We start from the raw sequence: 59,278 nt of genomic DNA on the forward strand, positions 1-59,278 counted from the left end.
TAATCATCAAAATTAAACGAAATAAACATTTGAAATATATGAGTTTGTATGTAATGTATGAATATAATATACAAGTTTCACTTTTTAAATGGAATTACTGAAATCAATCTACTTTTTCATGATATTCTAATTTTATGACCAGCACCTGTATACAAGGTTCCCATGTACAATGATGATTTTCTAAAGAACTTTTTCTATGAGCTATCATGAAGATGCAAATAGTTTATGACCTAAAAATAAAATCTTTTTTTTTGTTTGCTTTGTCAAAATTTGCATTGTTACTTTCTTTCTATAACATCAAATCAATATAGGTAAAATCTCACTGTGCTATGACTGAATTAATATTGGGACACATTATTTTGTTACCCACCTTAGCCCACATCCCATCCACCTTGGTAGTCCCGTGTTTATGGTGCATTTTACTGAGGAATATTTTGAAGTAGACAGAATTTGACCATTTTTTAAATTGATTTATATAAACACCTTATTATAACAGACCCTCCAGGATTTCGCAATGTTGCGATCGCAACTATTAACGCAAAATCAAGCAAACCCCGCAAAATCGCAACTTTAACCCAATATTTATTGTTTCTAAAGTGATTCGCCACCGTTTCTGCGGTCTAGTGTCTTCTTTGTGGGTTTGTATAGTGTGGAATACAAATAACCCCAAATAGCTCACGAAAAATACATGACGTCACATTCTGTAAACATCAGCATGCCGGGAGCATGCAGGAGCAGCGACCGAAGGGAAAATGTGCGCTAATGCTTCACATTTGCCCACAAAGATTTCAGCAAAGGACCGCGCAAAACACCGCAGTGAAGTTAGATTTAAGTTGGATATTCGCGCTCCGCGGAGTTAGCGGCATCTAGCTCACGGCTGACCCGAAACAGGAACGCTAATGTCGGCCAGCCGTTCTCTGCCGGCCCCTTCTCTCACGCGCGGTGGTTCACCAGGGACGGCTGGCCGTCATTAGCGTTCCTGTTTCGGGTCAGCCGTGAGCGAGACGCCGCTAACTCCGCGGAGCGCGAATATCCAACATCGCAAACCAGTTTCCTACCCAGCTGCACGAGAGTGCGGGGAAGCTGTTTTGCACGTCCTGCAGTGGAATCATCAAACATAAACACAAGTCATCCATCGACAAACACTTTGTGTCTGCAAAACGTGAGCAGACGAGGGACAATCCAGAAATGGTCATGAATGTCAGTTTATATACTATCAAAGTTCTGTAAGTTGGTAATTATCTTACAAAACTAGTAAGTATTTTTGATTTATATATTAAAAGAAATGTTTTTTTTTAATTGATTTTGGTAAAAAAAATCGCAACTTTTCATCACAACTTTTAGGAAAATGCCCTGTGAAATCAGGCATTTTAGACTGCAACAATCAAAAAACTGGCTCCTCCACGTCGAGAGGAGCCAGTTGAGGTGGCTCGGGCATCTGGTGAGGATGCCTCCTGGACGCCTCCCTGGTGAGGTGTTCTGGGCACGTCCCACCGGGAGGAGGCCCAGAGGAAGACCCAGGACACANNNNGGATTCCCCCGGAGGAGCTGGCCCAAGTGGCTGGGGAGAGGGAAGTCTGGGTCTCCCTGCTTAGGCTGCTGCCCCCGCGAACCGACCCCGGATAAGTGGAAGAGAATGGATGGATCAATCAAAAAACATTCCCGCGAAATCCTTGAGGGACTGTTATAGAGAGCAGGACTGTCACCAGTGACACTCCACAACGACTTCTGGGACCAACTCAGCCTTAGGTATCTGTTCCAGCTCAGTATCCAAATGATCCACCTCACTCATTCTGAAGGTTAGTACCAGAAAAAATACCACAAAACCCCCAGAATCTTGTCAGATAGTTTTTTTTCTCAATTTAGGTTATTTTACCCAGTACACATTTAGTCCCCATTTTGTTTTCATTTCCTGTGTGCTTCACTGATCTGGGCTCATACAACTCATTTTTATGTTACAAAAAACAAAACAATGAATGGACTTTTTTGACTACAATAAATTTACAGATAAAACATGCTATTTATCACAGATTAAGATTAGTATGTGTCAAAGTTTATTAAAACATGTTTTAAAAATTACTTAAAAAATGTTGCAATAGTGTCACAGAAGCATATCTTCTGTGTTCTCAGTCAAAACAGACTTTTTTTAGTAAAAAGAGGATATAGTCTTAAAGTTACAGCTGACAACGTCATAAAATGTTGGATAACTGGACAGTATGTGGTGGTATTGCATGTTGTTCTAGATCATATCCTGTGCTGTTTTCAACTGCTGACACTTCCTCCTCTACGGTATCTTCCAAGTCAGGTTCCTGGCCTCTCTCCTCATCATCAGTGTCACAGAGTCATGATTCGAGATCTGACTAAAATCCTTGATAATAGTATATTGTTACCTCAGCCAAGAAGGTTATATTTTTGGTAGTGTTCATCCATTTGTGTGTTTGTCTGACTGTTTCTCAGCAAGATTACTTAAAAGTAAATGAACAGATTTTGATGAATTTTTTAGGAAATGTTGGGCTGTCACAAAAAACAAGTGATCCAGGTCACGATCCAGATTCTACAACTTTTTTAATGACCCCATGGCTTTGGTGGTTTGTGCTCTCTGAGTTCTTCTAGTTTAGTCATGTGTTCAATCAATTGTAACCAGAGCCCAAAAAACTGAAATAAGAGCTGTGAGAAAAGTTCTTTATATGATTGAAATAAGGTTTTGATTATTTGTCAAAATCCCAATGGATATGGTTTCTGCAAGTGAAACATTTGTTAGTGAAATAGTCCCATGGTGGTTGTAATGGATGCTAATAAGGGCAGTAAGGTGTACATGTCTGTGTGTAAGCAACTGTGTGTATCTGCGTCCACTCAAAAAGAAATGTGTCTAAAGGTGTGGGAAAAAAGTTATTTCCATCTGCTGAAGTCAGTTTTATACTCATAACATGGGACCCTATGATTTCCACTGGGAAAACTAAACATACTGATCAAGTGTAGAGAATACTCATAGGAAAAAACTAAATATACTAACAAAAACACCAAGAGACCCTAAAACCGGAACACAATAGGAGGAGTAAGATTAAACTACTAACTTTTTTTATTCCTGCATGTCAGAATAAAATTATAAGTTTATTTTCTTTAACTTTTTAATATGCCATTTGAATTTGAAAGATATGTTTAAATAAAATTGATTACGCAGAGGTAGAAGACCAGGAAAACATACAGTATATTGGTAGACAAAACAACAAAAGATAAATTTTCACACACAAAAAAAAAACTTCACATTTTTTTGGGTTTGTTGCAGGTCTTTCTACTCTTTCTAAAGATCATGCATGCTGGGTTTCTGTTTTTGTTGTTCAATGTCAGCCAGAGTTTACATGCATTTGTAGTGCATTTAGTCTCAATCTCTACATGTCCATTTCATCCAAATGTTGTTTTGGAAAGTTTTGCAAGAATGACTTAGGCTGAATGACTTATGAATTAGGCTGGCACCATGTCAAGATTGGTGGCAGAGCTTTCCTGACTGGTTTTGTGTTGCAGTCAATACAGGATGTATTTGAATGGATTCACACCAGAAACAAGTGTGAGGAAAGCAGCATACAGGTCAGTATAAAAAATAAGGCTCCAAATACACTCACTCACAGTAAATGCTCAAAATATTTGGTGCTACTTTAGCACACTGTCTCAGCTACAGATCTACTGGATATTTTACTGAAGGGCAAGATAGGAAATGGCTGCAAGTGACATTTTCAGGTGCAAGTGCAGAGAAAAGGCAGTAACAATTTGTATTCTAAACTGCCTCTGGAACATCTCCACAACATTTCAGTGCTGAAGCTCATGTAAAAATGGTGACAGGACTCAAATTATAAAAGCTAAGCTAACTTAGCTAGTAATAGTTATAAAAGAATAACCCATGAAAACAAGTTGAATACCCTTAGTGTTCCAAATACAACAAATACAAATGTTTTTACAGTCCATAGCTACAGTAAACTTATAATGTCTGGACATCTTCCTACCCATATCAAAGTATAGTGTGAGAAATGTTATAATTTTCAACATATTTATCAACTAAAAAGTGGCATATCCCCAATTTTCACAGCCCTGAGTCCAGGATATAATGAAAATTAGCACGTGTCCAAATATTGTATATGCAGGAGCTGATTAATATCGGTGACAACTTGACTGTCATTTGAGAGCAGGAGTGAATTCTACTGATATACCTCTATGTGAAAGGTCCGATTTTAGCACAAGTGAGTTGTTTTTTTTTTTTTTTTTACAATTGTATAACAAACTAAACCGACTCACACATTTCTTCCAATCTTATCATTGTCTCATTAAAGCAAATAATCGTTTTCTTTATTACAGAGGTTAATCAAAACTAAACTTAATCAAATTATGTTGTAAGTTCATTAAGTTTATTTATATAATGTAGTGCCCTGAGTTGCCATTTTACAACTCAGGGTCTTAAACTTTGTCTTAAAAACAGACAAAGTGTCAGCTTTGTAAACAGAAACTGGAAGTTGGTTTCACAAGAAAGGAGTCTGATAACTGAAAGCTCTGCCTCCCGTTCAACTTTCAGAAACTTTAGGAACTACAAGTCAACCTGCAGTCAGACAGCAAAGTGCTCTTTTAGGAAAATATGGAACAATAAGATCTTTAATATAAGATGGAGCTTTAAATGTTATAAAAAAAGATTTTAAATTATATTCTGAATTTGAGCCAATGAAGAGAAGCTAAAACTGGAGAAATATGATCTTTGCTTCTAACTCTATTTAGAACTCTGGCAGAAGCATTTTAGATCAACTGAAGAGTTTTTCAGACATCACAATAATAAAAATAATTAAATAGCCTGGCCTAAAATTGATGAAAAGATAAAATGGTTTTAATTTTAGCAATATTGTACAGGTGGAAAGTAGTGGTCCTGGAAACATTTTTTTATATATGAGTTAAGGGACAGGTGGTATGGTGGTGCAGTTGCTAGAGCTGTCACCTCACAGCAAGAAGTTTGCAGGTTCACCTCCTGCCTGGGGCCTTTCTGTGTGGAGTTTAAATGTTCTCCCTGTGCACACATGGGTTTTGTCCAGGTAGTCTGGTTTCCTCCCACAGAAACCAAAAACATGCATGTTAGGTTCATTGGTAACTTTAAATTGTCCCTAGGTGTGAATGAGAGTGTGATTGTTTGTCTCACTTGTCTCTACATGTCCCTGTGATGGACTTGTGCCTGCTGGAGATAGACACCAGCTACCTCGAAAGGAAAAGCAAGCAAAAATAGATGGATGGAGGTAAGGAACATGTCCTGGTCAAAAATAACACCAAGGTTCTTTACATTGAAACTGGAGGCCAAAGTAATGCCATCCAGAGGAAGTATAAGGCTGCAAAGGGTATTCCTAATATGTTTCGGTCCAAAAACCCCTACCTCTGTCTTGTGTGAGTTTAAAATCAGAAAATTAAGAGTCATCCAGGTTTTTATGTCTTTAAGAAATGCTTGTAATCTAAGTAACTGATTGGGTTCATTGGGTTTCATGGATAAATATAATTGAGTGTCATCAGTGTATGAAAATGTATTGCTTGCTGTCTAAGAACTTCACCTAATGGAAGCAAGTAAAGAGTATTGATCCAAGCACTGAACCCTGAGGCACTCCATTACAAACTTTGGAATATGAAGATTCATTATTAACATTAACAAACTGGAATCTATCAAATAAATATGATTTAAACCATTTTAGACCTGTTCCTGTAATCCCAATATCATGTTCAATCCTCTGTAATACAATATTGTGATCAATTGTATCAAAAGTTAAATTTATTTAAAATTTTTGGATTAGGAGAAAAAAATGAGAACACTTTAAATTAAGAAATGACCTCATACAGAGATGCAATGATTAGCTAGCTTCCTGGTCCTTTTAGCTCAGTGAGCTAACGAGCATCAAAGACAGTAGTTGTTCCACTGGGCTGCCTGGTTGCAAATCTATTGTTGCTTTTTCATTAGCCTTGTTGGCTACCAGCACAACTTATCAATGGCCAGATCAGTAGGTGGCATTTGCAGGAAAGTAACTCCTGTTGGCTGGTTTCTCTGTAATCTATATTTTGTCATTTTGACTGTTTAGCAGACAGCATGCAAATCCAAACCTGCATTGGTAGTTCCACTTTAATGTTCAGCTAGTTTATCTCAATGGTGCTACTGAAAATCATGAAATCATCTCTGTCAAACTGTAACCAAGCTCACTATTTATCACATAAGCACAGTTCAATGTGAATCTTGTATGCGTTTTTTTAATAACACTTTTCGGACTTTAATAAACTGCAAGAATCACAGTCAGAAGACAAAGCATACAGTTTAAACTAAAAAACAATTAAAATGTCAGATGGGATGTTCGTTACAGCATTAGTGAGGCATGCCCCCAGCTACTCTCCTCACTCTTTTATGCACAATGACTCATTTGTTTTTACTTTGCTCAGAGTAATTTAAACAAATTCTAAAAAAAAGACATTTGAGTGGAAAGTTGCATAATAATCTCCTTTTATGCAAACAATGTAATATATATTTAAAAATATAATATTTTGTCACATCAAAGTCTTTATCAGCTGTCTAAACTTGAGGTGTCAACACTCAACCTGCAACACATTCTGAGCTGCTGCTGACTCAACTTTTTATTTGTTTACTTCATAAATGCTAAAGTTCAAACTGAATGAAAAACTAATTCCATTCCACAAAACCCATTGTGCAAGCAAATCATTTGCCTCTACAAATAAATTTGAAAAAAAAAAGTTGAAATTTTATCTCCTTTTAATTTTTTTTGGACAATGATTAGAAACTAGAGGAAGAGTGACAAACAGCTTCCCAGACTCTCTTTCATTTTTTCCGATGCTTCCAGCTCCTAATCTTGACTGCAGATGCAAATAGTGTAAAAAACGTCTCCGCCAAAGATTTGCATTTAAACAAATAGATAAAAGGTCATTTTGAAAAGCTGCCTCCTCATGACTGCAGTGTGAGGTGGCATGTTCATGAGTCCCTGCCCTCCTGACAGTGTGTTTAAAGCTCCCTAAGTGGCACGCCACTCAGTATGGTGCTGCACAGTGGGATTGAGCCACTGTAGGCAAATACAGCAGAGGGAGAACAGAGAGGCCTCTGTGTGTGTGTGTGTGTGTCACTTTGTTCAACAGCATCATGGACACAGGTAAGTCTTACTCATTCCCTGACATGCTGCTTTTGCTTTTCCTTATAGTTTTATTACAAAAATACTCCCTTTAATTTGCAGAATGTCAGATTAATTGTGGCTTGCTGACGTGATTATTTTAGAAAAGTACATGTGACGAAAACTAGAGATATGTTGTTTTTTGATGCCAAACTAAAGAAACAAATCAACAACTGGATCAGAACATGTTCTAAGTAGAGTTTACATAAGTTTCTGGTATTTAAGATTATTTTAATTTGTATCATTAATATCATAGAGTCAAAAATAAAGTAAAACCTGAAATGGTAATTTAAAGTTAAAAAGAGATATGTTGAAAAGCTGTACCAGTAATAATAATAAAAGAAAAGAGTTGATGTTTTTAAGAAAGCTGTTGCAGTGCAAATTTTACCCTTATCTAAAGGATCCATTCAAAAAGCTGGTGTTTTTACATATAGTTTTTTGCATGCTATTTCTGTTTGCATAATAAAGTTTGCATTTTTATTGAGTTTAGACCTTTGCTTCCCAGGAATGTTCCAAATCACACCAGCACTAATGTGAGATTTATAAAAACCAATGCCAAATGAGCTGCAATTATTATGCATGAAGAATTTCTAATTTTTCTGAAACTTTGTGTTGTTGTTTTTTTCAGTTTTCTTTTCCAGATAATCACCTTCTCCTCCAGTGTTTGATTACTGTCAGGTTTTAGCAGGTTATGTTGCTAATTGCATCTTTTTAGTAGTTTATTTGCATTGACCAAACCAAAGTCAATTTCCATGACATTTACACACGCAATCCCAAAGAGTCATTCGCCTATATGCATAAAACTGTGAAGCATTCAAATGAACACACATTTGTGGGGATGGCTAAAAATTTGTATGACATTGTGTTACAATCTAAACTGTTTCTGCATTCGTAATAAGGATTGGATCACAGATTGTTTTCCATTGCTTTCCAGATTATTCTAAAAGAGTGTACCAAGGCGTACGAGTCAAGCACACAGTCAAAGACCTGCTGGCAGAGAAGCGTTCCCGACAGACAAATGGGCCCAGATACAATGTAAGCACAAGCTACCATGCTTTTGTTCTGTCCTGTCTCTCCCCACTTCATTTTTCTTCCAAATCAAACACTGTAGCCACAGTTGACATTCTGTTGGTGACACAATTAAGGCACTGGCTTTAAAAAAGTCCCCACTTCATGTTTACATTTTGTGCTGTTTTGTGCACTAGCGAGCCAGTGGTTGATCCATTGACCACCTGTACCTGCCTCTCCCCTCATCACCCTTTCTGTCTCTACTGCCCTCAAGCCTTCATAAAGCCTGTCAGTAAATAGCTGAGCACAGTGTATGTAGCTAGAGACAAAGCATGCAGTCCCCATCCTCACCTCACAAAAGATCATTGACACAATGCACGCAATGGCAATAGCCATAATCTTCCAAAAACTCCCTGGAGCTGGAGGGTGGAGGTGGGGTGGGAGAGTGGGAGAGTATGCTGCACAGAGGAGACAGAAAAAGAGCCGATGCAGGAGGCTGCCTATGCAAAGTTTGATCCACACACCTGCCAGCTGATATTGTCCGGTGCTGTGAACAGGCTCCAGACAAACCTGCTATTGTTGTCAAACAGACACACACATACACAGGCAGAGAAATCTGGCTGCACCTTAGACGTCTGCATGCACAAGCAAGACTGGCTTTTATCACCACAAACTGCCTGTCAAAAGGCTTTGACGGGGGCCGTGTTTACTCTCTGTTTTCTGTGTAGTGTCGGCATGTCCACTCCATAGATATGTGGGCTGCTCACCACTCAGGTAATTATGGGATTATGTGATAGACTCCAAGTAAAACAACTTTAAAATGAAGAAGGAATAAACGTTTAAAAATCTATTCCGTCAGTACAGTTTCACTGAAATTTCCTGCTTCGAATTTTCTGTAAAGTTTTTGAATTTAAGCAGATGGAGGATGACGTACTGTGACATGGGACAGTTATTAATAGGGGAACAGTAAAACCAAAGTAACCTTTAAGATTTTATTTAAAAACATAATTCATGAAGGCTGAGAACCCTTGAAAGCTGAAATTAACAGTGGAAATAAAGCTTGGTGTACAAGGCTCAAAAATAAGCTGAACTGAACTGAATTGAATTGGCAGCTTCAGATAGGAAATCAGCTACTGGAAACCCTGAGATAATGTATTTTCTAAAACAGAATAAAAAGTTATGTGCACATCACAAATATAGGTGAAGGGCTGCAGGAGCTTAAATTAAAGATGAGTCAAGTTAAGCCTGCACACTTATTTCTTGCCATGTTCGTTTTTCTAAAACAAACTTAAGTTCTACTGGTTTACCATTGAGTTTTACTGCATGGCATTTTGTAGCTCTTCTGTTAGCAGCATTGAAGCATAAAGCTAGTAGACCTATAAATTATATATTTTAACATATACCCTGATAAGACCACAGCCAGTATTTATTTTGTTGTTGAAAATTGTGAAGCATTTCCTGAAATTGGTGTTGCCTCCATTTTCACTAGTATTCAGTTAAAACATCATCTGCCAGCTGGTTTAAATGATTTAGGGAAGTATCTAAGCTCTTTTTAGAGACTATATATATCTGTTAGCTTTGACCATGTCTACACTAGGACTACAGCATGTAAAAAAGGTGTATTGGATTGGAGACAAAATGCTTATGTCAGGAGTCAGTATGTTCACAAAAAGGACAAAACCTGCTGCACAGCAACATAGCTGCTGCTATTAGTTTTCTTATGTGTTATGTTAAGAATCGAAGAGATGTAGTTTTATTCTTAGTTTAAAAAATATCAAAAAGATCCAGCCGGTCTTGTAAACAGTCTCGCCATTGTAGATAGTTTTCAAAATAAAGGCACATTTTTAGAAACTAAAGCAACATGAACTCTTGGAATATTATTATTTACTTTTCAAAACTAAAAGTTAAAATAATGGCATGCTTATTTCAGTGTGGTTGAAGGAGACGACGAGAAACCTTTTTGGGATTATCTCCATAGCTGCAAGATTAACAAAGGCTTTTTTAACTCCTTCCAGGTATTTTAAACTATTGGTTAGAAAATATATAACTATACAGGTGAACAAACTGTATTTAGGATAATTTGGTCAAATGTGAATTTATTTAGTGCTAGTAGTACAAGCATGGCATTAAAAGATCTATTATGTTGTTAGTTAAGTATTTATCCTTTACTTTCAGCTAACTATTTAGTTATTCTGCTAAGTCACCTAATCTGCCATCAGTTTATATTGCCTTTAGCTAACATTGATTTTTATTTGCCCATCTAGACAGGTCTTAAAGGGATAGTCTGGCCATTTTTTAAGTGATTCTCTGTCAAATAGATATCGATAGTTAGTTGTTTATAGTTTGTTTTTAGTTGTTAAATCTTTTAACAGGCTAGATTGATGGCTAGCCAAATGAGAGCCTGTTTTTTTAAACTGACTTTAAGCCTTATTAAACCACTTTTTCTCAAAAATGACATGTCAGTGTGACATAACAGTACATTAGCTAAACTTAAACCTTTACATTTAGCATAGGTAGACCATGTATATGCCAGTGGTGCTGAGTGTGTTAAACTCAGCAGCTTCAACACCATCGGCATGTAACAGTTTATGCTCAGCACACATACGTATATTCACATAATAACACAGATGTTTTTTAATCTGCAAAACAGCAACAAACTAAACTAAACAGTTTATGCAAAAGTGTAGAGGTTTGTTATTAGCTAATGTAGCATTTGTTTCACTCAAGTATGGTGTTTTTAAGAAAGAGTTGTTTTATAAGTCTGAAAAACAATAAAAAAATAACAGGTTTGTATTTGACTTTTGCTCTTTTCTTCATACTCCAAGCTCTATAACTGATGTCACGGCTGGTAAGGCACTAACTACTGATGACTATTTGACAGAACATTTAAAAAATGACCAGACTGTCTTCAAATTACCTGTTTAAGTTGTTTTTTTATCCCTTTTATTTTAGTTGACGATTTATTTTTTGTTTTTTTTGAAAGTACAGCATTTTAGCTCACGTGGAACTTGACTTTTTCATTCTTTACTCATAGCTTGCCATAGCATCCATAAATTATCTTCAGTAGAAGATACCTTACAAGGTACAATGCTTTTACAGTTGGCAGCTTACTAAAAATAGGTTTTGCAGTACTATGCAAAACTTTTAAACCACTCCTCATATGTTTATGCATCACTTCCAAGGAGACATGCTTTCTTGTATTCTATTAAAGTGGATCTTGATTAATTAGTAGTTTTAGAGACTTTCAATTTATTTATGTTTTTTTAATTTGTACTCATTTTCTATTCAGTCCTTTTGCCTGACAGTTTATTGTGCTGAGAAATGAGCAAAGTGGAGAACTGAAAAAACATCAAGCCTAAAAAGTTATCTCCAGCAGATGAACGGTTTCTGAAAGTCATGTCTTTAAGACACAGGAAATAATCTGGTAAAGATCTGCCAAGGAACCTGAGAGAGGTGACATCTTTCATCAACTCTATGTCAAGATTTTAGCTAATAACTCTTTGAAAATCATCCTATTAGTGCTAAAACACTACTTTGTATTTATCAAATTGTTTCTCTGTTTTTAATAAATGTAACTAAAGAAATGGGAACAAATATTGTTTTGTGACAGACTGATAGTAACATGCAATATTTTGTGGAACAGTTAAAGAAAGTGGCCTCACTTTGAAGCTTCTTTGGGTCACTTTTAAGTAGTAACCTTGCGTTATATTGAAAATGGTCACATTACATTTAAAAACCATTTAGTATGTAATAATTTAATCTTGTCTAAACTAAATAAGTAAACAAGCCAGTTTATAGACAGTAACAACAGCTCACTGTTTGCAGGTATTTTGTGTCCTTTTCAATGCAACCTTTAATTTTTTGTTTATAAATGAGGCTTAAAAAGCTAATAATGACCAGAGGCATACAGTAACTACAGCCGTCCTCATCTTTATATTACCTAACGTCACCTTTTATCTCAAAGAATAAAAAGGCCATTGAGAGAGTAGAGCCAACTCTGACCACAGAGTAATCATGCTCATGTTAGAACATGAACAGATACTATGAACAAATACAAAGATCTTACATCATCCCACTTCAGCTACTTACTCTCCTCTAACACATTTCTGTCCAGGTGTGCTCAAACACTCGTTTTACATTCACAAAAGAATTGGAACAGTAAGAATTAAAAGTGTAATTCACAAACTATAAACAAATATTGCTTACCACCAAGGATGATAATGTTTCTGCTTGTAATTGTTTCTTTTGGTTAGCAAAATATCTCATGAAAACTGAACGGACTTTAATGAAACTCTCAGAAAGTAAATATTAGGCTGTACATCTACAACTGACTAACTTTTGAAGTAAACCTCATTCAAAATTGCCACCACAGCTAACTGACATTAGCCGACATAAAAATGACTACAACCCAGCCATATTACAGATATTGAGCTAAAATCTGATGTGGTAGTAGCTGAGGGTCATTCACAACACGTACTTTGAGCACTAACCGATCACATGAGATTGTGCATAACCCTAATTTTTAAAGGTTTAATCAAAACAACTACAACCTGGTCCTTTTTCATTATAAGATTGTTTTAGTTTAAAACTCTGGCATGAAAGCTGATGGGTGATATGCATTTCTACAAGGAATACTCAGCCTTTAATTTATTTTAGAAAAAGGTTGAAGAGATGTTTTGTAATTTGACTCTTGGCCAATAAAGTTGAAGTACTACTGATTGTCACACACCTGAGTGTGTGAAATTTGTTCTCCGCATTTGACCCATACCCTGAGGGAGCGGTGAGCAGCAGCGGTGCCGCGCTCGGGATTCATTTGGTGATCCAATTCCCCAATTCCCCAATTCCAACCCTTAATGCTGAGTGTCAAGCAGGGTGGCAATGGGTCCCATTTTTACAGTCTTTGGTATGACCTGGCCAGGGATTGAACCCACGACGTCCCAGTTTCAGAGCGGACACTACCACTAGGCCACTGAGCTGGCCTCGTGCCTATAAGCAACAATAGTTGGGGATCAAACAGAATTTTAGTATTTTAGTACTGAATATAAAAAAGTGTAGTTCTGCAGGAACTCATTTTTACTGAACTGAGGACTAAACACTTAAAACAAAATTAGGTTAAACCTGAACAAACCATTCTTTACTACACCCATTTTCTTTACCTGCTTTTCCTGTCCATCACAGGTCACATGGAGACAAACTGTACCTGAATGGTTCTATATGAAATCTTGAAATCATGTTGGAAATGTTTAATTATGAAAACCATAATTGTGTAATACAGCATGGCAAGTATTTTGCATAGGAAGGAAGTATTTTTTCTTTTTTCTTTGTGTGAAACACAGGCAGATGAATCCATCATCGTTTTCCTGCATCCCCCAAACATACCACAACACCCCCCCCCCCCCCACACACACACACACACACACACACACACTTACAAACACACATTATCCGACCGTGAGCTTGAGCAAGCTGATTTCCATACACAGCCTTCAGAGATGCACTGAGCCATACCTGGGACACATGAGGAAGTCTTGGCACTTGCAAATTATATTCAAATTTAGCCCACAAAATTTGCTTGCACCCTGGCCAACATGGGCTTAATATCAGCTCTTTCATGTTAGCAATATGCAAACAAGAGACCCTTTCATTCTCTGTCCTGTGTGAACTGCAGAGAAGGATATCTGCCCTCTGGTCTTTGCACTAATCTTTGTCTACTTTAGGAGCAGAACAAAGGCAGACAAACTATCAGTGTATCTGCTTAACAAGGTCTTATGTGTAACAGTAAGAAAACTTTCATCCATCTATTCTTTTTCAAAACCTACTTTATCCTATTCATGGTCACAGGGGTTGCTGGCGCCAATCCCAGCTAATAAGAAAACACAACATTCTTTAATTATTTTTTATGCATAAATGGCCATAGGAATCTTTACGTTGTCTGTAGGCACTGAGATATTATTCTAACCCTCTAAATTTAAATAAATTTTAATCAAACTTGAATACTCAAGCTTACAAATTAATGTCCAACACCTTTCATGCCAGAGTTTTAGACTGAGATCCTCCTATGTCGAAAAATCAAAGAGTTATAGCTGTCTTTGTATCCATAAAAAATGTATCCATGATTTCATGGACTGTATATTGTGAGAAGTCAGAACGCTCAGAGTATGTGTTGTGAATGATTCTCAGCTACTACCACATCAGACTTTAGCTCAACATCAGGGGAGCTGTATGAGTTATAGCCATTTTTGTGTTGACTAAAGTCAATTGGCCATGTTGGCCATCTTGTATTGGGTTGGCTCCAAAAGTTAATCAGATTTAAAGGAACACCCAATGATTATTTCCTGAAAGTTTCATTAAAATCTGTCCAGTGGTTAATGTCTGTCTGTCTGCAGCAGACAGATAGTAACACACACATACAGATAAAAACATTTTCATTCGCCTCTGCTTTTCGGCGGCAGGCAATAATTATTATTTTTATTACTACTGCTATTATTATTATTATTATTGTTATTATTATTATTATTATTATTATTAGTAGTAGTAGTAGTAGTAGTAGTAGTAGTAGTAGTACTAGTAGTAGTAGTAGTATTACATTTGTAGTAGTAGTAGAAGTTGTCATTGTAAACAAACAATCCGATCACAGTGAGGTGATTCTATTCTATTCTATTCTATTCTATTGTATTCTAGTAGTAGTAGTAGTAGAAGCAGTAGTAGTAATATGCACAAAGTTTTTTAGCCATTCCACTTTCACAAAGTAGAACATTCTAATGATAAATTGAATGTAGTTTGTCTGAACTGAATGAGAGAGAAAAAAAGGTTTTTAATTTTAGAATTTCACTGTGTATGTGATTTAAAAATATGTAATTTTAAGTGACTTTAAATAATAAACAAGAAAGATGCTCAAAAAAGTATTATATTGTTTTCTGATAAGAAAAAAAATTTTAATCATGGAAAATTATCTATACTTCATGGAACTATAAAAGGTTGCATCATGATCTTTTTTTAAACTATGTAAATTGCACATTTATATAAAGTAAAAACTGGAAAGGGATCTTACATTTGGACTTCTACCTCATGACAGACAGGTTAAGGCCGTGGGCATTTAGGCTCTCGCTCATAGAAACTGGGACCATAAATGTTTCATCACCTGCTCAGGACTCACAAGTTTCATCTATGATAATTTGGTTTCTGGCTCATGACACAGGCAATGGCTGAGGACAATTGAGCTCAAGATGACATGTAGGCTAAGATGATAAACACTTGAGCTCTGACTCCTGATATTTGGGCACCAGTTCATGACACAGGCTTCAACTGTGGACATTTTAATTCTACAACACAGCATCCATAGCCATGGACATTTAGGTTTTGGGTAACAGCAAGCACAGCCCAGTACTTTTGGGCTACAGCTCACAGCACATGCGGTACAACTGTGGATATTTGAACTTTGGCTATGGACATTTAAATGCTAGCCCATGACAAACAAATTATTTCATAGACATTTGGCTTTTTTGCTCATGACACAGCAATGACTGGATATTTGGGGTTTGGCTCAGGATCTGAAATGGTATCCATCACATTTATCTGATTGAAATTGAAATTGACCACATTTCCTCTCTCTGCTGTTGTCTTTACTTGCTTTTCTCTCCATGTTTGTATTTGTATTTATTTCTATCATTAAAATGTGATTTTCTTTTTTTTTTTGTCCCATAGAAACTACACTTGAACCAGTCGTTCTTTGTTTGTCTGTGTCTCTTTCTTGTCCTCTAACCCCAGCTGAACAAAACAGATGGCCGCCCATCCCGAGCCTGGTTTTGCTAGAGTTTTCTTCCTGTTAAAAGGGAGTTATTCCTTTCCACTGTTGCCAATGTGCTGCTCAGGATGGGAGATTGCGACAAAGTGAAGATTTAACACAATCTTTTGGCTTCCTTAGATAGATAACTTTTACTAATTGACTTTTTATAATGTATAAATATAACAGAACATATGAATGTTTCTATACAGTGCCCTGAGGTGATTTTAGTTGTGAATTGGTGCTATATAAATAAACTGAACTGAAACTGAAACTGACATTTGAGCTACAGCTTATAACAAGTGAACAACATTTTCCTATGACAAATATAATTAAATCAAGGAGAAATGCAAATGTTTTCACAGTGTTTTTGTAATATTCAAGTCTACTTTTACGTTTACTTGTAAAATTAAAATACAATCATGTTGTTTAAAATATATTTTAATGTTTCATGTCTTCTTCACAGGGAGGATCAACCTCTCCACCTTCATTTGTCCAAATGCCAGGTGAGAATCAGAGGAACAAAAAACTAGGGTTAAAACTAGGGATGTCTGGGTCAAGATCTTTTTGTCCCCAACAATGTTCCAAATAATTATAAAATAAGTGAAGTGAAGTGAGATTTATTTATATAGCACTTTTCAGCAACAAGGCGATCCAAATCGCTTCACAACAGAAACAAAAGCAGAATCCAATACAGCGGGTACATAATGAAACAGAATGAAACACACAAAAAAAGAAAAACACATCAATCATGTATAATCTAAATGAATCATGTATAATCTAAATGAAATATAGAATAATCTAAATAAAACCACGAAACCATACATATCTAAGCATGAGTGAGAGAGATGACAGAAACAGCAGAAAGTGTGCGTATGTGTGTGTGTGTGTGTGTAGAGGCCGCGTAAAACGATGTGGTGCATTTTGTGTGTGTGTGTGCGCGCGTGTGTGTTTGCAGATAGGTTCATGAATCACGTCTTTGATAATGATGGAATGTTTATCAGCCAGCCCAGAGCAGATCTACAGATGTCCTTAGGCAGAGGGTGCAGAGCATTTTGTTTACATAATTCCGAGGAGAAATTTCAAGATAGCTGACCAAGGTCAGCCTAGGGGAGCCAAATTCACAAACAAGCAGTAGTTGTTTTGGTTCAGGCAGACGTGTTTTTGTCTGTCTTAAAAGTCTTGCTGATATTTCTCAATGGCAAATCCAAACAGCCAAATTCCAGGTCCATTCCACCTGATTCGAGCGAGTAACTTCCCCCAAGATGTAACCATATTATTCATGAGTTCCAGAAACGCAATTCAGTCTGCGGTCCTGTAAAAGGATCGCATCCAACTTGCGATTCAGCTCCCGTAACAACACAGTCTGAGTGTAGTTCGCCGAACCCATCAAACGAATTTGACGATAAGTCAGGTAACTGCCTAATCCAAACAGCAGAAATCCTGTTATCAAAAATCCAAATATGTAAAGATCTTCCACGTCTTTCACAGACAGACTTGATAGACAAACGTTTCCAGGAATCCAACGTGTATCCAGCGAAGAATGTCTTCTCAGGGCAAGCTGGCTGTCCTTTGGTCAGCCTTCCCATCAAGAAAATTTGATCAATTGGGTTGAGAGACCAGCTGACCAGATCCATAGCTTAAAATTTTTTTGGAGAATATGCAAACAGAGGCTCCAAAAAGAGAGCAAGGCAGAGAGGCAGAGAGAGGGAGGAGGCGGTTCAGAAGACAGAGAGACAGAGAGAAAAGAAACATGTCTGCCTTCCACCAGAGAGAAAAATAAATAAATAAAATAATAATAATAAGGATCTGCTGATACTGAGTCTCAGTCTAATACTTCCATCATTTTGCATTTTTACCTTAAATACATTACAGATATTAAAATCAGTATCATCTTGTCCTTGTTGCCTCTGTAGCTCGACATTGCAGTGAAGAAAACCTATGTTTATGCTGTTTCTCAAGTTGTTTTTTATTATAAACAAGGAAAAGAATATGCTAGGTGATAGAAACATTTTAATATGTCTCAGGAAGCCCTGTGTTGGTTATGCTGTATTGGGAGACTAGGATGTATTGTGGCTCCAACAACTCCAAAAAGCAACAAAAAACGATTTCCTCCACCGCAGTCATGGGTGGGTCATCCAGAGCAATAAATTTAGTCACCTGTTCAGTAGTTCATTTTGCCTTTTGAAATACAATCAATAATAACAAAACAATGAGGCAATGAACAGAATTTGTCACTCACCTCTTTAAAAGACCTTCAGCTGACACAGAGAACATGTGGAGAGACTGACAAAAAAAGTAATTGTCCTGAAGTTTAGCATTAGCATTAGCTTATGGTCCAGCAGCCTTCTGCTATGGCATATTGTTGAATTGCTCTCCTTTTGTATTTTAAAATACTTCCACATCGCAAATATGTTAGCATGTTACATCACAAAGAGCAGTCATACTGAGGTGCAGCTGTCGTAAAACCATGGACACTAAGACAATAGAAAAGATCACAAACAGAATGTGGCAGCTACTTTGGTATGGATTAATTAAAAATGCCTACATGGGTATTTCCGTTTGATAGAGATCAGACCATCCCTAGTTAAAACCGCTTTGTCTAAGCATTTATCATTGCTATGATAAAAATTCATAAGAATCCACCAGTTATATTGCCTCCTCATTTTGAGTATCTGAGAGGTGAAAATTCTGTTGCTTGTTAAAATATTTCTTTTATAATTACTGCTGTCATGTTAAGATTTTTTTTTTTTTTCAGGATCGCATATGCTGCCCAGCTACTACAGCATGAGACGTCCATTCATATCTGACTCAGACTTCTGTCCATCTACCAAGCAGTTCTCCTCAGATGTCTATTCTTCCACACTTGGGGGCAAACCCCTCGGGTGTGACCCTTCCACCATGACCAGCTACTCCTCTCTTATTGACAGCTACTACCCAGAAACGTTTGGTGACTACCGCAGCGCTGCAACTTTTTCCAGCTCTGGAAGTTCTTTTCTTCCTTCGTCAGCTATATCCTCCCTGTTGCCACCTTTCAGTGGAGAATCATCCCATTTATATCTGGTAGGACTCTAAATCACCCCTCCATACACTCTATTACACACTCAGCTTCTCCTTGCAGCAATAAGTGTAAGAGTATTGAGAATGACATCATCATAGGAAATATAGACAGATGAAGCCTACAATTAGTGCAGTGATTTCTGGGGCTAATTAGGCAAGCTTTAGGTTCAAGATTAAAGGCCTAGCATTCCTTGAAGGAATACGTATTGCTTTCATGCCAAACTTTTAGACTAAAATAATTTTATGTTGAGAAATGACAGAGTTGTAACCATTTTAGTTAAACCTTGAAGAAAACTTTATGTGTAATCCCATGTGATATTGTGCTACTTCAAGCTCAGAGTATGTGTTGTGAATGACTCTCAGCTACTACCACATCACATTTAGCACAATAGTAAAAATGACCATGGTTTAGCCATTTTTGTGTTGGTTAAAGTTGATTAGCTGTGCTAGCCATCTTGACAAGGATTGACTCCAAAAGGTAATCACTTGTAGATGTACATTCAGTGACTACTTTCTGAGAGTTCCATTAATATCTGTCCAGTGGTTCATGAAAAATGACAGTTAAGAGTTAATTGTTTGTTAAATGTTTGTTAACAGACAAACATGATTGACTCCAGCAGTTAATGCTAAACTTATAAGCAAAGATCTCACACAATGAGTAATATTTAAGATTATAATGTAAATGACTCTCTGCTACTACCATGTTTAGGGACAATACCTGTAAAACTGACTAAATGTTTTCTAAAGTCGGTAGGCTGTTGTGGCCTTTTTCATTTGGGTTGTATACAAAGGTTAAACAGTTGTAGATGTACATCCAATGATTTCTTCCTAAAAATGACATAAAAATGTATCTAGTGGTGCATGAAATACTTTGCCAACAGACATACACACACAAACACACACACATGGCCAAAAATATTATCACCCACCCTTTACCCTTCAGCGGTGAGTACTCCAGGCAGAACAGCTCCAGTCAACATTCAAACCTGTGATCCTGGCTTCTGGAAGCTGACAGTGAATGTAGAGAGGGATATAAAAATGAAGACACTCTTTAAAAAAAAATTGAAATTGTATAAAATAAATTTACCATAAATTTGCTCATGTAAACAAAATGCTAAATTAAATAAAAATGCATTCAATCATTATACTTGGAAAAAAAAAACTTTAGAAGGAATAAACAACTAAAAACATCCAGATGTTGACAAGGTCTTTAATATTCCAGAGTTAGCAGGGCCTTAGAAATGCTTTTGTATCCATCTCCTGTCTTGTACTTTTCAATAATCTTTTATCTGAGTTGAATTAGGATAGTCACTTTAAGGGGGTCAATATTTATGCAATCCTTTATTTCACATAACATTTGAATTTAATTAGCATTACTTTTTTTTAAGTTTGTCTTTACTTTGACATTGAAGGTTTTTTAAAGAAATTCTTTGTCAAAAAGGCCAATTCATATTGACCATGACTGATTATAATGGTCATAAAAGGGTAAAACATTGTTTATAATTCTTGTATGGAGATAAATGTATAAAAAAAAACATTTTTTTTTCTGAAAGTGAATGTTTTTTTAACCCCCAGATCATTGTACAAAGGAACAGAATGAAATAAGATATAAAGTTTGTTATTGTTATTTCTAAGCTGAAACTGTTTAACTGTGAATTGACAAATGATGCAGTGTTTCATTTAATTGGTAGCAACACATTACACTGCCCTATACGTACCAGATACTGTATGTACCTGGCACCTATAAGGTATGTATCATATACGTCCCCGTTACTTTTCAAGTACATACCAGATAAGTAACAGGTACGTACATAATACAAACCTGGTACATACCTGTCACATACAGTTACGTGCCTGGTATGTACCACGTACTAACAAGGGCTGGACTGTATTATAAAGTAACTTGTTTACCGATAGTAACAGGGTGCACACATGATACTTACCTGGTATGTACTGGGCTGTAATATGTATTATGTATTGCTATCAATTATACATGATAGAATTTCTAAATTTTTGATGAATTTGCTCTGAAGCATGTTGCTTATCTGTGCTAGCTTTAGGGTTAGCTAGGTGAACTTTGTGTTTTCAGTTGGATGTTTAGATTTTAAGTCTAACAAGAGTTCCGCCATACATAAGATGCATGTTCGTTGGTACAATCTAGGGAAGAAAGGTTTTGACATTTCAAAGTTAATCAGATCTTAAGTTGGAGCACAGATATGGTTTAGACAAAAGGGTGACCCGTGACCTTGACCTTTGATCCATGAGGTGTCCAGCTGTGCAGTTTGACATTTCTATGTTAGACAATTGCAGAGGTAAAACTCAGACAAAAAATTGTCTACAGCTGGATGGATGGTGCCATCCCATAATACATCACATCTTAATATGAGCGTAAAATTAAATTGATAGTATTGCCATCCCATAATACATCACATCTTAATATGAGCGTAAAATTAAATTGATAGTATTGAGTTTAGCTCTATTATTACTGCCAAGGAAAATACTTACAATGCACACGTTGAAAGTTGCTAATAAATTGCTGTAATTTTGTATTTTTTAATACTGCCATACCACAGTCCTGGTGGCACAGTATATCACATTGTTTTACAACTTTTGTATTACAGCATGGCTGACGTAAAACAATAGCAAAACCAGTTAAAATTGCTTTGATCCAAACCCTGACCTGATATTTGAGATCGACCCAGGACATCCCTAGTTTCCATTAGGGAAATTTCCAATCCTAGAAACCAAAATATTTTTTTCAATAGACATATAGGTTCTATAGAATAAATAGATTGTAGACAGCAATGATGCAAAGTTTGAGAAATGTTGAGCCAATTTGGCCAAATCTTAAAAATAACATTGTTATTTATTGCAAAATTGCGATATCCTGCAAATGCCTAAAATATGTGATGTCAATGATTCAATGCAATCTGCTGGCTTCCTTAGATAGAGAACTTTTACTAATTAGCTTTCATAATGTATATGAGATGACTTTTGTTGTGACTTGGCACTATATAAATAAACTGAATTGAATGATTCTTAGCTAGAATTTTTAGCAAAATATCTGTACAACTGACTGAGTTATAGCCATTTTTGTGTTCACTAAGATTGCTCATCTGTGGTGGCCATCTTGAATTGGGTTGACTTCGAAGTTGATCAATCAATTGTAGATGTACATCCAAAGATCATTGTCTGAAAGCTTCATTAAATCCATTCAGAGCTATGTGAGATATTTTGCCAGTGGTACAGACAAATGAACATACACTTTAACACAGGCAAAAACAATACTATCTGCTGCTGAGAAACAAAGGTGGGTGATATTAAGTTTTATTTCCTCTTTTTCACATGGTGAAATATTACAGACCATGCAGGTTTCTCATAAAAGTTCTACATCACAAAAAGATATTTATCACAAAAGTAAATATTGCAATTACAAAAGCTCTCTTGTGATGGCACGTTACTCTATCTGATGAGGAAATAACTGAATAATTCCCCCTCTCTGCTCATTTTTTCCTGCTTTAGAGGGACTCATGGGAGCAGTCAGGCCCAGAGCCAGTATCACAGGTGGAGACTCTCTGCACGGACAACCTGGCCTCCATCAGTGTCCCCCCCTCCATGCCCAGCCCAGAACCACCAGGGAGTCCCTCCCAGTACCGCTCCCCTAGCCGAGGCTCCTCCATGGTTCCTTCAGCCAGCAACTACACCCTGCACTCCCTGGAGGATGTCCACTACCACCCTTTAACCACCAGCAGTCCCTACACTGTGCCCTCTTCCTCTTTTCCCTGCCCTCCCTATATGAGCAGCCCCGTCAGTGACCTGGTGTCCAAGATGGTGACGGATGAGGTGTCTGAAGGCCATGACAGCCTGCCCCCCAGCACAGAAGCCCACTCCTCCTGGGCAAAGGATGATGGGGTGAGCTCCTGGTCGCCCTATGAGATCAGGAGAGCCTACTAACTAGACATGGAGCCCCCGAAAGTCACAGTTTAACAGAAGAAGGAGTCTCACAGACATTTTCTACAACAAAAGCAACAAATATTTTTTAGATGTGTTTTGTTGGACATTATTCACATTATTATTTACAGTTCAATTTCTTATTTTCTTACATGTTAAAATGTGTAATATGATGGGAGGAGCACATCAAATTTAGTAAACAGAAAACCAGACGTTCTCATAAACCTTAAAACCAAAACAAAAAACAAAAAAAAACCAAACAAACAAAAATACCACACACACACACTCAAATAATAAGGCATAGCAATCTTAGAAAGAATGCATATCATCTGCCACCTTTCATGCCAGAGTTTTAAACTATGAAGAACATCCTATGATGAGTAGGGCCAGAGCAGCTTTGGTCAAACCTTGAAAATAATGTTATGCTCGATCTCTTGCAGTACTGCAAGATGTCAGGCTCAGAGAATGCATTAGGAATGCATCTGAGCTACTATTACATCAAATTCTAGGTTAAAATTTGTTCAACTGACTGGGTTATAGCCCTATTTGTGTAAATTAAGGTTAATTAGCTGTTGTAGCCATCTTGAATTGGATTAACTCCAAAATGTAATCAGTCATAAATGTTCATCCAGTGATTACTTTCTGAAAGTTTCATTAAAATCCTTTTAGTGGATCTCGACATATTTTGCTAACAGACAAACAGGGTTGAACCCAACATTAAATGCTAAAGCTCTAAGCAAAGATCATGCCCAATGAGAGGCACTTGAAGTATATATTGTAAGTTACTTTGTTATAACCACACCTGTTTTTAGCACAATATCTGTACAATCTGCTGAAATATAGTTATTACTGTTATTTCTAAGCTGAATTGGCTGTGGCGGCCATGTTGAATTGGATTGGCTCCAAAAGTTTATTAGTGGTGCATAAGATATTTTGCCAACAGACAGATAGAGTTGACTTAAAATAATTAATGGCAAAATTTAAGCAAAGACCCTTCTCTATCTGTTAACACTCAGAATATGCTTCGGTAACCATTCTCAGCTTCTACCAGTACACCTACTTGGAGTTATAGGCATTTAATGTTTTAAGGTCAGTTGGCTGTGGCAGCCATCTTGAATTGTGTGATTCTAAAAGTTATTCACTTGTAGATGTACACTGAATGATTTTTTCTGCAAGTTTGATTAAAATTTGTCCAGTGATTCATGAGATATTTTGCTAAAAGTACACACACGCAGACATGCAAAAACTCTACCACCTGTGGTGGTGGGCAGTAAAAGTCTTTTTGAATTGAAAAACAGTTTTTGTGGTTATGCGAGCAAGTCACATTTTTAAGACAATTCATACTTCCTATCTGACTTTTCTTTTTTATTTCTTGTCCGAGGTCTGCTGATTATGCTATGTACGAAGAAAAGAGTTTGTTGCATCCAGTAGAAGGACTACTGAGTACTAAAGGAGCTTTAGAAATGCTGGGCTGTTTTTCACTCACCTCATGTTTGTAGACTCTTCTGGTACCCATACCATAGAGACAGACATTCTATTTCAGAATATGAATGTGCATGTAGACTTACAATATGTGGTGATTTAGTGAATATAAACATGCAATAAACTGTTTACTATTCAGAACCAGGCTGGGTCAAAACATTTTTGCATTTAAAATTAAAGACCTAGCATTTGTTGGCTAAATACTTGTCACCAACTGAGTTTTAAACTAAAATTATTTTAACAAAAAAAAAAAGAAAATGACAGAGTTGCAGTTGTTATGGCCAGTCAGAGTATGTGCCATAAATGACTCTTAGTTACTGCCATCAAATTTTAGCTCAATACCTGTAAAATTCTGTGATTATACCCAATTTTTGTGTTTTGTAAATTCATTTAGGTGTGACAGCAATCTTGGATTGAGCCGACTCCATATTCAATTGTAGATGTATACCCAATGACTATTTCTTAAAATTTTCAATAAGCTAAGTCCAGCAGTTCACAAGATATTTTGCTAACAGACAGACAAAGTCCACTCCAAATAGGTACTGGCAAAACTTTAAACAAAGTGCAGTCTGTTAACACTCAGAACATGCATTGGAAATCAGTCTTAGCTACTACCACACTGAATTTTAGGTCAATATTTGTAAAACTGACTGAGTTATAACCATTTTTGTGTTTTTGAGTCAGTTGGCTGTGGCAGCCATCTTGAAATAGGTTGCCTTCAAAATATTTATCAGTTGTAGATGATATGATGATTGTTGTAAATGAAATTAAAGGGAAAAGCTCTAATTTCTCTTGGAATTTTTTTTTAAATTGTGCATTTGGATTTAACTTAAATAAATCAATGTACACAAGAGTTGTGTAGTATGTAAACAAATTTTAAAAAACATCTTTTATATTTAACGGTATCTATTACATGCTATTATGTCAGATTGCCACTGTTCTTTTGTACATTTCATAATTTTAATCTAAGCAATTTCAATCATAAAAGCAGGTTTGAGTTTAACTGTAAGATACATTAATATTCTGTATGTATAAAATAAACTGTTTATTAAATAGTGTTTAGTCTGGTATATACTTCTTTAAATATCTGTGGTTTCTCTAGCTCATTTTTTCTTTTGAAACGGTTTAATATGAAATGTACCCGTCTACTGGAGCAGCTTCTCACCAAAACCAGCTTTTTCCTTCCTCTCTTGCTTCCTTTTGTACCAAACACACAGTTTCAGCCTCTGTCCCTGTCCTCTGTTAAGGAGAAGTATTACCACTTCCTGGTAACTCTGGATCATGTGACCAACCCATGACAAAGGCACATTTATTAAGTTTTATGGCTGAACCTTGCCAGTGGACAGGATCATTACAACTTTAACCCAAAATGGTGAAAGGGACCAAACCCTTCCTTCCTAGAATGCACTGAAGATACCAGCTCCTGATATTTATACTATGCTTTTTGTATTCTATGAGTTTTTATTGCAATAAACTGATATGGTGTGAGCTTTGTCATTGATTTTACATATTCTCATCAGTTTGCCAGATGCTGTATCTTTAGGTCCTTTAGGCTCGTCTTTAAGTCTCTGTGTCATGAAAGTTTCAAAATGAGAGAACCCCAAAGTTAAAAAGATCCTTCACTTCCTGTTTTAAAGAGACTTTTGGAGCTTAATTATAACTAATGTATATGGAGGTTTGGGTCCAACTTTGCTGAAAGTTGCAAGTGACGTTCCTTCGCAAGTAATGTTTCACAGAATTTATTTAAAGATGCTTCAATTTTGAGGCTTTGAAAATAAATAAATTCTGCCTAGGCATTGAAAAACTATCCTGTGCAAAATTTTTGCCCTCTATCTAATTGTGCAGTTTTGTAATATAAACTGCAACTTATACATCAAACATGACTCAATTGGGAATACTGTGCTATAACTTTTGAACTGAGTACATTGAACAATGTAGACAAATTTTGCAAAATATTACACAAAAACCCCAAATGGTGATCAATGGGAGTTTGGTGAAACACATTAGAAAACCATCCCTCTTTGGAGCTCTTCAGCTCAGACAGACTTCACAATAGATACATTATTCAAAGTTTAAACAGAAAGTTGGACTTTATATGACGGTTTGTACACAATCACAGGTTTCATGATTTTTTTACAGACTTGTCAACAAAACGTTGAACTGACAGTCTATAATGTTGTAATTTTACTTTTCAGCTTTCTAAAAAGGTTTTAAATCTTTTGCAAACTCTTCTTACTTCCACAAGTCCTTTTGATACATAAACAAATTGTACATCAAAATGTAGACTTTTTTGCTTTCACCCAGTGTGTCTCTTACTGCTATTAGACTTATAATTTTCTCACAAATTCCCCAGAATTCAGAAAGAGCACACCCAAACTTCCATCAAAAAGTCTCATTAAAACAAGAAGTGAAGGATCTTTTTAACTTCTCATATCGCCAACATAAAACACCTTAGAACCATAAAAATCCATGTGACCATTAGTCATCTACAATGATCTGTCCAAGGTTTAAAAATGTTTAATAACTGATTTACAGTTTATGTACATGTTGGAGGCTTACTTTTCAGTCGGTTTCTGTCTGCCTTTCATTATTTTAACAGTGAGGGAATGACAAACAAGTGTGTTGCTTCCATGGTGGCAGCAGCTTTAATATTTATTTAGATCTTGGTTATCTTAAACCTCTTATACAGTTCATGCATCAAAATCTAGGCATTTTTTTCTAAGCTTAGATTATCACAAAGTTATGCTGGAATTTTTGGCAGCAGCTGCAGTGGCATCTATCAACATCTTTTAAGAAAATTACTAGGTTCTATATATTCTTAACAGTCTACTTTATTTTAAAGAAATAAGTAATTTTTTAACATTAATTCTAACAAAGGTTTATTCTTTTCTTGGTCATTTTTAAGGCGCACCCNCCACCCCCCACACACACTCACACACAAATACACACACTCCAGCTATTCCAGGTCTAATGTAACATTAAAACAACAAACAATGGTACATTTGTGTCAAAAAACGTTTTTTTATAGAATATCTTTTTGTCTAAATCTTGCGCCCATCGCTTCCGGACCGTGCTCCGGATCCAGAAGGTTCTGATATTCGCCACCAGGTGGAAGCACTTCCCTGCGACAGGAGGCAGACACAGTGAAGGTGAAGAGCAGCAGAGAGAGGGAGGCTGTTTGGAGCAAAGTGCGGAGGAGACTTTATGAGGACAACTGGGAGACATACACAAAGAGCTTTTAAATGAGCTTACTGGAATTAAAGACGCATAGGTTAACATCAAGAATCGATTTGTGCAGATTTTTACTGAGTGTGGAAATCAATTCTAGGCTACCAATATTAACATAATACAGCAACTCTCATCATGATTTAAATCCTTATATTTAAAATTCAAATGTTAGCTTTGAGATGTTTGGGAAAAAGATTTATTCAAGTTGACTAAATATGTGACACAACAGCATTTTTTTAATTTTTTTTTTTAACAACTCATTCCTGTATGTCAGAAGTTTATACTTCACTTAACAGATCCTTTCAACACACAAAAAAATTGTTCACTTTGTTTATTTCTTAATCTTATGTTATCAAAACTAATTACCAAAATCAGTTGGTAACTGATAAAAAAAAAAAGAAATTCTTAAATTAAAAAGCAAAGCCGCACTTTCTCACCTAGGAAAATAAAAATAATTGTGGAATTATTCTTATTTTTTCCTTTAATTAAGGTAACATAGATCGGTGAGACTGCTGAGTGTTGCCTGTGCAGCAGGTGAGAGCTCCGGGACCATCCAGCAGCAGCTGAAGGCCTGCCATGGCAAAGATGGCTGTTGCTCTTTGCCACGCCCCCCTAACCCACTTTTATGCGTTTTATTCTTCTAAGACAGCTCCAAAATGTATTCACGTTGTAATCTAATGTGCAAAACGGCTGCATAAACGTGTGATCGCAGATTTTGGGGTGAAATCCGCTTTAAAGCTGCGCAAAAGAGGCATCCAGAGCTGAAGTGTCTAATAAGGGCTCTGAGGCTGTGATATGGCAAAAGCAGCATAAAATCGATAAAAGTGTGTTTTTATCGGGACAAACTGTAAAATACTAATATATTACATTAAAGTGGGGCTTATACAATCCCTTAGCGTAGTCATTTTTACTGAAAAATTGATTTGTAAGAGTTGCTTCTGAATATTCAAATTGTAAGTAACGCGCAATCAAATCATTGTCAAATCATTGAGTTCTAGGGGTTTTAAATAGTAGGCACGGAGGGAGAAAATCTCAATTTAATATGTCCCCAGCTATATTACAATATTGTTGTATGCTCTGATCCAGCTGGAATACATTTGTGTTGTGTTTTTTGAAGACTTTTGCTCAAATTTGGTTCTTGGCCATTTTTGCTGAGGCAGAAAAAGACGTTGTGGTCTTCCTTAGGGATCCTTTCCTCATCTCAGCCATCATGTCTGGTGAGTTAAAACTCTTCGGATTTTCATCAGGAGAGGAAAAGTTATTTTTTAATGTTTTTGTCCCTGTTAGAAAAAAAAAAAGAAAAAAGAAGAAATGTAAACATGGGATAAATAAATCGAACACATTTGAGGAGAAAATGCCAAACATGCCAGAGCAAAAGGGGGAATGAAGGAGTTTTCATTTTAATGCAGATGCTTACTTTTTTTCGAGTATATATAAAATACACAAAGAATGACAAATAGTGAAATTAACCTTCATTATGAAAAGTAAAAATATTTGATTGCCACCTGTTTGTGGCTCTGGCCAGTGGAGTTAGTGAAACCTATCTGAGCCTCACAGACTTTAGATGGATTTACAAACTGTTTGTTTTTGATGTGACGCCCTTCAGATCTTGTAAATGTTCATGTTCGCAAACATTTTTGATCAAGGTGTTTTGCCAGTAGAGGTAAGATTTAAGACTTCGGCGCTTTGCCCGGACTGATTGTGCGTAACAGATGCGTCTGAGTGGGTTGTGTCTATTTGGAATTTTAGTCCACTTATTTCTCACATTTGACACAAATCATGCATTTGCATTTAACTATATGAATATTTATCAGATGAGGTTTTTGGAGCCGAGCCTTCTCCTTTTTTATCTTCTTTTCAAATCGCTTCTCTTCAGTCGGCATTAAATTACGCCTTTAAATCTAATTTAGTTACACCTATACGAGGCGCTCTGGGCTCCCTAATAACATTTATTCAAAGAAAAGAAATCCTGCAAATTATTCCCGGTACGATCGCTGCTACATTTTTCCTAAAAAAAACAAACAACTTGAGATCGATCAAATGTTAATGTCAGTGCAGGAGCTGAGAACACCAAGTTTGAGCAGGGTTTTGCTGTGCTGCATTACCTAAAACAAACTTTACACTGAACGTAATTCAAACACAGAACATCTCCAGAGAGATCTGCTGCATATCCGACTTTTATTTTTAGTCTTGGATGCGTTTGATGTTTTCAGGTTTTTTTTTTTTTTTTTTTTCATTGCTCTATCAAGCAGACCACTTTTCACATGTTTTTTTTTTTTTTTTGGTTGGTTGTTTGTTTTGGTGGTGTTGTCTGCGGCGGTGACCGCAATTACCCAACTTTCCCAAATGATCTGAGACGCATTTTAAATCCGAGATGTATCTTCGACGGCAACGATCCATCTAAGACACAAACCGAAAACCTGTATGATCGGAAATCCACTTACTGTTGCGTATTTTGTTTCTTCCTGGTCTGAGCAGGGCGGGCGTGCGGTTGGGGATTCCAGAGCGCGGATCACAAACGCGCTGCACTCACAGAGTTGGCGAAAGGGGGAGTGGAGGGAAGCGCAGAGCCCCCGTGGTTCCAGCCGGGAGCCCTGGGAGGTTCTGCGGTGAGGGACCACTTGGAGCCGCGGCGCACACCGGGGTTTTACGCATGACGGGCTTTGATAGAAATAATTGATTCAAACGCTTCTTGCGAGATGTGAACGTATTGCAATGAAATAGAACAAAAGAGAAATTATTTTTCCTTAACTAGATTTTATAAATGCCTGGGATTTTTAATATTTAGGAGGGAAAACGTGGCTTTTTTCTTGGTGAGGTGTGGAGATCCGTCTGTTTGCGCTACAAGTGTTTTGGTAAACACGTGCTGTTTTTCTTTGTACAGAAAAACCAAGGGTGTACCAGGGTGTCCGAGTAAAGACCACAGTCAAAGAGCTGCTGAAGAGGCACAGAGCCCAGGAGGCCAACAGTAGGAAACTCCAGACGGTAACTCCTCCTTCCTTCAGTTATTTCTACCGCTCAGCTTTTGTTTTTAACACTCTGACCTTGTAAAACACTCATTGCCCTGTCAGCACTAACAACTTTTAAATCATTAACAGGTTTCGAATATTTCTTTTTGTAATAAACAGCTATGCTCATATAAAAAAATGATTTCTAACCACCTTTTTACTTTCTCCATCCATCTTTAGGCTTACTTGGAGCTTAAGGAGCTTTATGCGCCCGTCTTCCCAAGTAAGTGGCATGCAGCATTAGAGCTCAGTGTCTAAATCAGTTCACCAAAATCTAACTCATCTCTACCCAGTTAAAAAAAAACAAAAAAAAAACAGACGAAAACCAAATATGCAAATCCAATTTCAGAATTTGCATGCCCTATGATCCAAATTAATCCTGCAGCCGTTTCCACAACAGTAAATTTACCCCAATCCACCTCAGCTGCAGGAAGACACCTAAGGGCTGCGTATATATATATATATATATATACTCATATATATATTCAAACTTTATTGAACTAAGTGAAATGTGTTGCATTACAAGATCTCTTTTTTTAAGGGAGCCCTGGACAAGAAGGCAACAGCACAAGTTCCAGAAACACAAATATACAAACATACTTAAAATATATTACAGTTTACATCAATGTAAAAGAAGCAGGAGAAAGCAACATATAAGGCTAAGATGGTAAGCAGTTCCAAACTCCAGTCGAATCTCGTTGCAGTTAATTGATCCTGAAAGAGCAGCAGCTCAGCAGGTTGCTGCCTGTCATCAGCAGGCAGCAACCTGCCTGACCCTGGGGAAGAAATACTCCCAGTCAGTTTGAGCCTTCTTGGAATGCAGCTCGAGTTAATCATTTTCAGCTCCGAGCCAAAAGGACAGAGTCTAAACCTTTATTTACCTAAACGTGTTGGTTGATGACGTCACTCTCAAAGGTGGTTGTTTTCTTGTTGATAATAAGCTACAGTTTCCTTTTATTAAAAAAACGAGAAAAAATGCTCAAAAAGGAAGTTGTTCTCTATTATTTGTCAGTGTGTATTTCCAGATGTATAGCCTGCAGTATGTTTTCCTTGATACTCTTATTTTTGTCTTTATTAATATTACTGTCATCGAATCTTTTTTTTATTATGTATTTCCTTCAGGTCGTCACGAGGACACCTCTCCTGCTGCTCCTGCAGCCAGCGTGTGCAGCGGAGGCTCGCGGGCCGCCCCGCCGCGTGCAGCCTCCTTCCCTCTCCCTGACGGCTCGTGCAGCCTCCAGATGCAGGTGAGCGCCTTTAACGACGTCCAGCAGCAGTACGGGGACGTCATGATGCCTAGCAACGGCTACAACAACAGCAACCCCAAAGGAGACCTGAGCTACAACCCCCCCCTGCACCACGGGCTGACCTCCTCCCCGCTGCCCTGGAGCCACGGACTCTCCTCAGACGCAGACTACTACGGACACGGGATGGTAGGTTTCGAATTATACTTGATCTAAAAATTTGTTTTTTTGGTTTTCAGAAACTGGACTGGCTAAAAAATGTACACATACATACCGTTTATCTTGTTGGAAGGCTTTTTCCCCCCCCTCACAGTCATCAATTAATTTCTAGATTTATCTCCGTCAAATTTCATTTTATTGGCAAAACAACAAAAAACAGGTATAAAAAAGATCAACTAAACATATCTGTGAGTTTAGCTTATCTGTTAAAAGGGGGAAGATAATACTAAAAAAAAGTGCAATAACTTTTTAAAATGTATTTTTATCAACACAAAACAACACAAACTGGTTCGGTTTATTAGTAGTTTTTGATTTGTTTGTTTGTTAATTTATTTAGATTTTTAAAAAGACCTGAGTTGGAGCATTAACTAAAAATGGTGAAACAAGAACAGTGTTGATTTTAAAGGTTTTGGAGTAGGGTTTAATAAGTATGCATTTCTTCCCATTTCATTTTGAACATTGAGTTATTTTATTGTAAATACTGTGCAATTTCTATCAAATATTTTTATTATTATTATTATTAATACTTTTTTCTTTTTACACTATGTTTGAAAAAATTAAAACTAAACTAACTAAAGTAAAATGTGCAAATTTATATTTTCTTTGATAAATGATTACAGGAAAAAAAAAGTACACTTTTCACCAAAACACATTAAAGCTGCCAGCTTTAATAAAGAGCTCCACTATTATGACTCAGCATCTACATAATGAAAAGCCAAGCTAAATTACAAATCAATAAAAACACAACTGCCAGCTTTTGTGACTGTCTTCAGTTTGCTGTGCTGTGCTTCACATTAACCGTCTGTAAATCCCTCCTAAACCCTTTTCATCCTCCTGCTGCTCTTTATTCCAGGCTGCCTGCTCCTCATCAGAGTCTCTGACACGTAACAATCTCATGGATCCCAACAGCTACTCCCCCCAGGACTCCTTTTCCTCCTCTTCTTCCTCCTGCTATGATTCACCCACCAGGATGGAGTCCAGCCACCACAGCTTCCCCTCAGAAAGCTACCACTACCAGCACTGCAGCCCCTATCAGGACTATGTGCCCGGCTGTTGGCCAGGCCAGCAGGAGAGCCTCTCTGCCCCTGAGTACACACCTTACTACAATCCCACAGACTATCCTTACACCTGTACTGTGGAGGAGAGCTATTTCAGGAAGGAGTTTCCCCTGAACTCTGAAATGTGTTACAATGTCCTATGATAAGAGTTTCAGCAGTATTACTTTGTATCCTGACTGTAAATATGATTCTCTTTTATTACTTAGCAACACTATTGGCTTGATGGTCTACTTTACATTTCAGTTTGTGCTCTGACTTGCTTTTGCTGCAGTGGAGTAACTTGTGATTCCTCAGTGGATGCATAGACTATATTTTTTGTATCAATTTTAAGACAATTTTATTTTCATACTCATAAATTTTTGATGTACAAAATAAAATCTTATGAAAAATGAGTACTGCGGACTGATAGAACTTATTAAAAAAAAAAATTCTATTTACCTATTTGTTGAAAGTCTTACTCTTAAACAGCCCACCTCTCTTTGTGACTTTTCCTTGTTCTTATTAACAGTTTAATTCTGACTTTCAGACCCTTTCTCTCTCTCTCCCAGATCAAAGTGTATATATATATATATATATATGTATATACTTTGATCTGGGAGAGAGCCTAAACCACAGCCTAAAGTCTTCCTTTAGATCAGTAATAGAGTAAATCTTCTCTTCTGATATGTAAACAAACCAAGTCAGAAAAGGTGCCTCAAAATCTGGCCTTACTGGATATTTTAATGCAGTTTGACTTTACAAAATGGACTGCAGAACTGGGAAAAAGCTTCATTAAACTTTACACACAAACAATGCTGTGGCCAAAAACACTTTTTAATTTTAATTACTTCAGTACCATGTTCCAAGACAAAATGAGCAGCTGCTTGAAATCTACTTTCACAAGCGTTTATGATCTTAACAGTGCTGTTTCACTGAATATAACACCTGATTTTATTGCCTCACTAAAATAAACTATTCCATTGGAACAAGAGACTGTTTAGTTTAATTCACAGCTGCATACTAAAGTTTGTAAAAGCTAGAGGAAATTGTGAAATGACTGATTACATATTGTCATTTGTAGTTAATTTCTGCCCTAGACAGACCATTTATTAGTGGCAAATGCAAATCCCATGCCTGAAGAGGAATGGGATCTTTAAGTGAAAGAAAATCTTCTAGAGAGCAAAAATTGAAAAAAAAAAAGATGGTTTTAAAAATGGCGAGTGAGGAGAGTCCCTGGAGGGCTGCGGTTGCTCGGTGGTCAGTACCACACCTCATAATCCTGAGGCTGCAGGTTCTAGTCCAGGTTGCATCAGAAAGGGCATCCAGTGCAAAACAATTACCAAATCTTTGTGCAAAGTTCACTTGATGTGACTAATCCTGAAGAATGGTGCAGCCGAATGAAAAAGATCAATAAAAAGTGAGGTGAGTGCTTATTAGTGGCATTGGCAGAAATAAGTTTACAGATGGGCCTCACTAAAAGTGGGTAGGCCACCAAGTTAACACAACTTGTAAAATAAATGGAAACAAAGTTTTACTTCCATATGTGGTCAAATTTGGTTGGAACCTTTTGTTAAAAAAAGAAAAACTTACAAAGGTAACTAAAACAACTTGAAACTGATAAAATTAATTAAAAAATTTCTATAAATCACTAAATATGTCATTTCTTGATGATGGATTTAACATAATGTTTAGGACCTTGGAAATCCTTTTGTACTCATCCCCATCTTTTCTCTCAGTTGAATTAGAACATTTTAAAGGGGATGAATTTTTATGCAATCACCTATTCTAAATTTCAAATTTTTATGTTGGTATTACTCTGTAGAAATTTGATTTTGCTTAAGACTGTACTGTAGCTAGGCTAATGAAAAGTCCTACCTCTGTTGGTAATTTGTTCGGAATCTGGATCTGTCATCTGATCATTTTTTTCTTTTAAGTCATGACCTAATCAAATCAATCAACCAAAAAAAAAGAAAACTGAACTGATTTAAATAATTCTTGATGTAATGAAAATTTGCATACAAGCTTCTGCTGTTAAGATGGTTTCTTAGTGTCAGCTAATAATGGATTCACAACTTACTTTTAGAGCACAAGTTTTAAAAAACTGTGAATAGAATTAAATTCAATCTGATAAATTTGAGACATATCAGAAACAACATAACTACTGAAGCTTCATGAAAGCCATGATTCTCTCACATATGAACTACAGTCTGACCAGCCGAACCCAAACAAGACAAGCTGTGCTATAATCAACAGGAAGTCAATATATTCTAGTAAACATGATTTAAATGTGCAGACATTACTTGTGTAAAAAATGTTTTATGGTTTGGCTCCCCCTCCTCCAAATAATTTTATAGAATAACATCAAAATATATCCTCTAAATCTGTGACGGGTCTGTGACGTCCACTGTGGTTCCATCTCATCTCTGGGACCGGATTTGTTGTTGCTAGCACAAGTCTGACTGTCCCATCGATTGTTGATGGCGTTATGAAAGTGGGACTCGATCAAGGCTTTATTTTTTAGAAGAAGAAAAAGAAGAAGAAGAAGGTGACGATGAAAACTTGCCTTTGCATCTAAAGAGGATCCAGGGGTAGAACAACTACTTAAAGATTATATGGCTTCTGGAAAACTGAACAAAATAGAAGTCCAGTTGTTTTTATTTTTAACCTTGTTCAAATTTACCATGTCCTGGATGATTCTGGAAAACTGCTTCCTTTCAAATTAAAGTAATGGAACATGACTGAACATGACTTTGACTGCTTTTGGTCTGATTTCCACAGGTAACAAGGAACTTGTGGCCCTTGTCAACCTCTAATTTTGTCTACATTAACAAATACTTAATAAAGCATAAATAGTCTTTACTTTAGAAAGGTTCACAAAAAGACTTAACTAACCACTAGCAACTGTCTTAATGATTAATGCACTGCAGGGTAAGCATATAGTTAATTTAAACATTCTCTAACCATTAATACATGTCTAACGCATGGTGTGAAAGTACATTTATATGACCATTTACATACATATACATACAATATATAGAATAGTTAATTTATCAGTTATTAAGCATGAATAAAGATTGAGTATGTTGGTTTTGGAAGTAATTAGCCTGTATGGGTAAAGCATTAATAAATGTGTTAATTTATATCTTATTAAGTGTGAATCGTCCTTAATTTATGATGCTTTGAAGGTTAATTAATAATTTATTTATGATTAAATAAGGCTAAATGAGACTCCGGGTACTCCGGTTTCCTCCCACAGACCAAAAACATGCATGTTAGGTTAATTGATGACTCTAAAATTGTCCCTAGGTGTAAGTGAGAGTGTGAATGGTTGTTTGTCTCGTTTGTCTCTATGTGGCCCTGTGATGGACTTGCGACCTGTCCAGGGTGTCTCCCGCGACCTGTCCAGGGTGTCCCCCGCCTCTCGCACAGTGACTGCTGGGGATAGGCACCAGCTCCCCGTGACCCGGAATGGAGAAGCAGGTAAAGAAAATGGATGGATGGATGGATGAAGGCTTAATGAGGTGTAGTTATTACAAAGTACTACCAACTTTTTGAATGTCAGACTCTTTTAATCTTGTGCAGTTTGTATCAGGCCCCACACAAGAGTGCGGACACACACTGGATATGGTTTTATCCTTTGCTTTGCATGTTTTCAACCTGGAGATCAGCAATGCAGTGTTTTCTGATCGCATGCCTGTGGTATTTGATGTTTCCTTTGCTAAAAGTACAGTCAAACCTCCTGCTGCTTGGCTCTGCAGCATCATTAACCCTTCCACTGCTGCTCAGTTCTTAGCCATTTTTAATCAGAGATGTGACACTTCACAGTTTTTATGCAACAAAACGCAGGAACTTAGCTCTTGGTTTCACTCTACCTGAGTCTGTTATGGACAATGTTGCTCATTTAAAGATTAGGCAGCTTAAACATAAATATGTGAACTGGCTGAATGACACGACTCATGCTGTCAGGAGTGAGTGCCGCAGAGCTGAGCGAAAGTGGAAGAAGGACAGACCGGAGGTCTCATTTCAAATGTTAAAGGACTCCTGGTGCCATTACCAGAAAATTGTAAAGGATGCCAAAAGAAAATATCTTTCTGTGATTATTCTGTCAAACACCCACACACCACATTTCATTTTAAAGTATTGACTCTGTAAATACTTTTAAATGAAAAATTTCTGTATGGAGGCCTCTGTTCTTTGTCAAAATTGTTTCCACTTTTTCATGGATAAAGTCAGAACCATAAGGGCATCAATTTCACCTTCTACCTGTGATCCATCAGTATGTGTTCCTGCTTGTAGAGTTTTAACAGGTTTGAACCTGTGACTCTGTCTTTCCTTCAGAAAACAATTAGTTATCTGACGCCATCAGGTTCTCCTAATGATCCTGCTGCTTCTCAACTTTTTAAAGAACCTTTTCCCACTCTAGGACCATTTGCACTTGAATTTATGAACAGCAGTCTGTTCTCTGGCATGGTCCTTTGTCATTTTAAACATTTAGTAGTGCAGCCTCTAAATAAAAAACCTGGACTGAATTCCACAACCTTTACTAAATTTAGGTCCATTTCTAAACTTTCTTTAATCTCCGAAGCTTTCAAGAAGATAGTGTGTAGTCAGTTACTCTTCTTTCTTGAGAAGCATACATTCTTGAAGTTTTCCAATCCGGTTTTAATACTCTCCACAACACTGAATCTGCTCTTTTAAAATTTTGTAACATTATCTTTTAGCTACTGACTCTTGTGACTGTGTCATCCTTTTGCTGTCTATATTGCTGTCTCATTTAGAGCAGTGGATGGGAATCAGGGGCATATCTCTGGAATGGTTCAGGTCCTAGTTGGCTTCTTTTCTCTTTCTATCTGCTCCCACTTCATTCTGTACTAAGAAAACATGGTGCTGCATTCCATTGCTACACAGATAAGTCAGATTTATGTCTCTCTTAAAAGGTCAAATGCATACTCAGTCCATTTTTTAGGTGTCTTGAGGACATAAAGACCTGGATGGCACTTAACTTTTTGAATTCTAATGAAAATAAGACATAAGTGATGATGTTTGGAGGCACTACTGGACCCTTTACTGTGGATTTAGGTTTCTTGACCTAGTACAGCAAGAAAACTCTAAGGAATCTGAGAGTCAGACTGGATACTGAGCTCAAACTAGATAGCCAGATCAGGACAGTCGTTAAGAGCAGTTTTTATCATTTAAGGCAGCTGGCCAAATTAAAACCCATCCTTCCAAGGAGGCACTTTTAGCAACTCCTAAACTGTGGAACAAACTCCCCCTCCATCTCAGACAGGCCTCTTCATTGTCTTTTTAAAACTTGTCTTAAAACCTACCTTTTATCTGATCTCTTGTCTCTTATTATGGTTTTTTGTTTTTTTGTCTTGTGTGAGTGGTGTTTTTGTCATGAATCGTGGAACTGACGGAGAGGAACCCAGTGCGCAGACTCATATTAAAGAAGCAAAACTAATTTATTAAACTAAAGAAATAAACGAAAACAAAAAGCTGACGTTGCAGCAAACAGACAAGAACTAAAATAAAATAAAATACATAAACGGAACAGAACTCAGAAGACAGGAACACGGAGTGAAGCAACAACAAACAAACATCAAACTAACAACAAACAATGGACCAGCGAGGTATGGAAAGAGTGACCGGGTTTTTAACACTGAGGATAACAAGGTGAGTGGGAACAGGTGGAATGATTACAGAGTCGGGACAGGTGTAGATGGGCGTGGCTGACAGGCAAGTGAATGACTGCGGAAGAGTGAAATGAAACATGAACATGAGACAAAACAAAAAGCAAATACAACCAAATAACAGAATAGAAACAAAACGTAAAACTCTGGCATGAAAAAAAGTTTTTTTTAAGCGACATCATATTGTTTAGTCTCAATAAACAAAGCATACATTTTACACATTGTACATTCTTTTTGTACATATAGGAAGTATTTTCTTTTTCTTTCATTTTTTATTTTTTGGCTCATTCAAATGTGCTTGCTGAAATGTCCCAACCAGGAAGTAAAAGCTAACCGAGGTGCTTTGTTCTATCCTGGTGTGGGAGTTTCTTCTTACTGAGCCAGAACTGCTGAGCCTCCAGTGGGGGATTTCCACAAATTCTGCAGCAACAACTTACTAAATGATTGCCAACAGGATTTGTGGTACACACACATATAAATCCTACAGTGTGTATTTTTGACACACATAATCTTATTCAAAAACTGATAACTATGTGTAAAAAAAAGCCAAATGGCAAAGAATAAAATCCCCTTTGACGAGTTTTACAAATTATTTATTTTTGTTCAGATTCTGCATAAAAATACTTTCAGCTTGTAGTATTTTTTATAATGTATGAGAATGCTTCCATGCAGTGCCCTGAGATGACTTCTTTGTGGTTTGATGCTATATAAATAAACTGAATTGAATTGAGCTGCACAACAAGGGGTGGTTATAAACTGTAAAATGTCAAAGAGAGTTTTAGGCGCTCACTTTGCACACTGGAGCCAGGAACTGTAAGTCAAATCTTTCCTGCTCTAAATAGTAATTGTAACAGTATGTGACAATTACTTGCAGCTGAACACAAAAAAGACAAATTAAAGTCAAATTTCTGAAATCAAGGAACACCATGGTGCATTAGGGTCATCTGTCCAGCCAAGCCTCAGAATCTTTCATGTTGTCTTTAACTATCCTCTGTCTTCAGAGCAACTTTGGATAATTATTTAATACTGTGCCATTACCTATTGAAGTCAAGTGTATCTGTCAGTTAGCAAAATATCTCATGAATCACTGGATGAATTTTAGTCTCAGAAATGAATCATTGGGTGTACATCAACAACAGATTAGAATTTGGATCCACCCCAGTTCAAAATGACTACCACAGCCAACTGATCTTAGAAAACACAAAAATGGCTATAACTTGGTCAGTTTTACAGATATTTAGCTAAAATTTGGTGTGGTAGTAGCTAACAGTAATCCACAACAGACATACCAAGTGCAGCAAAACCTTGGTATTAACTATCTCAGAAAGTAATTGTTGTACATTTACAACTGATTAACATTTGGAAACAGACCAATTCAAAATGGCCATCACATCCAACTGACTAGTAGTAGTAGTAGTTAAAATTTTACAATTTCATTGTCCAAAGTTTGCCAAATGTCCTGAAAGTAACTGAGTGAGCTTGGTGTTTATTTACAATGGCTTCATTTTCCAGACTAGTGGCACTGTATGTTAAATTATATTTAAGAAAGAGAAGGATGGTGTCTCTAGTAAGTTTGATATCTTGTATTTATCTGAATGTGCAACAGGACCAAAACACAATGAAAAAAAACCCTAAATGCATCAAATAGTCTTTATGATCTTGTAGAAAAAACAAATGCAAATGTAAAAAAAGGTGTTTTTAAATCCATCAGAAATCACAAAGCACTGAAAATTATATGTGGTTCTTTCTTACCCTTTTGGTGAATGTTGCTGTAAAATCTATATTGGATGCTCTTTCAAAACCTGCTGAAGCCAGATTTATTTACAGCATCCAAAAGCTCATCCTCCACAAGTTTAGATATGCAAATGAGTCAGCAGCTAAAAGAATACTTCAAATGTCAAAGCTGTCTGACAAGAAACTTGACCCCAGTGAAAGAGCAGCAAGTGGAAACAATAAAATAAGTTTCTAAAACTCCTTCAAAGAGTTCATTTAACACAGCAAATGCTATTATATGTTGGTTGGTCTCAGTCTAAATGAAGACCTACAATTAGGACAATTAGGAAATTTACTTTAATTTGTGAAGAGAAGCAGCCAGTTTCTTTTGTAGATGGTCATTTGCCATTCCATCAGCAGAAAATAGATTTTCAGGATGGTAATGTACCTCACCACAGAGCAAAAAGTACATAAATAATTTTTCTGCAAGAAAAACATATTGACAAAATGGCAAACAAAATATAGTACCATACTGCAGAAATAAAACTTAAAAAATATGTGACATGCAAAATGATTGGACATCTGCTCTATATAAGAAAGGTAAAGTTTGTTTAATCAGGATTCTTGCTTTTAATTCATTAAATCTTTGCTTCTTAGAGCTCAATCTGTCAGAAAAGCCAGACAAGGTAAAATAACTTTTATGGTTGCAAAATGTTTTTTTCCAAATGGCTTAGGGATTTGATGTTTTATTCATTGATATTTTTTTACCTGCTTAAGCTAATTTTTTATTGTTTCATTACAAAAATTGTGTTAATTTATATTTTGATGTTTTTACAAAGCCAGACATTCAGCTGTTCATTCATTCATCCATCTATTTTTCTGCCACTACAAAGGTAACTTTTCACAAATTTCAGTTTTGTAATTGATAGAGAAACACAGATGTCCCTCTCCACAGCAACTCTTAGGTTTTCCCGAGGTCCAGGGGGATCCCAAGGCATCCCCAGGTTAGAAAGGATACATAACCCCTGCAGCAAGTTCTGGGTCTGCCCCAGGGTCTCCTCCCAGCAGTATGTACCTCAAAAACTTCCAGAAGGAGGCACATTGGAGGCATCCTCATTGATTTTAGATTTAAACTTTACTGGATTGGATGCCATGGGACCTGCTCATGTCATGCAAACAACATTTTTAAGCATTGAGCAGAACGTGGCACGGTGTAAACAAATGCAATAAATTTACACAGGGCACTCTCTGCTTTGCTATAAATTGAAAAAAATCATGACATGTTTGCAAGGGCAAAGGGGATTACTTCTCACAGGTAAGTAATTCAGATATTTATCCAAAATTGATAATTTGAAGTGTAAAACTGCATTGTGACTTTCAAGAAGTGTCAAAGTTCATGTTATAAATCCTCTGGGCACCAAAATTGCAGAATTGCAACAGCTACATCATCAGCGTAATGATGTCTTTAACTTCTAAAATACAGCTTATTTTTGTTTAAAACAATGTCCACTGGATGTCAAATACGTATTTCTTTGATTCTAAACCAACATTTATGTACAGTATCTTTACATATAATATATTTGAGTAATATTGCCAGAAAGGAAACAAAAAAGTAGGACACACACACAATTATCTCTGTGTGTCCTTATTCAACTATTCTTTTTTTGCATGTTTTTTTATGACTTTATGCCTTCGAGGCAAATTGACCCGAAGTTACAAGGGCATCTCTACCTCTCTTTTGAAGGCTTCAGGAGGGTTAAGAAAACTGCTACATCATTAAGCAAAGAGATGAGGGGTGCACTTTGCACAGCACTGCCTGTTGTTTTTGACAAAGCTAGAATCTAAAGATGCACCTTACACTATATGAGTTTGCCAGGAAAACCACTAGGAGAGTAAACAAAACCCCTAATACTTACCCTATATATTAGCTGTATCATCTGTTGAGTTGCTCATGTCAATACTGAGTACTTCTTTTTGGCTTTGCAAAACGCTGCCCTGTAGATGATTTACATACTGTATCTGAATATGATATAGCACTGGTCTTTTGAGCTGATATCTTGAGTCATGTCTATATAGACAGAAAATAAATCAGCTTGTCTAACTTCATCTGCTGCTGTTCCATTTATGACTTAACTGATTAACCCACAACTTTACTGAATGTGTCTTTTGACAGGAACATAACCAAAAGGCTTTTGTCTTTTGTACCAGTTTTGTGCTGGTTTTAGGTATTTTTTATGTAGGTGACATGTATGTTGCAATGTCATTATTGCTCAATAGCAACATCATTTTTTGAGCATCTGTAATCTTACACTTTTTTTATGGAAAAAACTTAATAGTGTGCCTATTGAGCCTTACTAGTGTGGGTCCAACCCTCCTCTAACTGTAACGGCGGTAGCTTGATGGTCTGTGCCAAAGTCTTACAATCCTGAGGCCGTGTTTTAGCCCAGTTTGGGACAAGAAGGGCATCTGGCCAGAAACAATTGCCTAATCTTTCTTGCGAGTTTGCTTGCTGTGGCAACCCCTGCAGAAGGGAGTAGATGAAAAAACAAAAACAATATTTTGTTTGCACACCTGCTGGTATCTTACACTGCCTATACTTATCTTACTTCAGTAAAATACTTTACTTCTTGCACTATTAACAAAACAGCAGGGTCAATACACAGATAAGATATCCAGAGAAGATCTTCTACTGACAACAACCTTTGTGTTTTAAACAAGCAGGCTTAACTAGGTTAACATGCTTTTTGTTTTAAAAGAAAAATTCAAGCGAAGATTGAAAAAGAACAAAAACAACAATGTGATGAGATGTCTGGTTAGACTGGAGAAGGTGTGTCACTGAAGAGAAGGGTCTGCGGCCAAATCTCTTTTACATAGATTGGATGTTATCCAAAAGCAAGTGTTTAGAAAATGCAGTAGTGCTTTTAAAGTTTACTTGTGCCTGCCATATTGGTAGAGACGGGGCAACTACCTTTGGAGCTTTGAAGGAAAAAGATGTAAACTTGTATTTCATTTTTGAGGTGGGTGGGTGGGCCTTGGCATGTTTCGTCACCTTGCACTCTCTGTTTGTGCGCACCTTGAATGTCAGACGCACGTGTTCAGTTTTGCCACACAGTGATGTCAGTGGGAACTTTCACGGCCATCAGATCTGGAAAACCTTGGAACAAAAGTCTTTCTTTTGAAAATGAACAAAATGTATATAACAAACTGCAGTCATGAATAAGGTGTTATTTTTTACAGAGATGTGTAGACAGATATTTCTCTGATTATTAATAGTAAAGTGTGTTATTAGTGAAATGAATAGTGTCTCTTTTGTTTGTCACTCTCTCATTATCGCTGTTTACACATCAGTGAACAGCAAGGGGTCATTTTGACCACTGCATAACCTCAATTAATTCACCTTGCAAGTTTATAACTAAGATAAAATTTGATTTAATTAGCTAAACAAGGATTTTTAAAACTATAATAGACTATTTATTTTATTTAATAGACAGTTTAATTATGCATCAAGCTTTTACCTGTATTGAATCATTATCAAGCAACAATCAATTAATTAATGAAAAGTTTTCACCTGTGATTTTTTTTATTCAAATCATTTATTAGGAATGATGATCATTAGTAAAACGAACTGCTTTATAAATGACCACAAGAAAAGTAAACACAAGTAAATAACACACACTGGCACAACAGCCGGTTTGGAACAGCGGTGCAGAAGCAAAGTTGTGCTGTAAACTCAGTTTTTTTTTACATGGGAGATGGTGAGAAAAGCAAACTATTTAAGTAATGTAGTTAAAAACAAACTTTATTTTGAGGGTAAAAATAATAACAATAAATGGTTCCATGCGCCCTGGATGTCTGAAATTAGCCTACATCATGGTTGTTTCTGAGTGACATGCGTCCAGAAACCAAAACGGACCTGCTGCCACAGGTCCTGATTTTCGTTTTTCTTCTGCTATTACAAAGATGAGAAGGGAATTCTCTTCTTCTCCTCTGGCTAAATTTTCTCCAAAATGACCCGCCATCAAGGTGCAGTTGCAAACTCCAGCTGCTTTTAGATGAGCAAAAATGACAAACTATCTGCGCAATTATTTGTCTACCCTGACAGCAAAAGTCATCTGTTCTGGGCCAAATATAGGTGAGCATTTTGGCCAGGAGCCGTAAAAGGGGTCTCTTTTTTTCTGACGGCCTGTAACTGGTGTGGATCTAGGTCAGAGGTGGCCCACGGGTGCTCTAAATATACTTATTTACTTATAAATATTCTTATTTCATTTTTAGGCTGATTTGGTCCTGACGCAAACCAGATCAGAGCCAAAATGTTTTTTATAGGTGTCAGGATGGGCTCATGATCCCAGCCTGACCCGGAGCTGGCACACTAGTGTAAATCCTCTGCTGACTGTTACGCAGATCTGGCAACTTGTAAACAAATTGGACCAAGATCTGAATGCTGTAGAAAATGTTTGTGCCTCTGTATCTACACAGAGAGAGAGAGAGATGTCAGTCACAGCTTGTCCGCGTTGGGTGTAGCCTGTGTAAATGTCTGGTGGGACCAGCTGACGGGCAGGGCCGTAAAGTGTGTGGGGTGGTCCCCTGGCGCCCGCTGTTCCAGAGTCGTTGGTATTTGGCTGAATATTTCTTTGATGTAACAAAACTTAGCAATAAAGCTTATACTGTTGGAAAGCCTGTTTATTTCCTTGTAAATTATGCCACATTTGTTAGGAAAATGCAGAGTTGATGAGGTGGATTATGCCAGTGACAAACAAGTGGTAAGGGTTAACTGTTTAGGGATTTGTGGAGGCCACTATCTTTGAAATTTCCATCTCAAAAATTACCAACTTTTTGATGGCATTGTCACAGTGATATTACCAAAGAAAGTTGTAGTTTGAACAGCTCACTTGTCCCAGAAACACGTCTCTGTTAAAGTCATGCAGGCTAAACTAACATTAGAACTATGTTAATAAGAGAGAAAAGTTGGAAAAAAATAATAAAACTGATCTTTTGATCTATTCACTGATGTGTAAACAGCGGTCTGAACCTTTTGGGGTTCAGACCGCTGATTGCCAGTGTCCCGACCCGCTACCAGTCAGGGTTCAGACTGCTGATAAAATTCCTGAGCCCCACCTCCTTGGATGTAACACAGTTTAGACTCAGTAAAAACAGTCAGACACACAAAACCTCGCAGGAAAACTCAGGAGGAGCATCACCAGGAGGAGCTTAGAGTGGAGTTGCTTCTTCTTTGAATTGAAATGTCAAATAAGATGTTTTGTTATCCTTATCAGGATGCTTTCTGATCACCTTTCTTTGGAGATTTTCCAGCTAAAATTCCCTCAGAAGAGACCCTGGGGCAGACCCAGAACTCACTGGAGAAATTACATCTCCTTTCTGGTCTGGGAGTGCCTTAGGATCCCCCAAAAGGAGCTAAAGAGTGTTGCTTAGGAGAAGGGTTGTCGCTGAGCTTTTTGGTCCACTTCTGTTACTTTTCAAGCTCCAACTGATTGGTCAATCATCTGGATGGAGCATGTGCAATGTAGATGTTAATTCTTGACTAAAAAAAGGCTAATTTCTTTATAAGAACAAATTCCTCAGTTATGATTTTTAATCATTTATGAATATGCACACCATAAAATTGAAAATGAGACAGAGAGTTTGTTTTGTTGTCAAATATAAACAGCCTCTATGGAAATGCGCGATGAGGGCTTTTTATTAGCTATTGTTTAGTCAGTTTTTCAGCTGTAAAAAGATAACTACAGATTGTCACACAGGTTGTTCTGTGTATTGTTAATGTTTATGAGACTCCTTTGAAGTTTTATTGTTGGATTTATTGAATTCAGTTCTTCTTGTCTAGACATTATAAACTTTTTAAACTTGTTAATTTTTAAACAACTTGAATGCCTTTTTGAGTTCTCTAGAATTGTTGCCAGATAACAGTAATCTTTTAGCTGTTGAATGGAACAGATATAAAAACATTTTCCATGTCAGCATAACATTAAAGTTCACAAACTTTAATGTGACTTTATCACTACTTCAAAGAGGGTGTGTGTTGAGCAATGCAAATAATATCAGACCATATTTTGCAATAGCTGATAAGTGAAGCCTTCACTTCTGTGTACAGTACACAAGCACTTTGAGTTGCCTTGTGCTGAAAAGCGCTATATAAATAAATGTACCTACCTACCTACAGTACAGTACTCAATACAGTGTTTCTGTATTGAGTAAATCAAGGGCTGTTTAAGCTCATTCATGTTTTCAGCATATATCTGCAACAAACACCAAGCCCTGATAACGTAAAAGTAAGCTGGCAAGTCATACACCATATAGGTCCACTACAGTGTCAGGAAAGTGTTATTTACATATCAAACACAAATTAAGTGAAAGTAATCACAAGTGATGTTAGATAGTAACACTTTCGAACAGTTCCATCAACACTTCCAATGAAGCCAAAAGTTGCATTACTCTTACTTTTACAGCTTTCTTTTTTTTTTTTACAGATTGGTTTGTGTGTGCACATGTGTGTGATCTAAACCACTGGTTAGACTTAGATAGAATGATTTATTCAGATTAAATTTAGAGATGTAGTTGAGTGCTGTATGAATGTGTGTGTGGATGTTTAAATGAGAACAGACTTGTCACATTCCGGGTAATTAGGAGGACCAGAGTGCAGCAGGTAAGATACAAAAAACTCTTTATTTACAAAATGCACAAACCTGGAAAACGTAGCTTAAAGTGCTGCCTGCACAAAATATAAAAATCCTTAGACTTAGACAGGAACGTGACCTTAACGCTGACTAAGGTGTCAACTAAGTGTGACTAAATGAGGAACCATCAACAAACTTATGACAACAGTGCACTTAAATACAAAACAGAGATCATTAAAAAAGACTCAGGACAGGTGCGCAAAGAAACCAAACAGGTGAAACCAAAAGGAAAAACCAAAACCCGAAACGGAACCAAAAACCGAATCCTCACAAGATTGTGTTTTAAAGTATTTTGAGTGGCCTGATTGGCCAGAAAGGCGCCATATATGTACAGTCCATTTACACGCACAAGGTTCTGATGGATACTGCAAAAGTTTTTTCTATTATTTAATTTAATTAATTTATTTTTAAGCCATACAGATGTGATACCTACCAGACATCACTGCATGCAAACTGAGAGTTCCCTACTCATCCACTTTTTTGTCACGATTCTAAGGGAGAGATGAGGACCAGAGAGCAGCAGGTAAGGAAAAACTTCTTTAATGGCAAAACGTAGACACATGATAAGACGTGATAAGACATGATAAGAACGTGATAAGAACAAGGACCCGACAACAAACTGAAACACTAGTGCCCTTAAATACAGAACAAACATAATCATGAAAATCAAAGACAGGTGTGCCAAAACCGAAACGCGAGGAACCAAAAGAACACAACAAAAACCCGAACCGGAACCAAAAACCGGAATCCCCACATTTTTGTTTTTAAAACTTCATATATTTTACACTAAACTCTGAGGCAATCTGCGGTGAAACAGAGGGCTCACAATAGGGTTTAGTGTTGAGTTCAACATATACCTCTTTCAGTCTGAAACCTTTAGATTTAGGGCTAAAGTGTGAATTGAGATTACATTAGGGTTAGTGTAAAGCATGTACCAATATTGGGAAGGTTTAGGGTTAGGCTAGAGAAATGAATAGAAGTCAATACAATGTCCTAATAAGGATATTAATACAAACTTGTGTGTGTGTGGCAGGGTATGAGTCGTCTGGTTTCTCCTTCCAGAGAAAATGCTTTGACAAAGGCAGTGACTGATAGTTACCAAGGAGGTTATGTCTTTGGTAGCGTCTGTTTGTTTGTGTACAAAATTACTCAAAAAGTTATGAACAGACTTTCATGAAATTTTCAAACATGGTACAAGGAACAAGTGATTAAATTTTGGTGGTGATCCAGTCAAAGTTCAAGGTCAAAGGTCAAATCACACATGAGCCCGTGCTCTAACTGCAACTGTATAACAGGATTGGTAAACTGCACAGCTGGGGTGGACACCTCATGGGTCAAAGATGATTCCTGTTGATTTGAAGGTCATGGGGTCAAAGGTCAAGATCACAGGAAAAAAATTGTTTATGCTTCTACATGTGACCCTTTGGTTTCCTCCACCAACGAAGATATGTTTTCAATAGTGTCTGTTGGTTTATTTGTTCGTCTGTTGGCAAGATCAAGTAAAAACTAGAGGCAACAGAGCAAAAACATGCCAAAATAGATAGAATAACTATACATTTCTTTGAAAAATAATTGTCACAGGTATTTTAACTTTTTAAACTTTTTGTCTGCCAGTGTACCTGACTAGTATTTCACAATATACACAGAGAGACAGGTTGTTCTCCCATCACCTTCGCTGTTACTTTCCTGGAACTATGACACTACCTGCATTGCCCATCTAAAAAGATAACAGCAGAGATATCATCTAAGTGACAACAGTAGAAAGATTGAAAGAAAATTGATTGAAAGCAAAACATTTATGCTCCTTCTGACCACCTTAACCTTTCATATGCAGCTTGTTATCTTGATCTGTGCTGTCTTTTACTGTTTGAGGATAAACTTTACTTCATGTTTTCTCTAGCAGCTGAGCTGAAGGAACAGGCCTCAGCTTGACTTCGCTGGTTTCAGTACCAATCCTCTTGTTTATGTTGCTTTTGCTGCACAGGGCTGGGTGTTTTATTACTGATTAAGATTGAGATAAATCACCAACTATTTCAGCCTGCTGAACAGAAAAAAAAAGCATGCTTGTTTTAAATTAGTTTACTTTTATTCCAATAATTCAATATTGCAGTCTAATTTAATCTAATTATCATTCAGTTCAGTTCAGTGCAGTTGGTTAAAAATTTATTGTCTTGGGTTTAGGATTTTGTTGGGTTTCCTGAAAATGATCCCTGTTGTTTTCCTTTTTGTTTCACATTCTTTATGCTTGCAACAGTATATGTTGGGTTCTGCAGGGGAGTGGTTTTCTTTTCATCCACAGGGTGGCAGGCTGATGGGATCCAGCTGGTGCTCATCACCAATCAGGAAGGACCTTAAATAGGAGCAGCTTCCCNAGAAATGGCAATAACAATTAGAATTCCTTTTGGGAAAGGAGAAGGGAAATCACGTATTAAAAATAAAGAAATAGAAGAATGGCAAAAAAGGTGGAATGAAGATAAGAAAGGGAGAAGATTATATAAAGTGCAAAAGTCAGTATTAACTACAAATATTAATGAGAGAAACAGAAGGGAAGAAGTAATTATGACCAGATTAAGAGTAGGACACACCTATTTAAATGACACCTTATATTCAATAGGGAAGAAAAGTAATGATAAATGTGAAGGATGTGGAGAGAAAGAAAATGTAGAACATATATTAATGAACTGTAGAATATATGAATCTGAAAGGGAGAATTTGAAAAGAATAGTTAGAAGGACAGGTCAAGAATGAAGTCTTAAAGGAATATTAGGAAATGATGGAAACATAAAGGATATTTTTAGACTAAGGAAAGCATTATTTATTTTTCTTAAAAATACAAGATTAATAAATAGAATTTAAGAGATGTAAAGAAATGTTGCTACACACTCGTGTACAGTAGGTGGCGGTATGCACCTTAAAGTTGCTTGCAATCCGCCATAACAGAAAAGAAGAAGAAGAAGAAGAAGAGTCAGATGCCAGATGGTTCCACCTCTATCGTGGTACACTCTAGCACTCTCTGCTGTGTCTAAAGCATTCTAAATCTTATTTCTGACTCCTCTCTCATCCTTCTAGAACCTGCCCTGACCACATTCCGGTACAATATCCTTCTGGATCACCCGATTCTCGCTGCTCCTCTAGGTCTCATGCTAGGATACTTCCTTGAGCTCCTCCAGCTGCTGCCTGTCCACCCTCCGTCTCCTGCGGGAACTCCTCCACCTGGAAGCCCCCCCACAACCGTAAGCCACCACCACGTTACAACGTCATTCTCTCCATTTACTCCCCTGTTTAACCGCCTACCTTTCCTCAGTTCTTCCTCTGGCCCGGCTCCTCCCTGCTGCCTCTGATCACATCTCCCCATTCCTTCCCATAGCACCTTCCCTGTTCAATAAATCTGTTAAACTGAGTTGTGTGTCCGTAGTTGTTGCTTGCCTTCGAGTCCTGGTAAAAACCCATCATGACAGAACCATCTGGCCAATCGGACTCTGCAGCACAACTACGGACCGCGCTTTCCGATCAGGGTGTCCTTTTGGGCAAGCACGATGCTACAATTAATGTTGTGTTGCAGCAGCAGACCTCCATGCTTCAGTATTTACATCAAATGGCTAATCAGATCCAGACCTTACAGGATAGGCTTCCTCCAGCTACCCCTGCTCCGGCTCCGGCTCCGGCTCCGGCTCCGGCTCCCATTCCAGCCCCTGCTCCAGCTGCTTCCGTGCCTCCTTTGTCCCGTGATGCCATCACGCCCACTCCTGAACACTACTCAGGTGAGCTGGGGAAAAGCAAGTGGTTCCTGCTTCAATGTGCTTTAGTTTTCTGCCACTCTCCACGTTCATTCCCCGATGATGCCAGCAAGATATCTTTTATTGTTGGGTTACTAAGAGATCGAGCGCTTAAATGGGCCGAGACAGTAGTTGATGAAGAGAACCTCATATATTTTTCCTATGAGGATTTTATTGAGCTCTTCAAACAAACATTTTGTCCCAAGCTTGGTGAGGAAGCTGCCTAAAAAAAATCTGGAATCTAAGGCAAGGGAATAGATCAGTGGCAGATTTTGCCATTGATTTTCGCACCCTTGGAACCGAATCAGGTTGGAATGATGCAGCTCTCAAAGGAGCTTTCCAACATGCTTTAAATGAAAGATTGAAAGATGAGCTGGCATGCAGAGATGAACCTGACTCCCTAAAGAACTAATTGACCTGGCCATCAAGATTGATAACAGAATCAGAGATAGATCCTGAACCTCCTATCAGGAGGGGTTCTCCCAGCCCTGACTCACCCAGACCTCCAATCCGGAACCCACCAGAACCCATGCAGTTAGGCCAAGCTCGGCTAAGTCAAGAGGAACGGCAGCACCGTATATCCTCAGGTTGTTGTCTTTACTGTGGCTCCCCTCAACATTTCATCTCCTCCTGTCCTGTTTGCCCAAAAGGCCTGGCCCGCCAGTAAGTCTGGGGGTCCTGGCGGGCGGATCTAAAGAAAATGATGACCTCCGGTTAAGTCTTCCAGCTGTTCTCACTGTTCAGCATGATCACTACCCCTTCCAAGTCTTGATAGACTCAGGTTCCGAGCAAAATCTCATACACCCCGATCTAGTTGCGCAATATCATATCCCGATCCATGCATTACCTTCCCCGTTGCAGGTGGCTGCCCTGGATGGTAGTCCCATGGCCAACATAACCCACCAAACTGACCCTGTTTCCCTCCATGTCTCTGGCAATCACCATGAGCTCATTCAATGCCTTGTGTTTCCCACTAAGGGTGCCCCTCTAGTTCTTGGGTTCCCCTGGCTCTGCAAACACAACACTCACATCAACTGGGCAGAGGCTCGCATTGACTCATGGAGCCCTTACTGTCTTAACCAATGCCTGCAATCTGCCAAGCCGTCTCTGCCTTCAGAGCCACCCCAGCCCATTAGTGAACCTGATTTAACTAATGTTCCTAAGGAATACCATGACCTCCAGCGGGTATTTAGTAAGGATCTCGCACAATCTCTCCCCCCTCATCGCCCCTATGACTGCTGTATAGACCTTCTTCCAGGAGCCCCACTTCCTTCCAGCCGTTTGTTTAATATCTCTAAGCAAGAGAGGCAAACAATGGAACAGTACATAAATGATAATGATATTCTCATTTTTTCCAACAGCCTGGATGAACATCGTAAGCATGTTAGGTTGGTCCTCCAAAGGTTGTTGGAGAACCGGCTCTTCGTCAAGGCAGAGAAGGGTCAGTTCCATGTTTCTTCCATCACCTTCCTTGGCTATGTGTTTGAGGGTGGACAGGTGAAGACGGACCCAGCTAAGATCAAGGCTATAGAGTAGTGGCCTGTTCTGAAACTCCAGAAAGCAGAGATGGCAAGCTCCATCCGTGTGCCTTTTTCTCCAAGAAGTTTACCACCACCGAGAGCAGGTATGACATTGGTGATCGGGAGCTTTTGGCCATAAAGCTGGCTCTTGAGGAGTGGAGACACTGGCTAGAGGGTACAGAGCTCCCGGTCATCATCTGGACGGACCATAAGAATCTGGCTTATCTCCAGTCTGCTAAACGCCTGAACCCACGCCAATATCGTTGGTCTCTCTTCTTCTCCCGCTTCAACCTCAACATCACCTACCGCCCTGGTTCCAAAAACACCAAGCCAGATGCCCTTTCCAGACTCCACTCCCCAGATGAACCATCTGAGGCCTCTGGAGCCATACTCCCAGCCACATGCACCATTGGGTCCCTCACCTGGGATGTGGAGAGAGCCATCCAGGAGGCCCTACCCTCTGATCCAGACCCCACGGGCAGTCCCCCCAACCGACAGTATGTCCCAGCCTCCGTCCGGGCCCGCGCCATCCATTGGGCACACTCCTCAGGCTTTTCAGGCCATCCTGGTATAAGCCGTACTATTGGCTTTCTTCGTCGATACTTCTGGTGGCCTTCACTCAATAAAGATGTCATTGAATATGTCTCTGCCTGTTCCACTTGTGCTAGAAACAAGACCTCACATCGCCCACCTTCTGGTCTTTTACAACCCCTGTCCATTCCCAGCCGCCCCTGGTCCCACATCTCCCTGGATTTTGTCACTGGTCTCCCCACATCCAAACAGAAGAGTGTCATTCTCACCATCATAGACCGTTTTTCCAAGGCTTGTCATTTGGTTGCCCTCACCAAACTCCCCTCGGCCGCCGAGACCGCCAAACTTCTTTTCCAACATGTCTTTCGCCTTCATGGCATCCCCACTGAGATTGTCTCTGATAGGGGACCTCGGTTCACTTCCCGGGTCTAGCGGGACTTTTGTTCTGTGGTCGGTGCTCAACCTTGCTTGTCTTCAGGGTTCCATCCACAAACCAATGGACAGTGTGAACAGCTTAACCTAGAACTGGAAAACACCCTGCGCTGCTTATGTGCCTCCAATCCCACCTCTTGGAGTGTCCACCTACCATGGGTGGAGTATGCCCATAACGCACACATCTCATCTGCTTCTGGGTTATCTCCATTTGAAGCCTCACTGGGATTTCAACCATCCCTTCTGCCTTCATCCTTCCCAGATACTATCATTCCATCAGTCAGACATCACATGCAGAACTGTAAGCGTATTTGGAACCAGACTAAGCCTGCCCTTCAAAGAACTTCAGCCCAAAACAAACGTCTCACAGACAGGAAGAAAGTTCCTGCTCCCACTTTCTCACCCGGGCAAAAAGTTTGGCTATCCTCTAGGAATTTTCCATTAAAATCTTGTTCCCACAAGTTATCCCCCAGGTTTCTGGGTCCATTTATTGTTGAAACCGTCATTAGCCCATCTGCAGTCCGCCTTAAGTTGCCTTCTCATTTCCGTGTACATCCAGTGTTTCATGTCTTTAAGATCAAACCCTACATTTCCAGTCCTTTGTGCCCTCCTTCCAACCCACCCCCACCCGCCCGGATTATTGATGGCCACCCGGCCACCCGGCCTACTCCGTCCGTCACATTGTGGATGTGCGTCCTCGTGGGCGGGGTAGGCAGTATCTGGTTGACTGGGAGGGGTACGGTCCTGACAGTATATTTCTAATGTTTGTTTCAGATAGTTTTGTTTTCTTCTTGCTTCATGTAAATCAGAATATTTGTTAAATGACATATGTCAGATATTGGCTCTAATTTTTTATATAATTTGCAGTTTTCAAATTCTTTTGGAAAAAGTTTTTTTTTTGATAAAGGAAACTGAAAATCTACACTAAATCTTCACTTTGATTAAATCCAAGCACGCATGAAGAAGGCAGGTGACAGTGAAGTAGAAAAATTCCCTTTTTAAAGGAAGCCATCTTCACCCCACTGTGATTTTTAGGATGTGTTGGAGAGGACCTTGTGTAGTGGTCCAACTTCGACCATCCATTTTATTTACCCACTTCTCCATTCTGGCTCACATGAAGCTGGGACCTATCTCTAGCAGTTACTGTGTAAGAGGCGGGTTGTGGTCCAACTCACCCATTCTTTTTGTGTACCTGATTGTCTTGTTCATGGCTGTGGAGCTGTGAAGAGCTGTTCCTTTCCCAACATATAAAGGGTGAGAGGCAGCCTGGACAGACTGCCAGTCCATCAGAACAGGACCAACATAGAAACACAAGCAGATAACTATGCACACACACACACCTGGTCAATGTAGAATCTCTGGTTAATCTGACATGCATGTTTTTGGACTCTCCGCAAACTGGGGTACTCAGTGAAAACCCACACATTCCGAAGGAGAAAATGCAAATTCCACTCAGAAAGGCTTCCAATGCGATTCAGGCTCCATCCACACAGTGAAGTGAAATTTATTTATATAGCACTTTTCCGCAACAAGGCGATTCAAAGTGCACAGGAACAGTAGATTTAGCAATTTAGGGTTCCCTAAACTGTATATTTTTGAAAATGAATTCTAAAGTGAGAAAATCTTGAATCACCACCTCCAACCTTTGGAGAGTTAACATGTCATAGATGCACCTCCTACTAACCTGCAGTTCCAAGTGGGACAAACACATCAACAGTAACAACAATGATGACAGATTACTGTACATTGTTGTGTTACAGACGCTAGTTTCTTAACTACAATAATACTTTTGTATCCTGTATTACTTAAAGGAACGAACAAGGCTGGATGAACAATAACATTGCCTTAAATAAAACATAGCAGAAAAACCCTTGGTATTACATCAAATAATCTAAAGCTAAAAAGGTCAATTACTTTATTAAACAGTCAACAATCAAAAAACAAACAAACAAAACAGAAGTAGCACAACAAAATCTATAATAAAAATTAAGTATACATAAAAAAGGGAAATCATAATATTTTTTAGACCAACATTTTAGTATAAAGAATTTACCTTGATGTATTGGGAAATCCTTCTCTCTAGTTGTCCCTTGCTGGATGCTGGGTCTGAAAAGTTTTGTTATGTCCACATAATTGGACTGATATTGTCCTGCACTTTTGTCATCTTGTAACACAAAGTAGACATTTGATTTTGTCATCAGTCTACTAAAAGCATTTGGTTCTTGCTCTTGTATTTACCATTCTAGTTTTTTCTTTCCTCTTTACAGTTCGAACCATAGACTGCATATTATATACAGTACAGACTTAGTTCTACCAGAATTGAAAGCTTTATGTGCACGCTCCACATCTTGTTTCTTGTTTTCGGTGTATTTTTGTGGCAGCATTACAGTACCACATGCAAGTCTGGCATAGTTACTACAGTATTTTGGGTCTTTTTTTGCATTTCCATATGGATGAAAACCTTTCTAGAAACAGTTCCATGTTTACCAGGACATCTTTAGGAATGAGAAATAAATGTTTTTTTTTTTTTTTTTTTTTTTAGAAACAACTTTTTATTTCCATTATGGAGGAGGTTTCAGTCCTGTAACCTCCTTGTGCGAACCACAATGCTGCTGTGGTCCAATTCACCTATCATCAATATAAGATCTTGAAATGAAAAAAGAAATGCAACTCTAGACAGAAGTAAGAATTTTGAAAGTGCATAGTGTAGGTTTGTTTAAACAATACCATTACCACTGTTGTTCACAATAAAAAGAAGAGTTTTACTGTTCCAGTGTATAACCTTTTTATTTTGTTCTGGTGGTGTATTTTAAACAGGACTTTTGTATAACGGTTTTTCGCTTTGCCTTGCTCCACTTCTACCAGCTGATGGTGACATGGTTCGAGGAACATGTCAAAGTGAAGCATTGAACAGAACAAACTGATTATCTGTGTCTGATAAGCTAAAAAAAAAACACTTTCAACTAATATGCCAACCACAGCCAAAGCCTGTGGAAACATTTGATGTTTGATGGTCTCTTTGAAATTGAAAACAGGCTGAAATGTTTCCACGTTTCAAAACATAACTATCAGGTTTTAACCAAAATGTCAAAAGCGATCAGCCGGAGGACAGACAGACACTGGAGACTGAGGTAAAAGGTAAGTAGTTTTATTAACAGGGCTGGGGTGGGTATTGCTCCGGATCTGGAAGGGAAAGCCAGAGGTGAGTAGTTGGTCGTAAACAGGGATGTAGTGATTAGCAGGAGGATAGGGAATCGGTTTCTTACTGGTAGGAGCTGGGAACGCACAGATACTTGGAGATTCTGTGGTGAGTATTTACAGGTGGAGGCAGACATGCAACAATGTAGATCAGGTTGGGTGAGCGGCTGGTGGAAATCCGGAAACTCCAGGAGACAGAAACTCTGGGAGTACACAGAAGACAAAGGCATTAAAAAAACTCTAGTAATAAATACTAGATGTGGCCAAGAAGCTTTACCAAAGGCAAGCAACGCTCCAGCGCCGATCTGATCTTCACTGCAGCCTTAAATACTCAGGAAGGTGATGGTCTAGATCTGCTGCAGCTGAAGATGATTAAGCAGCCGACCAATCAGGAACCAGAGAGAGCAACCAGGAAGCAAACTTGCAGAATGCCCCAGTAACTTCTAAAGTTTAAACAAACATTCAAATTCATCTGCAACCACTCAAAGGGCTTTTCTTTTCTTATCAGTTTCAATAATTTATATCACAATAAACAAATAATAAATCAAACAAGATTTGCTAATAACTTCTTGCTGCATTGCTGTGTTCATTTCTTAAGGATTCAGAGCAGTTTAGGTCTAATGCAATTTAAACAGAAAAGACAGACACCTAACAACTTTTTCTACAACTACCACATCCCATTAGTTAGACAAATGATACAAGATGTAGAAAGCTTTTTAGTAAAATATTTGTCGAAGTCACATACTGAAAAAGCTTGTGGTGCCAACATGCATTTGTAAACGTGTCTAGAAAACGAGTACAAAGAAACACTGAGTGAAAATGAAATATGTTCATTTAAGCTCCTTGAGGTGCCAGATTTTTGAGTCCCTGAGGCACAATCTTTCCACAGTAAATGCTGGTGAGGGTGTCACACCCATGAGAGCTATCAAAGGTACTGCACAGGCTTGTTTCTACAAATGCCTCTGAAAGGGATTCTCTGGGGTTCAGTATAAACATCTTTCACAAGACTTTGACTGTCTTCCAAAAAAAGCTGCTCTGTGAAATGTCAATAAAAAACAAAGAATTGGTCAGGAAACCATTTGAATGCTACAAGCTATAACATTTTTAACTGGAGAACATTACCATAAAAAAGTTACTTTTACTTAAAAAATGTAATCTATCAGAATGTTATGGCAATAAAATGTTGTAAAAAGAGTTTAGACAAAAGCAAGTTCGTATATGTGTTGCAACACCTGTTTGTTAACAACTGCGGAGACAGATGCTGTAGCTTATAGTGAAAAGTGTCCAGTTATTTTTTGAAACGTCATCTAAATAGAAGTGAATGTTACTCAATATTTAGCATATGCCATATCTCATTTAGCGCTGATGGTGCATACACGTAAATGAAGAGTTAATGCTGTGTGAACTGATGCACCCAACAACTCACCTTTAAGCCCAAAGGATGTGGCCCTCAAAATAATCTGTGGCAGATTCCTGTACTTCTTTATCTCTTGTCAACACTTCCAGCTCTGCTAGGGCTGTTTTTCAGTGCCAGCCATGAGAATCACAACTTGTGTTGATATGGGGGTCATAAAGCAAACTTTTTGACAGATGTAATAAAAGACAGGGAGCATGTTACACTCCCCCCCTCTCAAAGACACTACCCTTCGTTGAACCACAGGGAGTCCTAACTTTAGTTTTGCATCAGACGACAACAAGGGTTAAAACAAAACAAACTGAGCCATCAGCTAAATGATTTTCCAGAAATTAAAAACTTTAGTACTGATAAAAGATGTCTTTTAAAATGTGAGCTGATTTAAAATGGTCTCAGCACAGTATACTACTAAGATACATTCTGAAGATTTGAACAGCTGGACTTAATGTTAGAACAGGAAAGAAGTCAATCACGAATCTGTTTTTACCAAAAAAAAGTATGACAACAACGCTCAAATATTGACAAAAGTGGCCGTGCCTCCGGACAAACGTACATAAGTTAGAGAGTTGCTGGTTTGATCAAAGTTTTCTCTGGCAAGATAGTGATCATCAAATTGCTATGTGGTTCTTAAGTGTTTGAAGACTGATTCAACATTCATCTACACCAATTTTTATTTATTTTTCCTGGGGTGTGGGGGTTGTTTTTTTCCGTACATCTTTCGCAATTCAACTACTTCTGCATGCTTCCTGGCATTTTAGCCATTCATTTATCAAAATGTATCAAGGGGGCAGTTCAATCTTGAGATTAATCTCAGCATTTATCAGATCTCAACAACTGAAGAAAAAAATGAATTCATCACAAAGAACTCTTTATTGTAACATTTACAACACGCTGGAAACCAAATTTTGTCTTTAGGTTTTATTACAAAAATCAACAATGAACAATTAGGACGAGACAACGAAAACAAGTGTGGTGACACTAGGGTAGCGTTTCTCAACGGGGGCGGTACCGCCCCCTGGGGGGTGTTGAGAGGATGACGGGGGCGCTGGCAGCAATATTTTCAAAAGGGGGGCGTTGATATTCTTTTGGGGGGCGTTTGCTTAAAGGTAAAGTTTAT

At 37.9% G+C, this 59,278-nt stretch overlaps 2 protein-coding genes across 2 annotated transcripts; both read left to right on the forward strand.

The window, feature by feature from the left end:
- Window positions 1–6,982: 6,982 nt before the first annotated feature.
- Window positions 6,983–25,313, forward strand: si:ch211-213d14.1 (uncharacterized protein C11orf53 homolog). Its single transcript, XM_017433811.3, has 5 exons — window positions 6,983–7,160; window positions 8,113–8,213; window positions 16,436–16,475; window positions 18,728–19,032; window positions 22,552–25,313. The coding sequence occupies exons 1-5, from the start codon at window positions 7,151–7,153 to the stop codon at window positions 22,981–22,983; spliced, it is 888 nt and encodes a 295-aa protein (XP_017289300.1). The 5' UTR covers window positions 6,983–7,150; the 3' UTR covers window positions 22,984–25,313.
- A 3,407-nt stretch (window positions 25,314–28,720) lies between these two features.
- linc.pou2af1 (lnc RNA pou2af1) lies at window positions 28,721–33,611 on the forward strand. The gene is made up of 5 exons (XM_025010004.2): window positions 28,721–28,907; window positions 30,575–30,675; window positions 30,879–30,921; window positions 31,821–32,131; window positions 33,015–33,611. The coding sequence occupies exons 1-5, from the start codon at window positions 28,901–28,903 to the stop codon at window positions 33,360–33,362; spliced, it is 810 nt and encodes a 269-aa protein (XP_024865772.1). The 5' UTR covers window positions 28,721–28,900; the 3' UTR covers window positions 33,363–33,611.
- The last annotated feature ends 25,667 nt before the right edge of the window (window positions 33,612–59,278 follow it).

The sequence above is a fragment of the Kryptolebias marmoratus genome, linkage group LG2 (assembly GCF_001649575.2).
Source record: "Kryptolebias marmoratus isolate JLee-2015 linkage group LG2, ASM164957v2, whole genome shotgun sequence".
Classification (NCBI taxonomy): domain Eukaryota; kingdom Metazoa; phylum Chordata; class Actinopteri; order Cyprinodontiformes; family Rivulidae; genus Kryptolebias; species Kryptolebias marmoratus.

Bases quoted from the DNA above. Each gene is read 5' to 3' on its own strand.
- si:ch211-213d14.1 (XM_017433811.3), top strand. The intron at 16,476-18,727 runs GTGAGAATCAGA...TTTTTTTTTCAG, and splicing joins TTCATTTGTCCAAATGCCAG to GATCGCATATGCTGCCCAGC. The intron at 19,033-22,551 runs GTAGGACTCTAA...TTCCTGCTTTAG, and splicing joins AATCATCCCATTTATATCTG to AGGGACTCATGGGAGCAGTC.
- linc.pou2af1 (XM_025010004.2), top strand. The intron at 30,676-30,878 runs GTAACTCCTCCT...ATCCATCTTTAG, and splicing joins ACAGTAGGAAACTCCAGACG to GCTTACTTGGAGCTTAAGGA. The intron at 30,922-31,820 runs GTAAGTGGCATG...TATTTCCTTCAG, and splicing joins TTATGCGCCCGTCTTCCCAA to GTCGTCACGAGGACACCTCT.